The 72,089-nt window shown below is 42.0% G+C and overlaps 1 protein-coding gene across 1 annotated transcript; it reads left to right on the forward strand.

Annotated features, from left to right (window-relative positions):
• The first annotated feature begins 6,578 nt into the window (after positions 1 to 6,578).
• On the forward strand, positions 6,579 to 46,656 carry LOC139413347 (RING1 and YY1-binding protein B-like). The gene is made up of 5 exons (XM_071160594.1): positions 6,579 to 6,804; positions 7,588 to 7,713; positions 34,838 to 35,581; positions 43,765 to 43,848; positions 44,790 to 46,656. The coding sequence occupies exons 1-5, from the start codon at positions 6,779 to 6,781 to the stop codon at positions 45,037 to 45,039; spliced, it is 1,230 nt and encodes a 409-aa protein (XP_071016695.1). The 5' UTR covers positions 6,579 to 6,778; the 3' UTR covers positions 45,040 to 46,656.
• The last annotated feature ends 25,433 nt before the right edge of the window (positions 46,657 to 72,089 follow it).

Here is a 72,089-nt window from a genome sequence, read left to right on the forward strand (position 1 = left end):
GAAAGCCTTGGCCAGGTCGATGAAGACGGCTGCACAGTGGTCGGTGATCTGTTTATTAACTTGGCTTTCAAAGATTTAGAAAGGCAGGGCAGTATGGATATAGGTCTATAACAGTTTGGTTCTAGAGTGTCTCCCCCTTTGAAGAGGGGGATGACCGCACCAGTTTTCCAACCTTTGGGGATCTCAGACGATACGAAAGAGAGGTTGAATTGTCTAGTAATAGGGGTTGCAACAATTTTGGCGGATAATTTTAGAAAGAGAGGGTCCAGATTGCCTAGCCCAGGGGATTTATCGGGATCCAGATTTTGCAGCTCTTTCAGAACATCAGCTGTTTGGATTTGGGTGAAGGAGAAGTCATAGGAATCCAATGTGAAGGCTGGCCACGGAAGGCTGGTCACTGCTTAAATCTCTTCATATTGGATCCCAAGGGTATCTGCAATTAAGTGTGAAGACTGCATCAAGGTCATTTACTCCACCCTGACACAAAGTGATGGATGTCTCGATTTGGTTGTCCTACTTGAGGGAGGCACATCCCTTAGCACTTTGTGAGAAAGGGTTAGATTTTCATTTAAGAAAAGAGAGAGAGAGTTGGTTGGTTGGTTGAGAAGAGGAGCAATATAATAGCCATGAGAGCCCAGGGAGGGAATTGTCCGTGTGTCACGTTCGGACCTTAGTTCCTTTGATTTGTTTTAGTATGGTCAGGGTGTGAGTTGGGTGGGTTGTCTATGTTCCGTTTTCTATGTTGTGTTTATGTGTTTGGCCTGGTATGGTTCTCAATCAGAGGCAGGTGTCGTTAGTTGTCTCTGATTGAGAATCATACTTAGGTAGCCTTTTCCCACTTGTGTTTCGTGGGTGTTTATTTTCTGTGTCTGTGTGTTCCACACGGAACTGTTTCGGTTGGTTATCTCATGTGTTGTTTATTGTTTTGTTTCAGTGTTCACTTGTTTTAATAAAGAGCATGAACACGTACCACGCTGCGCATTGGTCCTCCGATCCCTACTAAGACAGCCATTCCACCGTGGGTTACTGTGTCAGGGCTTGAACAAACATTTAACAGGATGATAAAGTATGTATTGATTGTTGGTTGGATGGTGCTCCGTCTGTCAATGCACTAATTTGCCAAATTGACAGCAGCTCTGCAGCGTTGTGTGTGTGACCAAACAGCTGGATTTAGTCTAAACCACCATAAACACTATCCATACTTGGCTGCAACCTCTTCATAGGGCCACTGATTTATAATCCAGTGGATTGTGTGCATTTGTGGGAATTACTATATAAGAACATTGCAGAAAACCTTTCCAATCTCTCTCCCACTGCTTAGCCAGGGATGAGCTGATGCACATACAACGGAGATGCATAGACAATATTTTCATGTTTTGACATTTGACTGTGGTTGACTATTCTGTCTAAAATATGTGTCCCTCTAGGCTCATGTTTCACATATTTGTGAGAATGCAATTGAATACTATAGTGAAAACTGGTTGGAATCTTTGTATTTTACACTGATGGTCAATTGCAGTTTGTGGGAGATATTACTTTAACTAAATAATGATGTAGTCTCAAATTATGTCTCAAATGATTTAATGGAATCAGATCGGAGATGTAACCTTGTAAAAACTGTTATTACCGCTATGTTACCAATATGTGCCGTGACTCCTCATTACAAGTATTTCAATTGAATGTGTCACGTAAAATGGATGTTACTAAGCTCAGTTTAAGATAATGAAGTAGATGTAATATTGAATCGCTCTGATATAAGGGAATTTGGGAAACACAAACTACACACAAATGAAATCACTATCTCATTCTTTATCATCAGGGAAGTAATTGACAAGGGATTTATCATTGTCTTATTCTTTATTCACAGTTGTGTTCCTGGGTTAACAAACCGGGAGATTGGGCCGTGCCTCTGCGCTGCACATTCTTAGCTTGCAGGCCTGTTGTTCTTCTGCCTTTCGTGGAGTCTGCCCTAAATTCACTGAAACTCTCTACTGTTGAGTGTACTGAAGAAGCCTTTTTCACACACACACACACACACACACACTTAGTGTACACACACACTCGCAGATGCACAAAGACTGAACCGCTGCCAGCATGTCGTGGGATAATCTACCTTCCTGAAGGTTTGGCAAAGCCTCCCCTTGCTCCTCCTTATCGGCGTAGTGTAAGCAGCATGTGGTTTCCTGCCAACATCTTGGGCTGTGAGCTGCCTCTCCAAACAGGAACACGTATGGAGACATTCCTCTGCTGGAGAGGGAAACTGTCCTCAGCCACCACCCCCTAACCCCCTCCCTGGACACTTAAACACAACCCACACAATCTTCAACTCCTGAGGGTCCTGACCAGACTACAATTCCCCCACACCCACACAGTGAGGCCACTGCCATTTAATGCTCAGTGCAGGAAGTGTGTGTGGTGTAGGTTATCTATTCTACAGTATACACTCTGCTCCATTTCCATTCCCATTTTGTGTGACAGCTACAGAGGTATTCTCTTCACTGCCCGCAAAGATGCCCACAGACAGTATCAACACTGGAGTTAAACACACCATTGGGTGTAATCACAGGGTGGAAGGTGAAGTAGAGTAAATACCTACCAGTTGTCGAACAGTCAAAACAAAGAGGGTCTAATTGCCTGCATGGTAAACCTCAATTTTTTGACCAAATGCATCCTGACTTGTCCTTCATAATTAGATGATAATGATGATGTTTTGATGAGGATTAATAATTGTGTAATTAATTAGGCAAGTAAGATGAGGGACACGTACCATGATGGACTAATTGGGAGCAAGAGGATCTTGGGTGTATTGCAAGCAGTGGCAAAGAGGAAGTGTTGAGTTTATTTCCTGTGAGACTTTTGTGGATCCTGGAATGTCACCAGGGAACTTTGTGAGAGACCTCGATTAATCATGAGCTTCTTTCCTCTCCTGTGTGATTTCAGTATCAGGAGTATGTGTCCTTGTCTGCTATCCTACCTGTCTCTTAACAGCCTATTTTCCCATGTCTGCTCCAAGACATCTCTTCTCCCTGGCTCATCCTTAACCTGCCCTTCTCTCTTCATCTCTTCCACTCCACTGTTTTTCAGTCCAATTAATGTTTTCCAAAAACAAGTGCGCAGGAAAGGAATTGTGTGAAGTGCAACACGTTTCCGCTACGCGATGCTGTCTTTTTCCATAAATAGACAAAAATAAACTGCTTTTTCCTTTAGATTACCATCTCTCTGGAACAAACAACCTGTCCACATGCTGAAACCTGATTTCACATTGTATCTTGATCTTAATTACCATATAAGAAGTACTATATTCTCAGTTAATATAATTTAATATAAGTGAGTGCTTAAGGCAGAACACCTGCTTTATACAGTTGAAGTCGGAAGTTTACATACACTTGGAGTCATTAAAACTAATTTTTCAACCACTCCACAAGTTTCTTGTTAACAAACTATCATTTTGGCAAGTCGGTTAGGACATCTACTTTGTGCATGACACAAGTCATTTTTCCAACAATTGTTTACAGACAGATTATTTCACGTAGAATTCACTATCACAATTCTAGTGGGTCAGAAGTTTACATACATTAAGTTGACTGTGACAGCTTGGAACATTCCAGAAAATTATGTCATGGCTTTAGAAGCTTCTGATAGGCTAATTGACATCATTTGAGTCAATTGGAGGTGTACCTGTGGATGTATTTCAAGGCCTACCTTCAAGGCCTACCTTGATGTCAAGCATCTTTGCTTGACATCATGGGAAAATCAAAATAAATCAGCCAAGACCTCAGCAAAAGAATTGTAGACCTCCACAAGTCTGGTTCATCCTTGGGAACAATTTCCAAACGCCTGAAGGTACCACGTTCATCTGTACAAACAATAGTACGCAAGTGAGACCATGGGACCACGCATCTGTCATACCGCTCAGGAAGGAGACGTGTTCTTTGGTGTGAAAAGTGCAAATCAATCCCAGAACAACAGCAAAGGACCTTGTGACGATGCTGGAAGAAACAGGCACAAAAGTATCTATATCCACAGTAAATCGAGTCCTATATCAATATAACCTGAAAGGCCGCTCAGAAAGGAAGAAGCCACTGCTCCAAAACTGCCACAAAAATCGCCAGACTACGGTTTGCAACTGCACATGGGGACAAAGATCGTACTTTTTAAATGTCCTCTGGTCTGATGTAACAAAAATATAACTGTTTGGCCATAATGACCATCATTATGTTTGGAGGAAAAAGGGGGATGCTTGCAAGCCGAAGAACACCGTCCCAACCGTAAAGCACGGGGATGGCAGCATCATGTTGTGGGGGTGCTTTGCTGCAGGAGTGACTGGTGCACTTCACAAAATAGATGGCATCATGAGGGAGGGAAATTATGAGGATATATTGAAGCAACATCTCAAGACATCAGCCAGGAATTTAAAGCTTGGTCGCAAATGGGTCTTCCAAATGGACAATGACCCCAAGCATACTTCCAAAGTTGTGGCAAAATGGCTTAAGGGCAACAAAGTCAAGGTATTGGAGTGGCCATCACAATGCTCTGACCTCAATCCTATAGAACATTTGTGGGCAGAACTGAAAAAGCATGTGCGAGCAAGGAGGCCTACAAACCTGACTCAGTTACACCTGCTCTGTGAGGAGGAATGAGCCAAAATTCACCCAACTTATTGTGGTAAGCTTGTGGAATGCTACCCGAAACATTTGACCCAAGTTAAACAATTTAAAGGCAATGCTACCAAATACTAATTGAGTGTATGTAAACTTCTGACCCACTGGGAATGTGATGAAACAAAATAAAAGCTGAAATAAATCATTCTCTCTACTATTATTCTGACATTTCACATTCTTAAAATAAAGTGGTGATCCTAACTGACCTAAGAAAGGGAATTTTTACTAGGATTAAATGTCAGGAATTGTGAAAAACTGAGTTTAAATGTATTTGGCTAAGGTGTATGTAAACTTCAGACTTCAACTGTATGTAATTGAGCCAACTGTAATCCCTACGTATAATCTCTCACCACACTACACTCAGAGTTAAACACATTTTACTGATCATACCAGAACTTCAGCACCATGTGTATTTTTCCAAAGAGATTCAGTCAGAGGAAATGTATGTCAGAGCTACCATGCACTTTTGGTTGTTGACAGCTTGGCAACATGCCAATCACAGATTATTTTTCTGAGCAATAACAAGATTCAGTAAAGGAAGGAACTCTGATGTGGGTAGAGCTGTTTCAGTCACACTCTTGAATTGCCGAATGCATGGTATCATTTCTCGTCTCTGTCCCCTCCCCCAATTCTCTTTTCACTTGTTGCTTTTCTTATAATGTCTCCCTTATTACTGTAACAACAAAAATGCCCAATTTTCCATTGAATTAATTACAGAATGAGCCAGGCAATGCATAATGCTGTTATGATTGAATTCAGTTTATTAATATCATGATGTGCAGATGAGCCTCTAGAGCAGCATGCTATGAGCTAAGCAGATATCTAGAACCTGAAATGGTTCTTTGCCTGTCCCCATAGGACAACCTTTGAAGAACCCTTTTTGGTTCCAAGTAGAACCCTTTTCCACAGAGGGTTCTCCCTGGAACCAAAAAGGGTTCTCATATGGGGGACAGCTGAAGAACCCTTTTTGAACCCCTTTTTCTAAGAGTGTATATTCACTGGGTAGAGGGCAGAGCCGGTGTGATAAGAATGACAGTGACACAGCAGAAGTGATCGTATCTTCTCCTCTCCACTTGGTGGATAGAAGGGAGAGATTCACAATAATATATGCTCTTTAGCAGACACTTTTATCCAAAGCGATTTAGTCATTTGTGCATACATATAGGACCAGGAGCCATGGCAAGTGGCTAATGAGGCTATACGATTCATGCTTCATCTCCTACACAGAGAGTCTTGTCCTGTGCAGGAGGGAGGGAGGCCTTCATGGGGGTCCTCCAGGATGTCTGGAATTTTGGAAATGATGAGTAAGGTGAATATTTGTAATCTAAATACAAATGATCATTCAAGGTGAATGTTTAGTGTCTGAGGTAATCCTTTCTTTCTTCTACGTCTTATTTGAAACATAAGGCAATCCCCATTTCCTTGAGTCCTTTCAAATGTTAGGCAGTGTGGGCACACTACAACCACAGAAGATGAAACAACTGAAACATGTCCGTCTTAATGCAAAGACAGTAGGCTAATCTCACGGACAGGTATGATAGGGACAAAAGCCCTACAGGCTAAATTGACTGGACTGCTCTGATAGCACTCAACATACATTTTTGCATTTGGTTTATTAGTAGTCCTAGACATTTTGACTCTTACACCTGTCACGATTGAAAAGGGATGATGGGGAATAACTTTCTATGCACCTGTGTTCCAAGATGAACTCCACCAGCTACATCTTCAATGTGTGTAGGGATAAAATGCAATGAATGACACCAGCTCATGCTGTGGTACTGCACAGTATGACACTCACGAAACCTGTGAATACATTGGGCTGGCACTCTTATTCCTAAATTTCGACTATAAACCGCATCATCTCATTTCGATACAGAATATTTCGGGGAAATATATAGCGAGCTACCTATTTCTCTTATTTCCAACCAGACTTTTAAACAGAGGCATGCGGTGATTGGGCGTCTTGGAGTCACGCGGTGTGCAGTCGCCCTGCCGCTGAATGCGAGTTTAACTGCCAGCTTTAGCAGCGGTTCTATCTGGATCCTCCGCGCAGAACCTACAACAATTACTGATTATTACTGAAGACCTTTTCTTCTTTTGGAAGACAGTTCTTCACCATGGGCGACAAGAAAAGCCCTACCAGGTATTTAACCGTATACCCCAGTCGGTTTTGTGTCGATTTAGACTTGTTTTGCGATAATTCCATGGCGTTTGCGGTTGATATTCGGATGATTTCTCAAGGAGTGTTTCTCCCTTTTTTCAGTTTGTATGCCAGAGCTAGAATAGTGCACAGGCACTATGGCGGCTTCTCGCTCCCTACTCTCTACCAGTCACTCTCAGACAAAGGGAATTTTTCAGTGGATATGCCTGCCATTCTAGAAAATTATATTCAATGTCAACAGAAGTCGTTCGAAGATCAATGTCGAATGGACATTATTTGACATTCGTTTTGCTAGTTAACATGCTTAGCCCCGAACAGACATTAGGCTAAGCCGCGATACAATCGAATGTTGTAACGTTAGCTAGCTAGCTAACCGAAATTCGAGCTAGGTCGCTTGATTCTAGGGTTAGTGCTATCCAGAATCCTTGGGTCATCCCTATCCTAATCTTAACTCCTACCCCAACCATAACAACCCTTACCATAACCATTTTAAACGTCAACTTCAATGGGATAGGGACGTCCCAAGGATCCCAGATAGCAAGGACCTTGATTTTAGCTAGCGACTGATCTACTCGAGAAACTCGCGCTGCGTAGGTTATTCGGGATTCGAATGGATAACCTGACAGCGATTTTTGTTTCTTCTGTATAGGTTTAAGTTAGCCGATTTTTAATTTAGGGGGTATTGCATGTCGTCAGCACTAACAGTCATTATCAAATTAATTATATGTAATAAACTAACTTGACTTTACATTTTATATTTCTAAGGCCAAAAAGACAAGCTAAACCAAGTGCTGACGACGGATATTGGGACTGTAGCGTCTGCACCTTCAAGAACAGTGCAGAGGCTTTTAAATGCAGCATATGCGATGTGAGGAAGGGCACATCCACAAGGTATGTCTGAACGGGTGTTGTTTTACTCCTGCAGTAAAGCATTGCAATTGATTGAAATCAACATTAATCGTCTACCAATTTCCGTAATAATACTTTGATTTATTGATTGACGTAGGCATGTTGCATTGTGTGGCCATGCATTTCATTATTGTATGGATAGTGAGTGAATTGAGTCGTCTAGGTGTGCTGTTGGTAGCCAGAGAGGGGGATGGGGTGGGAATGAGGGACCTTACTTCTTCATAATAGCTGTATGGAGCTGCTAGAATAAAGCAGCTCCCAAGTGAATCTCTGAATTTGACATTAGTATCACCAGATTGAAACAAGACATCTGTAGCTTGAAACATCTGTTAGAATATATCACTTAGGCTACCTGTAGGATTAAACATCAGTAGTTGGCATAGCTGTGGGAAGTAGCTAGGCGTGCTGAGGTGCTGCAGCACCCCCTGAAAAAAATAAATATATATACAAATAAATGGGATTGTTCCCTCTCCCCCACCAAATTAGTGCACTAGGCCTTTATTACTCCTGTATGAGTGGAGCATAAATACTTCTCAGCAGAGTGGGAGAAATGACCCCCCACATTAGAAACCTATTTCTGGGCTGTCACTGCAATGGGAAACTAAGATGACATCATCACGATATGCATTCAGAATTTTTTACGTGATTCCCTTTAAATTTCATGTTTATCACTCCAGCCTGAGTTCTTGGTACTGCTGATCAGTTGTCAGTGTGAGTTTACAGGCACTTATCATCAGCTGCCTGATGAAATCTAGAGATAGATACAATCTAGAGATAGATGAGTCATTTGTGAGCCTGCAGAAGAGTCCCTCCATGCTCTAACCTTTCCAGCTGTGGTTTTAGAATGAGTGTTCTGCTGACACCTTTGGTCTGCCACTGGGAAAACACTGACCGGTTTACTGCTATTCGAAATGTGTGTTGTGTACTGGGCAATTCCACATTAACGGAATTATGCTTTGACTCAGATTTTTTGTTTTAAAATGTATGCTAAGCAAAAAATATTGATTTCAAAGTTTAACAAACCATACAACTCTAAGCACAAGACCTACTTTGATCAAGTTACACAGAGAATGTCATAACACATTTACTGGAAGAACTGTGTAGATGCAAAGTTTGGTAACAGAATTACGGTAGAATCTCACTCAGATTTTACGACATGATACCTTGAGTTTGAAAAAAAATATTTTGGTTATTCAACTATAGGAGGTGAATTTACATCTGGTAACGAAATGACTGCAACTTAATTACGTCATAGGTCCCTTATCTGTACTATAGAGAAATGCATTATAATGAATATAATTCTCTTCATGGTGATGTATCCTGAATAGGTACAAATATGTAATAGCCTTCTTTTGCGTATTTGGGTATTATTCTACACACTGGCTATTGTTGTAATGAGCTCTGCTCCCAAGGCACAGGAGGCTGCTGAGGGGAGAACCGCACATAATAATGGCCGGAACAGAGCCAATAGAATGGTATCAAACACCTGGAAGCCATATATTTGATACCATTCCGCTCCAGTCATTACCATGAGCTCGGTTTCCCCAATTAAGGTGCCGCCAACCTCCTGTGTCACAAAGACCACATTTGGTTGGTCTGTACCAGACCAAATCGGAACCAATCATGGACGTCCATGTTTCACAATTTTGGACATCACAGTGCAGCAAAGTAGATAGCCTATGTAGAATATAGTACATTATACTGTTCTCTACTGTGCTGTCCAAACTTGTGAAACATCTACGTCTGATTGGTTCAGATTTGGTACGGCCCGGGCAAGTTAACAGATACTGACTGGTACGTCACAGTGGGGGTTAGCATGCTTTATGTTAATGAGGGGATGTCATGACAAGTATGTCCAAGCCCCTTACCATGGAGCTTTTGGCAACAGCCCAATTGCCTCTATTTGGTAAATGAAATCGCATGACATCATTGAAGTGGGTTGTCACATTCCCATTTGATCTGAATTGTTAACCTTTGATGCAGTTGTTTGCTTGTTGAAAGCCTGGCTCTTATTGTAATGAGTACTAATTAGGCATATTTTCTCTCTGTTTGATGCAGTATGCTCTCAGCCAAATCATTCACACTTTAACAGTGTGTGTTTTGTGGTAGGGGTGGGCGATATGAACTAAAGTTTATTTCACAATATTTTCCACTTTCTGGACGATAACGATATATCACGATATACTGTACTTTAATAAAACAAACTTTTTATGAGCCCTTCAAAGTTAATAAATTAGAAAATATTGCTTTTAATCCTATAGAAACAGAAAGCATTGCACTTTATTTTTTTCTATGGTAAACCTGTGCAAACACGAAACATATGCAAAGGTATGAGTTAAATATATATGCAGTACAATTAAATAAAACAAATATTTAAAGTATTCATGATGTAAAGAAAATTAACTTATTTTTTAAGCTTTGTCCTGCCAAATATAAGTGCAGTCTGTTTTTTCAGCATAATACTGGACATTATGAATTCAAGTTGTAAACCTTTTCAAACTAACTTCTTCAAGCATTCACCAGACAGTCTATGTTTCTCAGTTCAACATGTAACAATTCACTGCCTCCCTCTTCACAAGTTCTGTGCCAGGAACACCAGCCTATTGACAGTTTCTGGCTTCAAAGTTGCCTTGTGGCATGTGACCATATGAAGACAGCCATGCAATCTTCATAGACAAACATTGGCAATAGATTGGCCTTACTGAAGAGCACAGTGACTTTCAACGTGGCACCGTCATAGGATGCCACATGTCCAACAAGCCAGTTCGTCAAATTTCTTCCCTACTAGAGATGCCCCTGTCAACTGTAATTGCTGTTATTGCTGTAAGTGGAAACGTTTAGGAGCAACAACAGCTCAGCTGCAAAGTGGTAGGCCACAAGCTCACAGAACGGGACCAGTGAGTGCTGAAGTGCGTAGTGCGTAAAAATCGCCTGTACTCGTTTGAAACACTCAGTTCCAAACTGCCTCTGGAAGCAACATCAGCACAATAACTGTTCGTAGGGAGCTTCATGAAATGGGTTTCCATGGCCGAGCAGCCGTGCACAAGCCTAAAATCACCATGCGCAAGGCCAAGCATCGGCTGGAGTGGTGTGTAAAGCTCACCACCTTTGGACTCTGGAGCGGTGGAAACGTTCTCTGGAGTGATTAATCGTGCTTCACTGTCTGGTGTATGAATCTGGGTTTGGTGGATATCAGGAGAACGCTACCTGACCCAATGCATTGTGCCAACTGTAAAGTTTGGTGGAGGAGGAATAATGATCTTGGGCTGTTTTTCATGGTTTGGCTAGGCACCTTAGTTCCAGTGAAGGGAAATCTTAACGCTACAGCATACAATTACATTCTAGACAATTCTCTGTTTCCAACTTTGTGGCAACAGTTTTGTTTCAGCATGACAATGCTCGCTGTGCACAAAGCAAGGTCCATAAAGAAATGGTTTGTTGAGATCGGTGTGGAAGAACCTGACTGGTCTGCACAGGGCCTTGACCTCAACCCCATCAAACGCTTTTGGTATGAATTGGAACGTCAACTGCAAACCAGGCCTAATCTAAGTGTGTGGCTGAATTAATAAGGTGACGGGGCATCATATTGTTTTAGCTTTCTGCCATGTTGGAGAAGTCAAAGCCTTTTGCATGAGTTATCTGTACAGCTGCCATTGCTATGTTGATTTCCTTCATTTTTTTTCTCCTCTCTGTTCTCGGCCCACCTGCTCCGCCCCCCTCTTCTCCAAGCAGAGCAGACGCCACACAGACACAGTGTGTTGACACAGATGGGGTTAGTTATAAAATCTTTGGTGTAGACATGCTGCTCGAGAGCCAGTACTGCATGCGTCTCAACTTTCTCTCGTTCACATTCGCTTGTAAATGTCTAAACTCACCAAAAATGACATTCGGTATCTCCTACCTATTTATGTAAAACTTTGTGAGCTGGATTGCCTGTCTTTGCAATTTATCACATTTAGCTAGCAGGCTCCATGGAAATTTGCTATTACTTGTGCTAATTTTGTTAGCATTCTGGTAATAGACCCCCAATTGGGTTTTGGGCATTTTTTTTTGACTCGCATTATTATTACCAGTTTAGTACACATGCATCTCCCGGGGTGAGAGAATGATGGATGGTATGACGATATGAAAACCGGGATACCACCCAACCCTACTCCTGACCAGGCCCTAATCTCTGTGATTTGAAAGAAGAAGCAAGAGAGGCAGATGAGCTGGCATCTAGACGAGACTATTTACTATACCCTACGTTCTATTGCCAAACGTACAGCCACTAGAGAACAAACTGGACGAGCTCTGTTCGATAGTATTCTATCAACGGGACCTAAAGAAATGTCATATTCTATGTTTATCAGAGTCGTGGCTGAACAAGGACATGGCTAACAAATCTAGCTGTTTTTTCCATGCATCGTCAAGACCGCTCGGCAGCCTCGGGTAGGTAGCATAAACGTAGCATATGTATTTGAATTAGTATACACCTCAAAAGTCTTAATGCAAAGTCACACCTCACTTTTCTATTGTTTGAGTTATTACATAAAACTGATCAGAATGCCGAAGTCATGTCGGAAAATATTATTCCGTAAGGTGATGTTATATGGAGGACCCGGCAAGCCGGCCTTTCTTCTATAATGTAAACTCTAACAGAAATAACTTAAAATTAAACCAAATCGTTTGCGGTCATGAATACTGGTTTCAGTGTAATTTTCAGGCAACTTACAAGCAATTACTAAATTAATTTATTGTTACAAACCAGCTTTCAAGGCTGATAGCCAACTAGCCTGCTAACGTTAGCCCTACTTGCCTGCTAATGTTATGTTAGCACTACACGAGTCAGCCAGTTGCTATCAACACCTAGCTTACAGCTACATTAAAGTAAACCAAAGTTTTGGAAATGCATAATTATTTTTGGATCTGAGTTAGCTACCAAAGCCAGGAGGAGGTGGGTGCTTCACTGGCTGATGGAGAGTCTCAGGGAAATCCCAAATGGATAGATTCCAGATATCCGTCAGCTATCGCGCTAGCACTAAGCCAAGGTGGAAAAGTTACACAACTCCTATAGCGTACTAAACAGGGAATATGCTGAAAAGTTGACAAAACAAAAAGGAGAACAGACGAGGTACTACAAAATTTGATTTTCTGTATTGATTTGAGCCCACGGGAAGAAGGCACCAGGGCCTGCCATGCTAACGGGTTCCAAATAGATAACACAGCCACAAAGTCTGTGAAGAGCATGCTTCATGGCCGCACATGCCCCATCAACTTCTTGTTTACATCACACTTCCTGCGTTTGGTGGATTGTAGCTCACCACCGCCAACACTTGGTTTGGAATGTAATTACACGCTGTCATCGCTAGTGGCTAACGTTGGCCAGCTTGAGCTAGCTGCTCAGTAGCACAAAGCAGATCCTCCACTTGATGTTGAGAAATAGTGCATTGTGGGTAGTTTAGAAGATATCCAGAAATAAGTTAAGAAATATTGAATATGTAACAACTTTTTGCACATGTAGTCATGATCTGGTTACCTATATCTAAGTTACTAAGTCTTTGACTACACTGTGTTGCGTGTTTCCTACCCTTTAAGGAAGTATGGCGTTTTTGCTTGCCTGATTTAGAATACCTTATGACAAGCTGCAGACAAAACTATTTACTTATTTATCTATATTTTTTGTAGCTGTATATTTACCACCACAGACCGATGCTGGCACTGAGACCACACTCGGCAATATCAACATGCATGGGGAGGCCCAATCTCACACAATGCCCAAGTAGGCTAAATTTGTGCACTGCCACTGCACTCACTTTGGTTCTCCAACAAGAAAGCACTGTGTGTGTTGTGACCTGACCTCCCGAGTTCTGCTGTTAATAGTTGGAGTACGTTTTTGAAGCATTCTTATACCAGAAGAGGCACATCTTTGCGTTAGCAGCGTACGCCTGACAGCAGTGATCAGCTATCGATTTCGAAAGTAGCCAGCACATGAAACCAATCAGTGCTAGATTGTGACATCTTGCTGCTGGACCAGTACAGTTTTCCTGATGGCTGTGCTGTGTGTTGGTACGCTGCACCTTGAGCTGCTCCAGGTCCTGGCTGGGCCTTTTTGACTTGATTAATGGTCGGGATCAGGTGCTAATGCTCTTTGGTTGTTGTGACGCCTCAGGCTGTGGTTTTGGGGGACGTGACGTTGCTTGTTGATTGTTGCTTGCCACTTTGTTCCAGACATGTTTGTGCAGATGTAGGATTTTTGGCTCACTGCTGTGCGTCGCGCTGGTGATTCTCATATTCCAAACCAAATTATTAGAATTGCGTTAACTCGGCTACTGTTTGGTATGCAGACTGTAACCTGTTGACGCTTAGCATCAACATTTTGATGTCCAGATTAGAAGTCGACCGATTAATCGGGTCCGATTTCAAGTTTTTATAACAATCGGAAATCTGTATTTTTGGGTGCCGATTTGCCTTTTTAAAAATGTATTTAAAAAAATATATATATTTTTAACTACGCAAGTCGGTTAAGAACACATTCTTATTTTCAATGACGGCCTAGGAATGGTGGGTTAACTGCCTCGTTCAGGGGCAAAAAGACAGATTTTCACCTTGTCAGCTCGGGGGATCCAATCTTGCAACCTTACAGTTAACTAGTCCAACGCAATAACGACCTGTCTCTCTCTCGTTGCACTCCACAAGGAGACTGACTGCCTGTTACACAAATGCAGTAAACCAAGGTAAGTTGCTAGCTAGCATTAAACTTCTCTTATAAAAAAACAATCAATCATAATCACTAGTTAACTACACATGGTTGATATTACTAGATATTATCTAGCGTGTCCTGTGTTGCATATAATCTGACTGAGCATACAAGTATCTAAGTATCTGACAGATATATAGGCAGAAGCAGGCGCGTAAACATTCATTCAAACAGCACTTTAGTGCGTTTTGCCAGCAGCTCTTTGTTGTGCGTCAAGCATTGTGCTGTTTATGACTTCAAGCCTATCAACTCCAGAGATGAGGCTCGTGTAACCGAAGTGAAATGGCTGGCTAGTTAGCGTGCGCTAATAGTGTTTCAAACTTCACTCGCTCTGACCCTTGGAGGGACGGAAGCTATACTGTTACACTGGCAATACTAAAGTGCCTATAAGAACATCCAATAGTCAAAGGTTAATGAAATACAAATGGTATAGAGGGAAATAGTCCTATAATAAATACAACCTAAAACTTCTTACCTGGGAATATTGAAGACTCATGTTAAAAGGAACCACCAGCTTTCATATGTTCTCATGTTCTAAGCAAGGAACTGAAACGTTAGCTTTCTTACATAGCACATATTGCACTTTTACGTTCTTCTCCAACACTTTGTTTTTGCATTATTTAAACCAAATTGAACATGTTTTATTATCTACTTGAGGCTAAATGTATTTTATTGATGTATTATATTAAGTTAAAATAAGTGTTAATTCAGTATTGTTGTAATTGTCATTATTAAAAAATAATTTTTAATATAAATTAAATCGGCCGATTTAATCGGTATCAGCTTTTTTGGTCCTCCAATAATCGGTACCGGCATTGAAAAATCATAATCGGTCGACCTCTAGTCCAGATGTTTGTCAGTTTAGTGTGATGGTGTTAAACTGAAATTTGCAGTAGCACTGACTGAACTAGCACACTCACAAATGTTCTGCTCTGCAAGAATATGCTTCACCTAAGTGCGTGTCTGTTAAAATGATGGAATAGTCATTTAGGGCGATATGGCCAAAATCGGTCATTTCATATCACGATATAGCACATTTTCTGTAAATTCAATGAATAAATAGTTTATATAAAATGACCACATGTAAAGGCCTATTTCTTATTACATGTTGAATTATACTCAACAAATAAAAGGTTCTTACTCTTATTTCTCCTTTTATTTAGAACCTTTTAGCAAATTTTAAATTAAGCGTGTAATAAAATATTAATCTAAAAAGGTAAATAGAAAACACTTAAATTATAGGTGCAAAAAACATAAATATTGGCCTGTTGCATGTTATTTTGGCATTAATACGCGTCACATATCAATTTACATTTGGTACCTTGGGTCGAGTGTTAGCACCAACTCACGAAACCCTTGTTTCTCCACCGTGTAAATTGGGGCCATGTCTTTGCAGATGTAAGTTGTAACAGCAGCTGTTACCTCCTTCCGTCTTTTGTGATTCTTTGCCATATGGTTTGCCGCGGGCAAAAGTTTCTTGCAACGTTTTGAGCACTCGACTGTACTTTTTTGTTTCTCATCCAAAGACTTTCTCTGTACTGTTTCACATGATTCTTGCGTACGTGTTTTGAGCCTATTGTCGGGACTGGCCTGCGGCATATTTTGCAGAGGATGGTTTTCTGGTCCGTGTCAGACTTTTCATACCCAAACCACGTCCATGTGACCAAAGGAGCCACTCTTTCAGGTACGAGCTCCGATGTCACGTTCACTGTCCTCCATGTTTGTTTGTGTTGCAAATTTCCTTCCAATTGATGAAAAATATTGCCGTAAAGAGTAAGATTTGCGACATGAAATAAACGATAGTGCATAATATGAAACGATAGATATTTTTCTATCATCACACGATATATATCGCCCAGCCATAGTCATTATAATCTGTGGATTTTACCGCTGTCACATTAACACATTGTCAAGACTAATGGAATTACTTAAGAAGGACGTGCTTGCACACTCCATTTGTATTTGTAAAGGCTTATGCTTATAAATCATTATCAGCATCTGCATTAATCCTTAAGCATGAGCAGGTAGGCCCTAATCTTAATGTGTTAATTGGCGGATTTCAGAGTATTTAATTACTTCATGAGATTTGAGAGAATGTGAGTGATACGGGGGGCGGGTACGGGGGGACAAGGGAGATTCGGAGGGTACGGGGGGACAAGGGAGATTCGGAGGGTACGGGGGGACAAGGGAGATTCGGCGGGTACGGAGGGACAAGGGAGATTCGGCGGGTACGGAGGGACAAGGGAGATTCGGCGGGTACGGAGGGACAAGGGAGATTCGGCGGGTACGGAGGGACAAGGGAGATTCGGCGGGTACGGAGGGACAAGGGAGATTCGGCGGGTACGGAGGGACAAGGGAGATTCGGAGGGTACGGAGGGACAAGGGGAAGCATACGGGATACAACAGTGTGGGCTGGAGTGGCTGGGCCCGGTCGTGCTGTGACGGGGACGAGGGGGGGGGGCTGCTGTGCGTGATGGACTGTGGAGGGGGGATGTGTTCACTCAGCCAAGAGTCTCCTGGGGGATGACAGAATGGAGCACATAATTACCCAGGGAGCTAAGGGAAGGTAAGAGCTGGGCTGGCCCTCACACATGCCTCTTTCCACCATGGCCATCCCTCTGGATCACAACTCCATCCGTGTCTGTCACAACACGAGACGGGGAAAGAAACAGCTCAGCGGTAGTGTCATCTGGGGAAGAATATATACATTTTATTTTATTTAACTAGGCAAGTTAAATGGTATTTTTATTCAGGTAAGATTGTGACATGATTGTCTTTTGTGTATAGAATATTTTGTAATTGGGAGACTGACTGTGGTATTTCCATCAAAGCAAATTTGTGACGTCCTCAATGTTACCTGTAATTTTTTGGGGCACTGAGCAGTGTAGGTCTTGTGAGCAGAAACTTGAATGTTGTGAGAATTTTGCAGTGAGGCTGTACCCTTAGTTTTAGACAGTAGCCAATAGGTGATTGTGGCTATTTGAGCATAATGTAGGTCTACCAACAAAACCAATGGAGCAAATCACATAACATTTTTAACTTGGAAATAGCTTTTGATTTCTATGATATAGCCCACAGTAGCCTATATGTGGTGTTCAATGCAGGCCTACATTGCATACTTTAAAAAATATATATAAATCATTATGAAGGGCTTGACATTGTTTTTTTTTTTGTTTTTTTTTAAACTTGTCTGTAATACCATGGGCCAAATGGGTGACTGTAAATTGCTTTGTACCTTGTTGTATGACGCAAGAAATCACTTTACAAAATACAACAAATTATTATTACCATATAGTGAATTAGACAATGTAGGCTTCCCCTCTGCCTATTGGCTTATTTGCATATTCAAGCCTGTCTTAAAATACAACACTGCCTCTTTAATTAAGGCATAAGCTTTTTACCTGACTGGTTTTTCAAAGACCACTTGAAATGTATCCTACATGTTTTGTGCTCTTGTTGGAAGCAGTAGCTTCCCATTACTGACCTATACTTACCTATAACTGGGCTAATAACTCTTTAACTAGCAAATAATAACAAATGTTCACGTGTGGCTCTGATCTGAAGAACGCGTTCATTCACTCGCTGGTGATTGAAAGACCCCTAGTGTGCTACAGTGGTACCTCCTTTAAAAGTTGCGAGCTTTGCACTGCGGGACTTGGAGGTACCCAGCGTCACGGGTTCAATGCTCCAGACCACCACAAGGGGGAGTTGGAGCACTCGTTATGCATTTGGGTCCCAAGTTATCTGACTATCTAACATTAGCCAGCTTGCTAGTGTTAGGAGAATTAATTTGTGTGTAATGTTTTAGGGGACTCCTGAGAACCAGCAAACCAGGCTGTCATCTTGTGAAACAGTGGATGTAAAGAATCTAGCTAGCTAAAACATTTACTGCAAATGTAATGTACAATTGTATACACTTGCCTTGCAATGCAGCTGAAGTAACACAGCTAGCTAACTATTTACTTGCTTATTGTGTAGTGAAGAATAAAAATAACTGTATGCCTATGGATGTGTAGCTAGCTACAGTATGTAGCCAATCTGTGTATGGACCCTAAAACATTAGTTCTGAACTAATATTCATACCAATCAATGAACCACAGCTATTATAGTTGTTGTATCAATTTCAAGTCTGAATGGCATTAATGAAGCCTATGGATAGAGTAGATTATAATAACTTTATTGTGCCAAGGATGCAAGTCCTATATACACATGTACTGTAGTTATTACCACGTATGAGATTCCCACATTGTAGCCTGTACATTGAATATATTCACTGATCATGTACTCTTCCTTGGCAAATAAAGGTGCGGTTCAGGTATGAATCTCGGAGACATTATTTTTCAGTTATATCAAACTCCATTATTTGAATAATGCTGTGTCTGCATGAATGTTTTACAATTATACACTTCAACAGTGTTGCTGCTCCTGGGACATCAATGATTACACATTGTAACATGATTGAGTTGTAGTTCATATATACAGAAAAAACTATGCATAACACCCTTCATCTGCATTTAATCTGAGGACACAGGATAGTATTTCAACCAGTGGAGAATGTGAAAAGCTTTACTGAAAGAAGTTCATTATCCAGGTGTTATAATTACATAATTATAATGCATTTATGAGAATTGTAATATTTATAAATACAAGTTCAATCTGTACTTCAATGCACATATGGTGTGCATTATAAAATGCGGAAGAAAGACGAGGTGGGGAGAGGTGTAGAAGGGAAAGAGGTAAGAACAGCGGGAGACAGAATATGATTCATGAATTACAGTGCTACCCTAATATTCTCTCAGTTCATCACAATTGCGGTGTCTCCTAACCAGCCTTGGGCCCCCAGTTGGCCCGACGGTTATCTTAAGAGCGGGTTAGGTGGTGAGGATGGGACTGGCTTCCTCTCTCACATCAAAACATACCTGCAGACGATTGACAAATGGATAGAGAGAGAGCATGATTAGAGCATGTTTTTTAAAATTCTGACACTCATCTTAAATCAGAAGGTGAAATGCAAAACTGGCCTTGGATCATTAACTCTGGGACTAAAACATCTCTCTTTAATAATACTTCCTGTTGACCCGACCAAGTGACATCTCACCTATGATCATGCTGTGCCCTCTGTCAGCCTGTTCAGATCTGGGAGGGGTTCACCAAAACAGCTGATATAACCTAGAGGATTTAGGGAGAAGGGGCAGAGGGATGAAGTGAAGAGAATGCTATTGTGTGGTCTCACCTGGTGGCTACAGAGTACTTTATGCTGAAAAACAGACACATGATGGCAAACAATAAAGATAATGTCAATAGAAGATACTGTATGTGACGCAGACACCTATCAGAGTGTACCTGAAACAATTAAATATAGAGGGCTATGTGACTCACCACTTGGTTATTGCAAGGCTAACCCCCAGGAAAATCATGAATTGGCTGCAATAGATAGTCCGGTGAAAATGGCTGTGTTTATGTGGTGTAAATCTGAAAATTAGCAGCTGACATCTTAAGGTAAACATTTTTTTTTTATCCATGTGAGACAGGTTCCATGTACAACAAGACAGGCAGAGATGGAGAAAAATAACACAACATTTTAACTACCTCTGGTTGTGGACACTTGCCAGCCATAAAGCCTCCACGGCCTGTTCCTTGGACAGTGAACATCTGGCAATAACTACATTTTCGACCCCTTAGTCAGCTCGTTCTTTGAAAGTAAAGAAAGCGGCTTGTTTTTTTTATAGATATGTAAACAATAAATGAGATGACCGTTCAATCTAAAGCAGCAGATGCCATTTTTAGGATACATCAATACCATCGATGCCATCTTCGCAGGTGTCCGCTTTGACTGACTTTGTGTCGGAAAAAAGTTGCTTTCAGAACAATTATTTTTTGATTGAAAATAAAGGTTTTGCTCTCTACAAAAATACATCTACCTCCATAGCATATAACAATTTGCCTATGAATAACCACACCTTCATACAAACGTGCTACTATATGCAGAATTCTTGACGCACAACCGAAGATGCTACCATATCCTGCCATCACGCCCACAAGCGAGCCACTCGGGAGCAGAATGATGACGCGTGAAAGAGGGAAAGGAATGCGATGGGAACAGCAATTTGTTGCAACTTGGAGAGGAGGGCTAATAGCTGAACAATAGACTATTCAACCTTTACTAAAGAATAGCCTAATAGCGGAGCGAGGTGTGAACCCCCCGCCTATCACAGACCAGATTTGCACTAACGACCAAGGGGTAGCTTGCTACTCAATGTAATAAAGTAATGACTTCAATTACGTTACCTTACACGTTATGTTGGCTGACAATTTGTTAGCAACGCTGTCCTTACAAACCACAGCATATCATTACAGCAGTATGTGCCGGTATGTTAGCTAGCTGCCTAACGTTAGTAGTCATACATCAGCCTATAGTTAATATACTAACAAGTTTATCTAACTACCCAACGTTTATTGACTTGATTATTCTCGTCATTCTTAGCTAAATGGTATAGTCGTTGTGCTTTCTCAATGGATATTTGAGTGCTTTCGTAAATTTGCTCTGGCTATCAATAGGCTGGACAATAGAATGGGTCAAATTTTGCCCAAGGCTGAAAAACGTCTTAAGAACGTTGGCTAAACTGGATCACTAGCGCGAGCCCATAGCAAATTTAATTGAATTTAACGTTCGCAGAGCCTGCTTTGACAGTAGTGATGCTAAGAATTCTATAAAAAAAAAAAAATTCAGACTTCTGGTCTAGCGATCGATGACAAACGAGCTCTCTGCCCAGATTTACGTAATTACAAAGAGATTATCCTGATTTTAAAATAGTGCCAGTGTAACATAGTTCCAGTCCCTCTACTCGCTCAAACCAGGGACCCTCTGCACACACAGACAACAGCCACTCTCGAAGCATCGTTACCCATTGCTCCACAAAAGCCGCAGCCCTTGCAGAGCAAGGGGAACAACTACTTCAAGTTCTCAGAGCGAGTGACGTCACCGATTGAAATGCTATTAGCTCGCACCCCGCTAACTAGCTAGCCATTTCACACCGGTTACACCCGACATGAAAAAAACTAAATATATTGCCAACAATAGCGAAGCAGTCATTGTGACGTTGAACAATAAGCTGGGAATAGAAAGTTCAGAAGGTGAGTTGGTGCCACGGTGCTCAAAATAACTAATAGGAGCTGGCAGGGTGAGAAATGCACTAAAATAAGGCCTGTTTTTTTCGCGATTACTTCAAAATGACGGCAAGCAGCTGGGAAATATGGTCATATTATGGAACTGGGCTCCACGGGGGATGCAATGAACTAGTTTTTATCAGAAAAGAACGTTGTTAAAAATGTCGTGTCCAGCCTACTATCTACATTCGGAACCCTTTCCCACTTTTTTTTTTTCTCTCATCAATCTACACACTATAATAATGATATTTTGCAAATATACTAAAATAAGTGTTAAGGTAAATTCAATTGATTGGACATGATTTGGAACGGTACACACCTGTCTAATATAAGGGCCCACAGTTGATAGTGCATGTCAGAGCAAAAAACAAGTAATGAGGTCAAAGGAATTGTCCCTAGAGCTCCGAGACTGGATTGTGTCGCGGCACAGATCTGGGGATAGCTAACAAACATTTGTATGTAGCATTGAAGGAACACCGTGACCTCCATCATTCTTAAATGGAAGAAGTTTGGTATCTCAAAGACTCTTCCTAGAGCTGGCTGCCCGGCCAAAATGAGCAATCGGGGGAGAAGAGCCTTGGTCAGGGAGGTGCCCAAGAACCTCACTATGACATAGCTCCAGAAGGACAACCATCTCTGCAGCACTCCACCAGTCAGACCTTTATGGTAGAGTGGCCAGACGGAAGTCACTCCTCAGTAAAAAGCACATGACAGCCCGCTTGGAGTTTGCCAAAAGGCACCTAAAGGACTCTGACCATGAGAAACAAGATTCTCTGGTCTGATGAAACCAAGATTGAACTCTTTGGCCTGAATGCCAAGTGTCACATAAGGAGGAAACCTGGCACCATCCCAACGGTGAAGCATGGTGGTGGTGGCAGCATCATGCTGTGGGGATGCTTTTCAGTGGCAGGGACTGTGAGACTAGTCAGGATTATTTATATATATATATATATATATATATATAACAAAAAAACAACTGTATTTAACGAGGCAAGTCAGTTAAGAACACATTCCTACTTTCAATGACGGCCTAGGAAGGTGGGTTAACTGCCTTGTTCAGGGGCAGAATGACAGATTTTTACCTTGTCAGCTCAGGGATTCAACCTTGCAACCTTACAACTAGTCCAACGCGCTAACCGCCTGCCTGTTACGCGAATGCAGTAAGAAGCCAAGGGAAGTTGCTAGCTAGCATTAAACTTATCTTATAAAAAACAATCAATCAATCAATCATAATCAGTAGTTATAACTACACATGTTTGATGAAATTACTAGTTTATCCAGCGTGTCCTGTGTTGCATATAATCGATGCGGTGCGCATTCGTGAACAAGGACTGTCGTTGCTCCAATGTGTACCTAACCATAAACAGCGATGCCTTTCTTAAAATCAATACACAGAAGTATATATTTTTAAACCTGCATATTTAGCTAAACGAAAGGTTAACAGGCAATATTAACTAGGTGAAATTGTGTCACTTCTCTTGTGTTCATTGCACGCAGAGTCAGGGTATATGCAACAGTTTGGGCTGCCTGGCTCATTGTGAACTAATTTGCCAGAGTTTTACGTAATTATGACATAACAATGAAGGTTGTGCAATGTAACAGCAATATTTAGACTTATGGATGCCACCCGTTAGATAAAATACGGAACGGTTCCGTATTTCACTGAAAGAATACACGTTTTGTTTTCGAAATAATAATTTCCGGATTCGACCATATTAATAACCTAAGGCTCGTATTTCTGTGTGTTATTATGTTATAATTAGGTCTATGATTTGATAGAGCAGTCTGACTGAGCGATGGTAGGCACCAGCAGACTCGTAAGTATTCATTCAAACAGCACTTTCGTGCGTTTTGCTAGCAGCTCTTCGTTGTGTGTCAAGCATTGCGCTGTTTGACTTCAAGCCTATCAACTCCCGAGATTAGGCTGGTGTAACCGATGTGTAATGGTTAGCGGGGTGCGCGCTAAAAGCGTTTCAAACGTCACTCGCTCTGAGACTTGGAGTAGTTGTTCCCCTTGCTCTGCATGGGTAACGCTGCTTCGAGGGTGGCTGTTGTCGATGTGTTCCTGGTACGAGCCCAGGTAGCGGCGAGGAGAGGGATGGAAGCTATATTGTTACACTGGCAATACTAAAGTGCGTATAAGAACATCCAATAATCAAAGGTTAATGAAATACAAATGGTTTCGAGATAAATAGTCCTATAATTCCTATAATAACTACAACCTAAAACTTCTTACCTGGGAATATTGAAGCCTCATGTTAAAAGGAACCACCAGCTTTCATATGTTCTGAGCAAGGAACTTAAACGTTAGCTTTCTTACATGGCACATATTGCACTTTTACTTTCTTCTCCAACACTTTATTTTTGCATTATTTAAACCAAATTGAACATGTTTCATTATTTGTTAGGCTAAATTGATTTTATTGATGTATTAAGTTAAAATAAGTGTTAATTCAGTATTGTTGTAATTGTCATTATTACAACAACAAAAATTTGACCGCTTAATCGGTCCTCCAATAATCGGTTTCGGTGTTGAAAAATCATAATCGGTCTACCTCTAGTCAGGATCGAGGGAAAGATGAGCGGAGCAAAGTACAGAGATCCTTAATGAAAACCTGCTCCAGAGCTTTCAGGACCTCCGACCGGGTCGAACGTTTACCTTCCAACGGGACAATGACCCTAAGGCACAAAGCCAAGACAACGCAGGAGTGGCTTCGGCACAAATCTCTCAATGTCCTTGAGTGGCCCAGCCAGAGCCCAGACTTGAACCCGACCGAACATCTCTGGAGAGACCTGAAAATAGCTGTGCAGTGACTTTCCCCATCCAACCTGACAGAGCTTCAGAGGGTCTGCAGAGAGGAATGAGAGAAACCAAATACAGGTGTACCAAGCTTGTAGTTTCATACCCAAGAAGACTCGGCTGTAATCACTGCCAAAGGTGCTTCAACAAAGTACTGAATAAAGGGTCTGAATACTTATGCAAATGTAATATTTCAGTTTTTCAAGGGTTCTGAATACTTTCCGAATGCACTGTACAACATGAAACGCCTGCTGTCAACCACTGTGTCCCCCTGAGCAGTATTGCTTGATGACTTGTTGTGCTAATTTGAAACGAGCCATGTTTACACAAGAGCAAGTATGACAACGCATGACCGCTGCAGGGTGACTGGTTCCAACAGACACTGGCAGACACCCCTCACATAGCAGGGAGGCAGACTGACACAGAGGAGACTACAGGGAGAGAGAGGAGCTTGAGGTGAGAGCCACGGAATGAGAAATAATAAGGCAAGGAAGAGTGAAAAACAGTGTGTAATTGACAGCACAGAAAAGGTATAGCAGGGAAGCAATGGCTACATATTTAGAATGGGGACTGGAGACAAAGTGGATGATACATTTGACTAGAGGTGAAGAGATAATGATTCAGCAGGGAAAGCGAGGGCTGAGAGAGCACAAGTGATACAAAGAGGACTGTGTCATGGAGCCTCTGATGGAGGGAGCTCATGCATGCTTAGTGCTGTCACAATGGCGGCTGTCAATCACCCTGATGGGAAGCAATTTGTAGCCTGGAGGTCAGACATTGGAGGGAATATCTCACAGTGGGAGGCCACACACACTCAGAAGCCCCACACTGGTTTAGGTTAAAGGGTTCTAGTTTTTTTTTTTTTTTAAGGATGAGGAACTTATTTCTTTCCCCATTTTTTGTTTTTAAGATTTTCATTGATTTGTTTCTCTTTTGTCAACTGTCCCAAATAGTTGTCACTGTACATCACCGTGGGAAAGAAATGTCATGCTCAGCTGCCTTGTCGGGGGGCTCTGCTGGGGCCCACTGTGCTCACTGAGTACCCGGGGGCATGGGGAGGCATGCAGGGGCATCCCCCTTGGGGGTGCAGGATTTTGTGTCTGGAGGAATGTTTAATTCAATGTTTTTAATAATGCCCTTGGCTCTAGCCAGCAGTGAGTCATGCAGACAGTGCTGCAGTCTGGAGCTGCTCTCCACTCCAGGTAGGGCTGCACGATGTCTAATAGCAAAACATTTATTTTTGGGGGGGAGGCACAGATTGTGATTTTCAAACACTTGGGTGAAAACTTGGTAATATCATCAGACATGGTAAAACCGTGTCAGGGTAGAGAAAATAACTTGTAAAATGAGATCCTATAAATACATACTGTGCTAACTGAATACAAAACCAAATGAAACTAATAATCTTTTTCAACATTGTTTTATAGGCTACATACAGTACCAGTCAAAAGTTTGGACAAACCTACTCATTCAAGGGTTTTTCTTTATTTTTACCGTTTTCTACATTGTAGAATAATAGTAAAGACATCAAAACTATGAAATAACACATGGAATCATGTACTGTAGTAACCAAAAAAGTGTTAAACAAATCAAAACCTTATTTATATTTCAGATTCTTCAAAGTAGCCACCCTTTGCCTTGACAGCTTTGCACACTCTTGGCATTCTCTCAACCAGCTCATGGAATGCATTTCAATTGACATGTGTGCCTTGTTAAAAGTTAATTTGTGGAATTTCTTTCCTTAATGAGTTTGAGCCAATCAGTTGTGTTGTGACAAGGTAGGGGTGATATACAGAAGATATCCCTTTTTGGTAAAATATCAAGTCCATATTATGGCAAGAACTGCTCAAATAAGCAAAGACAAATGACAGTCCCATTACTTTAAGACATGGTCAGTCAATTCTGAAAATTTCTAGTACTTTGAAAGTTTCTTCAAGTGCAGTCGCAAAAACCATCAAGCGCTATAATGAAACTGGCTTACATGAGGACCGCCACAGGAAAGGAAGACCCAGAGTTCTCTGCTACAGAGGATAAGTTCATTGGAGTTACCAGCCTCAGAAATTACAGCCCAAAAAATGCTTCAGATTTCAAGTCACAGACATATCTCAACATCAATTGTTCAGAGGAGACTGTGAATCAGGGATTCATGGTTGAATTGCTGCAAAGAAACCACTACTAAAGGACACTAAGAAGAAGTGACTTGCTTGGGCCAAGAAACACAAGCAGTGGACATTAGACTGGTGGAAATCTGTCCTTTGGTTTTAGAGTCCAAATTTTTGGTTCCAACCGCTGTGTCTTTGTGAGACACAGAGTAGGTGAACGGATGATCTCCGCATGTGTGGTTCCCACCGTGAAGCGTGGAGAAGGTGTGATGTTGTGGGGGTGCTTTGCTGGTGACACGGATTTATTTAGAATTCAAGGCACATGTAACCAGCATGGCTACCACAACATTCTGCAGAGATAAGGCATTCCATCTGGTTTACGCCATTCCATCTGGTTTGCGCTTAGTCCCACTATCACTTTGTTTTTCAACAGGTCAATGACCCAAAACACACCTCAAGGCTGTGTATGTGCTATTTGACCAAGGAGAGTGATGCTGTACTGCATCAGGAGACCTGGCCTCCACAATTACCCGAGCCTCAACCCAATTGAGATGGTTTGGGATGAGTTGGAACGCAGGGTGAAGGAAAAGCAGCTAACAAGTGTTTAGCATATGTGGGAACTCCCAAGACGGTTGGAAAAGCATTTCTCATGAAGGTGGTTGAGAGAATGCCAAAGACTGTGCAAAGCTGTCATCAAGGCAAAGGGTGGCTATTTGAAGAATCTCAAATAGAAAATATATTTTCATTGGTTTAACACCTCTTTGGTTACTCCATGATTCCATATGTGTTATTTCATAGTTTTGATGTATTCACTAGTATTCTACAATGTAGGAAATAGTAAAAATAACTAATTCAAGGGTTTTTCTTTGTCAACTTTTGACTGGTACTGTGATAATACATTGTATTATTACACCTACCTCTTAACTAAAATACATTTTTAACATGATCATCAAAATGGTGCTCCTCTATCCCAGCACTTATTAATTAATATCATTAGGTCCTATTTCTTATTTTACCATTTAGTTCTTAAATTACCTAAGATAATTGTTTATTCAGGCAAGCAATAGGCTGGTTATGGAATAGGAAACTTGTTAGTGTGTAAATTATGAATAAGTATGCCCTATAATTATTATAATTGAAATGATGAGTCAAAGTGCCATAACATGTAACACGTAGCCTACCAATTGCAAAGTGCATCCTGTGTCCAAAAACTGTCTGGTCCAGTCAATCGACTCGACATGTTTCAACTTTTACCCTTTTTAATTTTGTTATACAGTGTTGGGGTGGTGACTTGAGAAATATGTGCAAGATGGAATCTTGTATGTCCTGTCCAGCTTGTTTATATTATTTTTTAAGCCGTCTTTGCTGACAGTGTAAATAGGAACCATGTCTTTGGATATGTGATGGCCTCTGATTTCTGTGTGTCTGCAGGAAGTTTTTCATAGGACGTTACACTTGAAAATACATGGACAATCGATGCCTGTTTAACATAGGTTGTTGAATGTGGTTTAGGGGCTTTGCTGCTGTCCAGGCACTTTTTGTTTTTAATACTTTTTTTTACTGTGCAAAGTGGGGGTGGTTATTCTTCAAATGATTGAATACATTTGTTGTGTTGCCTCTTGTCACCACAGCTCGGGGTTATTTTTGCCAAAATACTGCTGAAGATGAGCCCTTCTTTGGCACCAAATTGAAATTTTAATTAGTACTTGCAGCATTCATGTTTGACACACACTGAGGTAAAGCCACAGAGTTTCTGAACCTCATACTGTACTGTCTTTGGTGAAGCCCCTTCTCTCCTCACCAGCTCGGATGCTTGTGATTGGCCAGCATGTGCATGCCGTGCAGAGAGTGGGAGAGCCCGCTTGTGATTGGTCAGCATCCTCTGTGCATGTAGAGGGTGAGTGAACGGAGTCTAGCGCCTCTCATTGGAGGTGGTACCATAGTCTAGTTTTTCTTGTGTTAAGTGTCAAAGAAAGGAGAAAATTGCAGCCTCTTGCGATATGGATATTTGCACATGTCAAAATCGCAATTTTGATCTGAATACGATTTATCATGTAGTCCTAACTTCAGGTGCACAGTATTTTTTTTTAAACATTTTTTTTTAGATTCAGATGAAATCTTATAGTCTGACTACAGTTGGCTGTCCCTGTTAGAGGGGACCTTTTTGTCTGGGCCTCTCTCTTTGAGCTGCCGCTGCTGCATGCTCTGGGTCTGTGGCTGGCTGGGAGTAATAGCCTGTCCTCCAATTATCACTCAAAATAAAGAGCCGTGTTAATGAGGGCTTTCCTGTGGTCGCATGATCACCCCTCTCTCTGTGTCTGTCTCTACAGAAGTACTCTATCTCAATTCTGTCACAACACTGCTTGGTTTTAAGTTCAACAGTATGTAATTGGCATCTCTAGGTCTCCACTTGCTATGCTCTTCAGGTAGGAGGCTAATGTTGACATGCATGAGTAGTTCCTTGGATGTACCTCTTATGATTGACAATATAGTGGGTGTGGCTGGCAGCATAACCATAGGTCTCAGTCTGCCTGGGTTTAGTGTTTAGTGCTGATGACAGTCATTTCATAGCCGCCTGTGGGGTAAGAATCCACACCCCATATCAAGGGGAATTTAAGGGGCAGTCAGCAGAGACAATCATTATCTATGGAGGTGTGAAAAGGAGGAATAGCCTAGACCGATTATCTGGTGTTTCTCAGTGAGAAGTGGCTTGGAACAGATGCAGTGGCGCTGTTTTCCTGCCTACCAGCAAGGTGAGTGTGGCCAGCCCAGTGGTGTGGATCCAGCCAGCCAGCCGTGTTAATGGGTCAGAGTGGTGGTGTTCAGAGCAGCAGTGACGTAGCTGGTAAGTGTAATAATACACTGTAGAGTAAGCGCACCACAGGGCAGGCCAACAGGGAGCAGCGCTCCGATCATGCTGGCAACAACTCCATGGCTCAGTTACAGCTGGCACTGAATCACAGCTTAACTACTGGGGCTGTTCCTGCTGCTTCCCTCTCTCTGGGCTGAGCACTGCTGCGTCTGACACAAATCTCTGGGTCTGGGGTGATGGGCCAAGGAGGCGGTGAGCCAATCAATCAATCAATCAATCATGCTCACTTTCTACCTCCAGCACTTTGCTGACAGCTTAACCTGCCACGGGAAATTATTTCTGGGCCCGTCAGACGCGGGCTGCGGTGAGAACCCGTTTACGAGTGTTTGGTCTGCATGCGTCCTGCCAAATCCTGTGATTGATTGGCGACAATATTCACTGCCGTTGGAGACAAATAGTTTTGGTGTGTTTGAGTGCTTGTTGCAAAGTGACCTCGGGCGCCAGTCTGAGAGTACAAGTGAGGCTCCTCAAGGGTATTGAGAACTGCCATTGATATGAAGTTGCTCAAACCTTGTCAAGTCACTTAAGTTTTTTTTTGAGTGTCTCATCATCCAGATGCTGCTGAACGTGAGCATGTCAATCCCTCCTCTCCTGTGGAGTGTGACTGGCATTGATTCTGTAAGAGTGAGTGAGTAGGCTAGCTTTATGCAGCAGCTCCAGAGCCATGCCAGCTGTGCTGGGTGGAGTCACTACAAGGTCATCAGCATTCACCACAGCCTGCCTATTGATTGGAGCGTGGCGCGAGCGCTACGACATGATGCCATATTATGAAGCGATTGATTGCCTACTGATCGACTGGTCCCCCCTGAGGGAGAGACGGTGGGTTCTCTATCTCCTGCAGAACAGGGATAGAGAGACAGGGAGAGGGCGGGAGAAAGTAAAAGGGTTGATATCTAGGATGTGCTGTTTCCAAGGTAAATCACTCCAGCAGCCTTGTGAAAAACACTCTCCTCTCCACAAATAGACCTCATCAGCCATGCATCATAATCAATGTACCCATCGTAATCAGACAACCACATCTGAAATTAACCGTAAGTAAAGCCTGGGGGCCATGTTGTCTAAAATGTCTTGAGCAGCACCAGCTGTATCAGAACAGTCCCACTCAGTATTGTCATCAAGTTTCTGCTCATGTTCTGACCAACTTAACGATAACAGACTCTCTGAGAGAACGAGTCAGCACCTCATTGGTATTCTAGTCAACAGGTAGGCTACATTTTCTAGGAGCCAGACAGAGCTTGTTTATCAGTTCAGTCTGAGGCTCAGGCAGGTGGATCAGAAAGCATGGAAGTGCCCATCTGCCCTCAAACCCGCAGAGAGTTTCTTTAAACATGACACACTCTGAACAGCTAGACAATAAACAGGACCTCTTGGCAATGCAGTAGATGAGATGTGGAGGCTATGCCATAGTTGGATTGTGCCTCCTGAGTAGCTTGCAAACCATGCACCTCTCAGACGTGGTTGAGTGTGTATGTGTGTGTGGTATACTCTGGTATTTTTCACTGATCTGGCCCAGTCCAGTGATGTGATTATCTGTGCTGGTGAGAGCCAAATCTAGGCTAACCTTGTGTCTGTGGCACTCTATTCTCTCGCTCTCTCTCTCTCTGCCTGCCCCTGAGACCCCCCCACTGCTGCCAGCTGTTGTCCATTAGGGAGGCAGACGGGACACGCAGCACTCACCCCTCAAATCTTAGACGTCGAACTGTGTGTGTGTGGTGCGACACTTGGGGGGGGGGGGGGGTATTAGGACTTAAAATCTGTTATAAAACAGGTTGTATGGATGCTGATTGGTTGCTAGCAGGAAGTTTTTCACCACAAGCCCCGGGTAGTGCCTGTTAACAGTTCCACTGTCCCACAGCCCAGCCAGGCAATTCATAAACTTAATCTCCCCTGGTAAAATGTGTCTAGACATTATTTCCCTATGCTTCTAGGTTAGCATATGCTTTTCAACAGTTGGGATTAGTCTAAACTAGAGGTCGACCGATTGTGGTTTTTCAACACCGATACCGATTATTGGAGGACCAAAATCTGACAATTTTTATTTATTTATTTATTTATATGTAATAATGACAATTACAATAATACTGAATGAACAATGAACACTTGTATATTTTAACTTAATATAATACAGAAATAAAATCAATTTAGTCTCAAATAAATAATGAAACATGTTCAATTTGGTTTAAATAATGCAAAAACAGTGTTGGAGAAGAAAGTAAGTGCAATATGTGCCATGTAAAAATGCTAACGTTTAAGTTTCTTGCTCAGAACATGATAACATTTATGAAAGCGGTGGTTCCTTTTAACATGAGTCTTCAATATTCCCAGTTAAGAAGTTTTAGGTCCTAACCGGCTTGCCAAAACTATAGTTTGTTAAAAAGAAATTTGTGCAGTGACCCAGAACAACAGCAAAGGACCTTGTGAAGATGCTGGTGGAAACAGGCACAAAAGTATCTATATACAGTGGGGCAAAAAAGTGTTTAGTCAGCCACCAATTGTGCAAGTTCTCCCACTTGAAAAGATGAGAGGCCTGTATAATTTTCATCATAGGTACACTTAAACTATGACAGACAAAATGAGAAAAAAAAATCCAGAAAATCGACATTTCCAGAAAAGCCGCTAAGCAAAGAAGCCACTGCTCCAAAACCGCCATAAAAAGCCAGACTACGGTTTGCAACTGCACATGGGGACAAAGATTGTACTTCTTGGAAAAATGTCCTCTGGTCTGATGAAATATAAATGGAACTGTTTGGCCATCATGACCATTGTTATGTTTGGGGGGAAAAGGGGGATGCTTGCAAGCCGAAGAAACCCATCTTAATCGTGAAGCACGGGGGTTTCAGCATCATGTTGTGGGGGTGCTTTGCTGCAGGAGGGACTGGTGCACTTAACAAAATAGATGGCATCATGTGGTAGGAAAATTATGTGGATATATTGAAGCAACATCTCAAGACATCAGCCAGGAAGTTAAAGCTTGGTCGCAAATGGGTCTTCCAAATGCACAATGACCCCAAGCATACTTCCAAAGTTGTGGCAAAATGGCTTAAGGACAACACAGTCAAGGAGTGGAGTGGCCATCACAAAGCCCTGACCTCAATCCCATAGAAAATTTGTGGGCAGAACTGAAAAAGCATGTGCGAGCAAGGAGGCCTACAAACCTGACTCGGTTACACCAGTTCTGTCAGAAGGAATGGGCCATTGTGGGAAGCTTGTGGAAGGCTACCTGAAATGTTTGACCCAAGTTAAACAATTTAAAGGCAATGCTACCAAATACTAATTGAGTGTATGTAAACTTCTGACCCACTGGGAATGTGATGAAATAAATAAAAGCTGAAATAAATCATTCTGTCTACTATTATTCTGACATTTCACATTCTTAAAATAACGTGGTGATCCTAAGACAGGGAATTTTTACCAGGAGTAAATGTCAGGAATTGTGAAACTGAGTTTAAATGTATTTGGCTAAGGTGTATGTAAACTTCTGACTTTATCTGTATGTAAGTTTTAATGCTAGCCTATTACTTAGCTTGGCTCCTTGCATTCACAATGTCCTTTTGATGCTGCACTTGCGTAACAGGTGGTCAGCCTTCCACGCAGTCTCCTCGTGGATTGCAATATAATCGGCGACCAAAAAGGCCGATTACCGATTTGTTATGAGAACTTGAAGTCGGCCCTAATTAATCGGCCATGCCAATTAGACCTCTAGTCTAAACCTTGCTGCCTTTCTCGTTGACCTGTGCAACAATGTTGCATTTTTTTTTGCGATCTTCACCTGCTTTAGAAAGAATGAATGTGAAGAGACTGATATCTTCTGAGCCGGGTGAATTTATTTATCAGGATGATTATAATGGATAAATCCAAAGAAATGGCAATAGAAACAAAGGTAAAAGAAATTTGCTGTCATTTCAGCTGCTTGCTGTGATTGTGTTTGATCTAGTTGGCTAGCTAGCAATGGATGAGTAGCTACTATAGCCTGCATGGCATCCTTTTTTGCTTAGAACATTTGGAATGGACAACCAGTTCATTTGGCTAATGACTTTTGCCCGGACAATATTGTGGAAGGATGAAAAAAATGAATTTACTCATATTTGTACTTTTTGCACCTTTTTTTTCTCCCCAATTTCATGATATCCAATTCGTAGTTAGTTTTGTCCCATTGCTGCAACTCACGTACAGACTCGGGAGAGGCGAAGGTCAAGAGCCATGCGTCCTCCTAAACACGACCCTACCAATCCGCACTGCTTCTTGACACACTGCTCGCTTAACCCAGATGCCAGCCGCGCCAATGTTTTGGAGGAAAAACTGTCCAACTGGCGACCGTGTCATCGTGCATGCGTTCGCCCGCCACAGGAGTCGCTAGATTGCGATGGGACAAGGACATCCCGGCCGGCCAAGCCCTCCCCTAACCTGGGCGACGCTGGGAACGTTGTGCGCTGCCTCTTGGGTCTCCCAGTCGCGGCCGGCTGCGACACAGCCCGGGATCGAACCCGGATCTGTAGTGACGCCACTAGCATTGCGATACAGCGCCTTAGACTGCTGCACCACTCGGGAGGCCCTTAAAAATTTGAATGAAAATATGTAATCTTTAGAAAAATATGTTAGTAACTGTTTTATAAAAGCAATAACCTGGGAATTATTGTTAATATCACCCTCCAAAGGGCTGTTTCCCTGACCTTCCGCTTCGTGTCGGACTAAGAACAGCCCCTAGTCGGAAGTTATTCACACGATAATCCTCGCATTCTCATTCAGTTGCCTGAAGTGTTTGGTTTTTTTCCCCCCATGAAGTACCTCTTCTAACCTCTCAGGATGAAGAGTGATGAGCTCCCAATGAGCCCTTTATCCTAGATATTTTTATTCATCCACCAAGGCACTCATTTGTCTCCACCTCTCACTCATAACGCATTTGCCTGCTGAACGAGAATGGTTTGGCTCAAAGAGAATAGGCTAGGTGTGTCTGTGTGTGTGACGACAAAGAGCCACAGAGAGTGACTTCTTTCTGCTCTGGTGGGCTAGCCAGCTAGTAAGTGAGCGGCTGCACGTCTCTGTGTATCCCAGTCTGTGACAAATGGGGCCAACGCTGCAGTAATCAGATTAGAGGACGTAAATGACATGCTGCAACTGTCCCACCTTGTGATCCCCACATTCATTTTATTATAGCACTGAGCTAGTGAGATTACTCTTCAAACAGACCAGCCCGACCAAGAGCTGTCACTTGCATCCAGTCAGCCAGCAGTGTGTGTTCATTAACCCTTTCACTCCACAGAGGCACTGTGACTCAATCCAGCAAACTCCTTATAAGATGATGCAGAGAGGGTGTGTGTGTTGCTATGTGGTCAGGCAGGGGCTGCTCATGGTCATCTTGTCCTGAGAAAGCTGAGCCTGGAGTCTCTGCTGCCTGCTAATCCCTATTTGTGCCCTGGCCTCTACAGGAAACCCAGGATCAACTCCCAGCTGGTGGCCCAGCAGGTGGCTCAACAGTACGCGATGCCTCCCCCGCCCAAGAAGGAGAGGAAGGAGAGGCCTGAGAGGGAGCATGGCCCGGACGGGGAGCTCTTGGACGGGGAGGGGGAGCACCCCGAGGGAGAGTTTCTGGAGAGAGTGAAGCCAGAAGTAGAAGGAGAACCTCCCCTGGATAAAGACGAGAGCAATAAGGAGAAGCCGGAAAACGACCAAGCAGAAAAGCCAGAGCAAGAGGAGGAGAAAGAAAAAGGGAAAGAGATCAGCCTAGCCAGGCCCATCGCCAAGAAACCCAGCATCAAAGAGATCAGCCTAGCCGGGCCTATAGCCAAGAAACCCAGCATCAAAGAGAGCAGCCTAGCCGGGCCCATCGCCAAGAAACCCAGCATTAAAGAGAGCAGCCCAGCCGGCCCCATTGCCAAGAAACCCAGCATAAAAGAGAGCAGCCCAGCTGGCCCCATTGCCAAGAAACCCAGCATAAAAGAGAGCAGCCCAGCCGGGCCCATCGCCAAGAAACCCAGCATCAAAGAGAGCAGCCCTGCCAGCCCCATCGCCAAGAAACCCAGCATCAAAGAGAGCAGCCCAGCCAGGCCCATCGCCAAGAAACCCAGCATCAAAGAGAGCAGCCCAGCCAGGCCCGTTGCCAAGAAACCCAGCATCAAAGAGAGCAGCCCAGCCAGGCCCGTTGCCAAGAAACCCAGCATCAAAAAGATGAGGTCAGTGTGTGTTTATAAAGGAGTAAGATGTCTGTTCATTGTCTGTGTAAGCATTTTTCCTCTCCAGACATGAACTTTACTAATATACTCCTCTGTGGTCAGACCATCAAATAAGCTGAAGGAGACATTACATTACTCTTACTGAATTTCCACGTGGGTGAGGATATTGGAAATTTAATCAAAGCCTATTGGATGATAACTTGTTTTTAACTAGGACAGAGGAATTTATAACATAGGTACAGCAAATCCGCTTATTGTATGGGCCACTTTTAAATATGCCTTTAGAGGCCATGCAATTCAAAAAGAAATGGAGGAACTTATTCAACAAGGATCAAGTGTAATATATTAATAATAATAATAAAGCAAACTGAATGGAATATGGGGGAAAATGCACCAAATTATTTTTTAATCTTCAACATAGAAATCCTCCCAAAAATAATTTACTGAAACTTGTTACAAATGACGGAGTCACCAATGATTCACGAAATGATATTTTGGAAGAGGAAGCGAAGTACTTTAAAGCATGTGTTTTCATTTGTCTCCTTCAGCGCCTTTTAACCGAAGCTAATTGTATGGACATTTTTTCTATTAATAACTTTAAATGAACAGCCATACAGAAAGACTCATGTGAAGGTGAAATTATAGAGAAGGAACTTCTTGATGCAATTAAAGCCTTTAACTGGGATAACTTCAGGGCTGGATGGCATATACCATTTCAGGTATACCAAACCTTTTTTGATATACTCAGAGGACCGTTATTAGCATGTTTTAACCACTCTTATGTAAATGGTAGATAATCAGACACTCAACAAGGTCTGATTCCATTATTACTGAAACAGGATACAAGTGGGAAATATAAAGATCCAGTCCTTTAAAAAAAAAAAATTGGAGGCATCTTACACTTCAGTGATTTATTGTCAGACATTATTTGTCAGACATTATTCATTCTAATCAGACAGGTTTTGTTTTTTTTACATTGGAGATAATATAAGGCAAGTACTGGAAACACTGAAAAATCTGGGAAACCAGGCCTGCTATTCATAGCTGACTTTGAAAAGGCTTTTGATAAAGTATGACTGGAGTTTTTAGAGAAATGCCTGGAACATTTCAATTTTGGAGAATCTCTTTATAAAATGGGTTAAAATCGTGTATAGTAACCCTAGGTGTAAAATAGTAAATAATGGCTACTTAGAAAGTTTTAAACTGTCGATAGGAGTAAAACAAGGTTGTCCACTATCAGCATATCTATTTATTATGGCCATCGAAATGTTAGCTATTAAAATCAGATCCAACAATAATATCAAGTGAATAGAAATACAGGGCTGAAAAACAAAGGTGTCATTGTACACTGATGATTCATGTTTTTTTTTTAAGATCCACAACTGGGATCACTCCACAGCCTCAGAGGATCTAGATCATTTTCCTAACCTTTCTGGATTACAACCGATTGATAAGTGTACTAAATTACATATTGGATCACAAAAAAATACAACTTTTACATTACCATGTAGTTTACCAATAAAATGGTCTAATGGTGTTGTGGATATACTCGGTATACATATCCCAAAATAAATAATCTCACTCCAATACATTTTTATAAAAGGTTAGTAAAATACATAAGATCTTGCTACCATAGAAAGGTAAATACCCTTCTATTTGTGGAAAAACCTCCCTGATTAACTCTTTAGTCATATCCCAGTTTACCTATTTGCTTATGGTCTTGCCTACACCTGGAGAACAGTTGTCTTTTTCTTATTGTATGAGGAAAAAAAGATTCAATTTAATTTGGAATGGCAAGGAAGGCAAAATTTAAACAGGCCTATATAATGACTATACATTCGGAGGGCAAAAAGTCTTAAATATTAAAGCATTAGACCTCTCAATAATGGCTTCAGGCATACTAAAGTTATACTTAAATCTGAACTTCTCTAGAAAATTAGTAAGATTGTCTCACCCTATGTTCATGAAATAATGTTTTTCCCTTTATTCAGATTATAACCTCTCACATTGTTATTTGAAAAGGAAATCATCTCTCAAATATCGCTATTTTTAAAATAAGCCATTGGTTGCAATTTCAATTTAATCCACCAGAAAAGACAGAACAAATAATACAACAAATATTGTGGTTAAACTCAAATATAATATTAGATTTTTTTATGAATTTGTTTGAATAAAAAAAAAGCTATAATCTTAAGTAAATTGTCATACATGCAGCTAACTAAAACAATTGCAGCGTTACCGCAAAAATAGAAGAGGGAAGTGTAAGTGGGCAAAAGTATGGAACTTGTCTGTCGGCCCTGCATTAAATACCATAATTGGTTAAAGAAAACTGTAATATATATAAGGTATACCAATTTAATTTAAGGACCAAGAAATGTACAGCTGTGCCATATAGATTGCAAAATAGTTTAGATTTTTGATGTACCAATTCCATGGCGCATGGTTTATGAACTGATAAGCAAAACCAAATGCCGGATTCAAAACGTAGATTTTTTTACATTTTAATTATTATACAGAATTCTTGCAACCAATAGAATGTTATTTATATGTGCGATACAACCTTCCAAGCTCTGCAGATTTTACTGCGAAGAGGCAGAATCATTAGATCATTTGTTTCGGTACTATCCATATGTAGCTTGCTTTTGGTCACAGGTCCAGCAATAGCTGAAGATTTGCAACATTTACCTGAAAATAACCCTGCAGATAGCACTACTGGGCGATCTGAAAAGTTAGTCAATCGATCAATAATATAATAATACTTTTTGCAAAAATGTTTATTTACAATTTACAATCTGTAGAAACAATGAAAATAGAAAGGTTCATAACTTTTGTTAAACAGCACAGTTGAAAAATATATGGCAAATAGAATCCAATATGGATGGTGTTAAGAGATAAATTGGAGGGGTTGAATGGAGCTGAAGGTTGGGACTAATAACAAGATAACTAGTGTAAAGCATACTGTGCCCATAACATGTACAGTGGGGCAAAAAAGTATTTAGTCAGCCACCAATTGTGCAAGTTCTCCCACTTAAAGATGAGAGAGGCCTGTAATTTTCATCATAGGTGCACTTCAACTATGACAGACAAAATGATAAGAAAAAATCCAGAAAATCACATTGTAGGATTTCTAATAAATGTATTTGCAAATTATGGTGGAAAATATGTTTTTGGTCATTAACTAAAGTTTATCTCTACTTTGTTATATACCCTTTGTTGGCAATGACAGAGGTCAAACATTTTCTGTAAGTCTTCACAAGGTTTTCACACACTGTTGCTGCTATTTTGGCCCATTCCTCCATGCAGATCTCCTCTAGAGCAGGGATATTTTGGGGCTGTTGCTGGGCAACACACTTTCAACTCCCTCCAAAGATTTTCTATGGGGTTGAGAGCTGAAGACTGGCTAGGCCACTTCAGGACCCTGAACTGCTTCTTACGAAGCCACTCCTTCGTTGCCTGGGCGGTGTGTTTGGGATCATTGTCATGCTGAAAGACCCAGCCACGTTTCATATTCAATGCCCTTGCTGATGGAAGGAGGTTTTCGCCTGGGCGGTGTGTTTGGGATCATTGTCATGCTGAAAGACCCAGCCACGTTTCATATTCAATGCCCTTGCTGATGGAAGGAGGTTTTCACTCAAAATCTCACGATACATGGCCCCATTCATTCTTTCCTTTACACGGATCAGTCGTCCTGGTCCCTTTGCAGAGAAACAGCCCCAAAGCATGATGTTTCCACCCCCATGCTTCACAGTAGGTATGGTGTTCTTTGGATGCAACTCAGCATTCTTTGTCCTCCAAACACGACGAGTTGAGTTTTTACCAAAAAGTTATATTTTGGTTTCATCTGACCATATGACATTCTCCCAATCTTCTTCTGGATCATCCAAATGCTCTCTAGCAAACTTCAGACTGGCCTGGACATGTACTGGCTTAACCTCTTGGATCTCCCCATCCCGGATCCGGTATCAGGAATACAGACTCAAGCTCATTACCATAACGCAACGTTAACTATTCATGAAAATCGCAAATGAAATGAAATAAATATGCCATCTCTCAAGCTTAGCCTTTTGTAAACAACACTGTCATCTCAGATTTTCAAAATATGCTTCTCAACCATAGGAAAACAATAATTTGTGTAAAAGTAGCTAGCTAGCGTAGCATTTAGCGTTAGCATTAGCGTTAGCATCCAGCACGCAACATTTCAACAAAAACATAAAAGCCTTCAAATAAAATCATTTACCTTTGAAGAACTTCTGATGTTTTCAATGAGGATACTCTGTTAGATAGCAGATGCTCAGTTTTTCCAAAAAGATTCTTTGTGTATTGGAAATAGCTCCGTTTTATACATCACATTTGGCTACCAAAAACAAAACGAAAATTCAGTCCTCAAAACGCTAACTTTTTTCCAAATTAACTCCATAATATCGACTGAAAACATGGCAAACGTTGTTTAGAATCAATCCTCAAGGTGTTTTTCACATATCTCTTCATTGATATATCGTTCTTGGACGCATGGTTTCTCCCCTCAATCAAATGGAAAAGTACAAGCAGCTGGCAATTGCGCACCGAATTCCACGCAGGACACCAGGCGGACACTTGGAAAATGTAGTCTCTTATGGTCAATCTTCCAATGATATGCCTACAAATACGTCACAATGCTGCTAAGACCTTGGGGGAACGACAGAAAGTGTAGGCTCATTCCTTGCGCAATCACAGCCATATAAGGAGACAATGGAAAACAGAGCTTCAGAAATTCTGCTAGTTTCCTGGTTGACGCATCATCTTGGTTTCGCCTGTAGAATGAGTTCTGGGGCACTTACAGACAATATCTTTGCAGATTCTGAAACTTCAGAGTGTTTTCTTTCAAAAACTGTCAAGAATATGCATAGTCGAGCATCTTTTTGTGACAAAATATCGCGCTTAAAACGGGAACGTTTTTTATCCAAAAATGAAATAGCGCCCCTAGAGATCCAAGAGGTTAAGCAGGGGGACACGTCTGGCACTGCAGGATTTGAGTCCCTGGCGGCGTAGTGTGTTACTGATGGTAGGCGTTGTTACTTTGGTCCCAGCTCTCTGCAGGTCATTCACTAGGTTGCCCCCCGTGTGGTTCTGGGATTTTTGCTCACTGTTCTTGTGATCATTTTGACCCCACTGGGTGAGATCTTGCGTGGAGCCCCAGATCGAGGGAGATTATCAGTGGTCTTGTATGTCTTCCATTTCCTAATAATTGCTCCCACAGTTGATTTCTTCAAACCAAGCTGCTTACGTAATGCAGATTCAGTCTTCCCAGCCTGGTGCAGGTCTACAATTTTGGTTCTGGTGTCCTATGACAGCTCTTTGGTCTTGGCCATAGTGGAGTTTGGAGTGTGACTGTTTGAGGTTGTGGACAGGTGTCTTTTATACTGATAACAAGTTCAAACATGCCATTAATACAGGTAACGAGTGGAGGACAGAGGAGCCTCTTAAAGAAGTTGTTACCGGTCTATGAGAGCCAGAAATCTTGCTTGTTTGTAGGTGACCAAATACTTATTTTCCACCATAATTTGCAAATAAATTAATTAAAAATCCTACAATGTGATTTTCTGGATTTTTTTTCTTCTCATTTTGTCTGTCATAGTTGAAGTGTACCTATGATGAAAATTACAGGCCTCTCTCATATTTTTAAGTGGGAGAACTTGCACAATTGGTGGCTGACTAAATACTTTTTTGCCCCACTGTATATACAGTTGAAGTTGGAAGTTTACATACACTTAGGTTGGAGTCATTAACTTGTTTTTCAACCACTCCACAAATGTCTTGTCCTAACCGACTTGCCAAAACTATAGTTAACATCTACTTTGTACATGACACATGTTGTGGGGGTGCTTTGCTGCAGGAGGGACTGGTGCACTTCACAAAATAGATGGCAACATGAGGAAGGCAAATGATGTGTAAATATTGAAGCAACATCAGTCAGGAAGTTAAAGCTTGGTCGCAAATGGGTCTTCCAAATGTACATTGACCCCAAGCATACTTTGAAAGTTGTCAAATGGCCTAAGGACAACAAAGTCAAGGTATTGGAGTGGCCATCACAAAGCCCTGGCCTCATGAAAATGTGTGGGCAGAACTGAAAAAGCGTGTGTGAGCAAGGAGGCCTACAAACCTGACTCTGTTACACCAGCTCTGTCAGGAGGAATGGGCCAAAATTCACCCAACTTATTGTGGAAAGCTTGTAGAAGGCTTCCTGAAACGTTTGACCCAAGTTAAACAATTTAAAGGCAATGCTACCAAATACTAATTGAGTGTATGTAAACTTCTGACTTACTGGGAATGTGACGAAAGAAATAAAAGCTGAAATAATCATTCTCTCTACTACATTTCACATTATTATTGTGAAACTGAGTTTAAATGTATTTGGCTAAGTTGTATGTAAACTTCCGACTTCAACTGTATGTATGTGTATTTGCAAAAAAAGATAAGGAGGATTGGAAGTGATGCAGACAATTACATTGATGGAAACGACAATCTGCAATATTAAAGCTGATCTACCCCCTAAAGAAAAAACCTATATATATATATATATGTGTGTGTGTGTGTGTGTGTGTGTGTGTGTGTGCACTGCTCAAAAAAATAAAGGGAACACTAAAATAACACATCCTAGATCTGAATGAATGAAATATTCTTATTAAATACTTTTTTCTTTACGTAGTTGAATGTGCTGACAACAAAATCACACAAAAATTATCAATGGAAATCAAATTTATCAACCCATGGAGGTCTGGATTTGGAGTCACACTCAAAATTAAAGTGGAAAACCACACTACAGGCTGATCCAACTTTGATGTAATGTCCTGAAAACAAGTCAAAATGAGGCTCAGTGGTGTGTGTGGCCTCCACGTGCCTGTATGACCTCCGTACAACGCCTGGGCATGCTCCTGATGAGGTGGCGGATGGTCTCCTGAGGGATCTCCTCCTAGACCTGGACTAAGCATCCGCCAACTCCTGGACAGTCTGTGGTGCTACGTGGCGTTGGTGGATGGAGCGAGACATGATGTCCCAGATGTGCTCAATTGGATTCAGGTCTGGGGAACGGGCGGGCCAGTCCATAGCATCAATGCCTTCCTCTTGCAGGAACTGCTGACACACTCCAGCCACATGAGGTCTAGCATTGTCTTGCATTAGGAGGAACCCAGGGCCAACCGCACCAGCATATGGTCTCACAAGGGGTCTGAGGATCTCATCTCGGTACCTAATGGCAGTCAGGCTACCTCTGGCGAGCACATGGAGGGCTGTGCGGCCCCCCAAAGAAATGCCACCCCACACCGACTGACCCACCGCCAAACCGTCATGCTGGAGGAGGTTGCAGGCAGCAGAACGTTCTCCATGGCGTCTCCAGACTGTCACGTGCTCAGTGTGAACCTGCTTTCATCTGTGAAGAGCACAGGGCGCCAGTGGCGAATTTGCCCATCTTGGTGTTCTCTGGCAAATGCCAAACGTCCCGCACGGTGTTGGGCTGTAAGCACAACCCCCCCCTGTGGACGTCGGGCCCTCATACCACCCTCATGGAGTCTGTTTCTGACCGTTTGAGCAGACACATGCACATTTGTGGCCTGCTGGAGGTCATTTTGCAGTGCTCTGGCAGTACTCCTCCTTGCACAAAGGCGGAGGTAGCGGTCCTGCTGCTGGGTTGTTGCCCTCCTACGGCCTCCTCCACGTCTCCTGATGTACTGGCCTGTCTCCTGGTAGCGCCTCCATGCTCTGGACACTACGCTGACAGACACAGCAAACCTTCTTGCCACAGCTCGCATTGATGTGCCATCCTGGATGAGCTGCACTACCTGAGCCACTTGTGTGGGTTGTAGACTCCGTCTCATGCTACCACTGGAGTGAAAGCATCGCCAGCATTCAGAAGTGACCAAAACATCAGCCAGGAAGCATAGGAACTGAGAAGTGGTCTGTGGTTACCACCTGCAGAACCACTCCTTTATTAGGGGTGTCTTGCTAATTGCCTATAATTTCCACCTGTTGTCTATTCCATTTGCACAACAGCATGTGAAATTTATTGTCAATCAGTGTTGCTTCCTACGTGGACAGTTTGATTTCACAGAAGTGTGATTGACTTGGAGTTACACTGTGTTTAAGTGTTCCCTGTATTGTTTTGAGCAGTGTATATAATATACTCCTCTGTGTTTTCTGTTTCTGTGCAGACCCAAGACAGACGTTCATCAGAGCTTACCCAGCATACAGTCTGGGGAGTCAACAACCAAGATCAACAACTCTCACATCTCCAGGTGGGTGATTCTTCTCTTACAGATGTATTCCACTACTAGTACTGACCTTATCTTCCATTTGGACATTGTGAGAACCTGTCATGGCACTTTTTTAATTGGAACTCGTACAAGATATTCTAAAAGGGGCCATCAGCAGTTGCTACATGTTCCCATGGATGCTTGAAGAATATAACCTATAAATGTCTCATAAGCTTGTTTTACTCCAATGTTTGTAAACAAAGTAAATGTGAACAAGAACTATAGTCTCAATACATGGTTAAAACTTAAAAAAATTATATAATGGATCCATAGCTTTGTATATGAGTTTGTGCTTACATTTCTCCAGCCCTATCTCTCAGCTTTTTCCCGAAACGGAGGTGGGGAGAACACTGTTATTGTTTCAACTGCTGATTGCCGCTTTAAAGGGACACTTCGAAATTTTGCCAATTACCTACTTTATCTACTTCCCCAGAGTCAGATGAACTCATGGATACCATTGTTATGTCTATGCATCCAGTATGAAGGAAGTTAGAGGTAGTGGGCCAATGCTAACTAGCGTTAGCGCAATGGCTGGAAGTCTAGGGGAGCATGCTAGCTGTTACCATATACTTCCAGGCATTGCACTAATGCTAGTAAGCAATTGTGCTAACACTAGTTAGCTACTTTCTTCGCACTGCACACTGAGACACAAAAATGGTATCCACTAATTCATCTGACTCTGGGTATGTAGAAAAGGACTTCATTGTCAAAATCCCCAAATCAAACTCAAGTGATTCATAAATGCTATTTCATGTTCTACTCTCTCTTTCTCCCTCTTACTCCTGTTGGCCTTGTAGTATACATTGAAATGAGCGGTTGCGTCTAACCACCCACACTGTACTACACACCTTAATGTGGTTGTATCTTAGTAAGGCAGTTTTATCAATGTAATCCTAACCCTGTGTTTCCCTCCTGCTGACCAGGCCCAAACTGAAGAACATTGACCGGAGCACCGCTCAGCAGCTAGCCATAACGGTGGGGAACGTGACAGTCATCATAACGGACTTTAAGGAGAAGACCCGCTCCTCGTCCACATCCTCGTCCACCGTGACGTCCAGCTCGGGCTCCGAGCAGCGGCACCAGAGCTCCGGCTCCGAGAGCATGGACAAGAGCTCGTCTCGCGCCTCCACCCCCAAAGGAGAGCTCTCTGTGGGGCACGACGAGTCCTTCTGAGCCCTCCAGTCTAGGTGCTCCGTGAAGACTCTGTGGATGGGATCCCTTAGGGGGAGATATTTCACCTTCCTTCCTCCTGCCTCCGCCTTCCTTCCATCACCGTCCCAGGATGCTGAGAGAGCTAGCTGATTGGAGCTGTCTGCCTTCTGATTGGAGCAGCCCATGGCATGCGCCTAATGGAGAAACGTCCAATCATGGGTACACGTTGAGCATGGCCCAGGCGGGAGAGTGGGGCTGATGGGAATAGCGCCCCCACTGGTGGCATCCTGACACTTGTATGTATTGTTTGATATTTGTACGTGGATGTGCGGCCGACATTTTGTTTTTGTGCAAAGAAATGATCTGCTGTACAAAATAACCACCACCATTTTAGCAACTCTGAAACATGACCCTTATTTATTACTTGTTGCACCCTTATACTTTGAGACTTTTCTTTTGTTGAGGCTTTGCTGTGTAGTTGTACCCCATCTCTCACTTGTTTTCATGGTTGAACTGGTAGGATGGGACAAGACACTTGAGACCACAACACTGGTGCTACATCGATACACTGTGAAACAGTTTCCAACGTGGGACTGTCATTCACACGAGCCAACAAAAGTGCTAATAACCCAGAAATGCTCTCTTGCTCTCTTTCTCTCTGCCTCTTTCACACACTCTCTCTCACTCACTCTCTTACACTCGTGTCTGATTTTAGTTTGAACCTCCATGTGGTCTTTCAGGTTGATGTGTAGAGGTGAATGTGCAGCATATAAAGGTCACCTGCTTTGTTTTGATTTGAAGGGCCTACAATGTCAACTCAACACACACCCAAACCTTTGTCTATCATTTAGTCTGATAGATGCTATATATCTTATACAGTCTGTGTCTCCTGTCCTTAACTCTATAGTGTAGGCTATTGTGAAAAACACTAAAGTTGTTGATGTTTTTGCATTCCGTCGCTTTAATATTGGGTAGCCAGTTGAGGAAAGGTGTGGTACCTTTTTTTATTTCTGTAATGACTGAAGAAAAGGTCAAGTTCAGATCCACCTGTCAAGACCACAGTTTGAACTGTAATATAGTGATGCCATATACCGTTTATGATATCCAACTGATGCTAAGGGACTTCAGGTTTTTAGAAGTCCTAGCGAACGTTTACTAATGTATTTTTTTTGAATGCTCTGGTTTACAAAGTTGTGATTTTTCCGGTTTGTTTAGTGCAAAGGCCTGGACAGTTCATGACAATTTGAGAATTGATTTGAGTGACTTTTTCTGCTAAGATATATTTAAGACTCCAATATGTAGGTTAATTGAAGGCAGAAACATTGCAAGTAGATGATATAGCTAATAGAATAATATTGCATTTTTGTTTTGCATTTTCAAAGCAGTAAACACTTACCTAAATAACCAATTAAATGGTTCTAATTCTCATTCTCCTTAGATGAAAATAGACCATTTCCTCTTTAACTGTATTAAATTGTATAAAGAATAAATGTGTATATCTTAGTTTTATTTATTGAAGGACCAAAGGAATTTCATAATGACATGATACATAGACAAATGAATAACAATTTGAGATGCAATTATAAAATGTGTGAAATGAAATACATTTTAAATAAAGACTAATATAATCCATTTAAATGGTGTAATTCTTGTCCATTTTATAAGGAATTTACTTAGATAAACCTGAGAATAAGCAGAACAGAAAATAACCACACTTTAACATTCAATTACAAGTCAGTTTCTCTACTTGGAGAACAATGAAAGGTAATGAAAAGCATTCAATGGGCAGTAAGCTGCAGGGAACTCTGCAGTGTTCAGAAGCTCTTGGAGCCATGTAAAGCCCTGTGCTTTGAGCCTCTGCTCCACTGTCCGCTGAACAGTATCTCCCCCTGCAGAGAACCAGTTGGCCTGAGCAGGCCAGTTCAATCTATCCCTATAGACTTCTCTAAAGCAGGTCAGGCAAGGTAGGCATACCCTTCTAACTTACCGTGACCATGAGTCTACCGGCAAGTGTTGTAGTAAAGGCTTTACGATCTATTTAGTGTAGATACGATAATCATATTTGTGTGTTGTGAATAAGCAATGTTCGTTGTCCAATAAGGCCATACAAAGTTGATTTACTGTTTTAACGGATGCCTGCTTCACATTTCTTGACCACATTTATATATATTTTTTTTTTGAATGATTCATATGTATCAATTCTTTAAAATGATTTGTTGATGAAATAAAAGATCCACTTCACTATTGTTGGGATCTGGTTCAATTGCTGTGAATCAAATTAAGAATTTGAGAATTGTGAGCAGTATTTTTGGGGCTAAAGATGAGCTATAGCCTTCCTTTCTGGATTATGTGGCTACAAAACGTGTTTTGTCGATCAAGTAGAGTTGGGCATTCAATTTATGGAACATTATGACTCAATAGATGCTAGTCAACCTGCAAAGTAAACATTTCTAAGGAAAGATAAATATGGCACATTTCCTGTGCTTGCTTCAGCTGTCTAAAAATCCTATTTGTATGTTAGTGGGAGATGTGAAGAATGTAGAATTCAAGCTAAATAGAAGCTGAAGCTGATCATAATAGGGAGAGTAGGTCTGATTTCTTTAGGAGACTGCTATTTATTTCAGATGGCACATCACTTATTAGTAATGGCACAACTATGCCTCTGAAAAAATGTACTGTGCCTAAAACTGAATGAACTGTGCCAGGACAGGTTTTCAAGGGTGCTGTCCAGCTTCTGACATGGGGTGGGGGCCTGTGACTCATTCCAAAACCGTTTTACCAAAAGGCTGAAATCTGTTGGTAATGTTGCTAGGTGTTGTACTAAGGTTGCTTTTTTTTTCTTTTCTTTTTTCGCTCACTCGCCTCAGTTTACTAAAAAATGAAATCCGTTGAAAGTTAATCAACTTTGTATGGCCTATGCATCAGTTGTAACTTCTTCTGACTCCTCCCTGAGTTTCATTTTGCTGTTCAGCTGTATGATTATGATATGTAATAATTATCTATTTAAACTCTATATTTTGTGCAAAGATATGGAGTCTCTAGGCTACATTGAATGAGGAAGAAGATCAGGTTTACTCAAAGAAAATGCAATGTGAACAGAATTAATGAGGTGTCTGGCTGAGATATGAAGAAAAATATGCTATCGGTCACATTTTTACTGAGAATGTTAACTCTCGCTTTGTAATGCAATCCAGAAGAAATTGGCTTCAAAAGCCATATTTTCACATGCCTTACCCGCAACCATATTCACATGACTGACTTCTGTGACATTATTATAGAATTGATTCATTGTATGTTAAATTATTGAAAATGGCCATTTGCTGGGTATATAAAACTTTGCTTGTATGTATAATCTGAAATGGTGCAAGAGCAAACTTTATTAGAATGGCGTTGTTTTATTTGATATATTTTTCCTTTGTTTCTTTTACGCGCAAGCAGTTCTGTTCTTGTGCGACCAGTAACCTTAATTTACTGTGTAAAGATGGTTACATTTTTTTTTTTAGCTTTGTTTGTCAGACACCTAAATATAGACTGCTTGTTTATTGACTGAGTAACATTAATCTCTTGAATTTCCAATTGAAATGTATTATACAAGGGCAATTCCACCGTAAAAGAGTGATGCTGAGACTCACTTTTTTCACTTTAAAATGTATGTCAAACAAAAACCAGTGATTGTAAAGTTAAACAAACCATATAACTCTATCCACAAGGACTACTTTTAACAATTTCCACTGGAATTTTACAAAACACATTTACATGAAGAACAGTGCCGATCCAAAGTTTGCTAACCGTCATTGTTCTCCCAGACTTTCCCACTGGGCAAAAACTGGTTGAATCAGCGTTGTTTCCACATAATTTCAACCAAAACATTCAATGTGATGACGTTGAATCAACGTTGTTTCCACATAATTTCAACAAAAACATTCAATGTGATGACGTTGAATCAACGTTGTTTCCACATAATTTCAACAAAAACATTCAATGTGATGAAGTTGAATCAACGTTGTTTCAACATAATTTCAACAAAAACATTCAATGTGATGAAGTTGAATCAACGTTGTTTCAACATAATTTCAACAAAAACATTCAATGTGATGACGTTGAATCAACGGGGAAACTGTATTTGCAAAAAGTCCAACATAAGGGATTTGTTTTTCATTTTTTCACCCAACTTTATTGACATGGTGAATATTTTATTTTGATTTCACGTTAAATTGATCTTAGTTGACAAGTCAACCAAATGTAAATCAAGACTAGATGTTGAAATGACATCTGCCCAGTGTGTTGCATCTGCACTGCTCTTCAAGTAAATGTGTTTTAAAAATGGTAGGAAATTATTCACAAAGTTGTATGGTTTGTTTAACTTTGCTATCATTGGTTTTTGTTTGACATACTTTTTAAAGTGAAAAATCTGTCTCGGCATCACTTATTTATTGTGCAATTGTCAACAAGCTTTTTTCATTTTCCCGTATTACCATGTCTTGTACAATGCCTTTAAAGTTAATGCTCAGTAAAAGTATGTATGGTCAGTATATTAATCCATTTTTTTGTTTAATCTCGTTTGCGTTCTGTTTTCTTTCTTACTACTTGCTCATGTGTCATTGGTCACCCTGTGAGATGGTCACATTACTTCACTAATGTGGAAATGTATGGAGCGAATTTCAAAGGATCACCGCTTCTTGTCTACTAGCTTATACAATGTTGAATAATACATGTTTCCTGGCATGTGCACGGCTTAACGCTTATAGGCTACCTTATCATTTCCTCTGCTTCATATAGAAATGTATATTTATGAATTTTGCTTGTAGTTTTTCACAAATAAAATTGTTAAAGTTATCTATTCCTTGGGAATTTAGTTTTCTTTATTTCCCCCTCTGACGGAGCAGTGTCCTGAGCTGTGGCTTCCATGTCTTATCCGTTATCTCTGGCTGCCGTCACAGATCAGCCGTCACGCCAGCCTGGTCGTCTCCCGCACTATCACTCAGACCTGATTGAGATGTCTGAGTGTATGAAGAGGGAGGGAGGTGAGGGGGATTTCCTTCTACACAGTGCAGTGACACGAGACACGGGGGATCCTTACAGGTAGACACCCGCCAGTCATCTCTGCTGGGGAAATCCTTCCTACCCAGTGGCTGGTTAACAGAGCAGCAGGGCAGCAGAGCTCTCTGACAGTAGGATGAGGCGGGGCTCGGGGGCAGAAGCAGCAGCCCTCTGCTGTCTGTCACAACCTGGATGACTGGACACCACAGATGAGTCAAAGACACATGATGATTACAAGAAGCATTTTGCTGCACCTGCTATGACATCTGCTAAACTGTGTACCTGACTAATACACTTTGATTTGAACGAGTTGTACTTAAAGGTAACTTGAATTGCTATCCAGGTGCTTGCTATGTCGTCATCTGCTTGCACTATGTTGCAAAACCGGACTCTCAACCGCTCCTCGACAAAATATAATGACCAAGGAAGTATAATTTGACACCTTGTAGAATCATAACACCTTGTTCCTATTCCACCTCTGTTGTTGTGGCTCTAGCCTCAGATTGTCCAGTAGTTTTTGTGGCTCAGTACAGTCCTTGTAATGTCTTTGGGCTATCCAGTGACAGGGTTTGGCCTTCCCTGCTGCTTAGTCCACTTCCGGACTCTCCCCTAGAGAGAGACGCTCTTCAGAATGACTTCTGCTCCACTCGGGTTCCAACAGATGGCTCTCTTCCACTGGAGACCCTCTCTTCTCCTCCAGCTAAAACTTAACCGCACTGCACTGTGAATGAGTCCATATGGTGAGGAACGATTGTACTTTGCGGATAAGAGAGGAGCTTTGATAAAAAAGAAAAAATGAAGACACCTAATGTTGAACAATGTGTTTTAACAGAAGGAGAATGTGTCTTGTTTCTGCAATCTCCCAATATTTTTGTTGTGCCTAATTTATCATTTAGAAGTTATGCCAGATATATTTATTCTTATTGATTTTCACCACAGAGAGGGTCGTCTGCATGATTAGCTTCACATTTCTTAGCTAGCGTGTCAGCTAAACGGAATCCAGAGCATGTGGCAAGGTCAAGCTTCATGGTTAAAACATCATTCGAGCAACAGTTTGATTGATTGGGCATGACTACAAAGTATTGTCTATGATTTCAATAATCTACCAAATGTTGTTTTGACAGCACACAGCACTTAACTGCTTCCAAACAGAGTCTGTGGTAGGCTAGTCTAAAAGCAAGACCATCCTCTTTGTCTCTATGCAGACCTCACTTCCAAGTTTGTATTTGTCTCCCACCAATTAGTCTAGTGAAAATGTGCAGCTATTTTCTCTATCGTTTCCCAGATTGCCCCATGATTCTAGCATTCTCAACCAGCAAAGTAGATGTTAACATTTTGCAGAATGCATGTGTTGTGTATGTATTGCAGGTTGGAAATATGGGTATCAGTGTGTATTGAGCAGATAATACAGCAGGAGAGGTAGTAGGTTCTTGGGAGGTGGCCACCACAGGGTCCGGACAGCCACCTGCATCTCCTCAGACTGCCAGGCCCTGTATAGAGCTGGAGCTCTCAACCCACTCCCTCCTCAGCAGTCAGACCTCTCTCAGAGCCTCTCCACATACTGCACCTTCCAAGAGCTGAAATGAAAGCACTGTGCTTGTTTGAGCACAACTGTTTCTTCATGCCCTGGAATCCATTGAGTGATATCTGCTGCATTTTCTTTCTGTTCCTGGTGGATTTTTTTTGTTTTTTACTGCAGAATGTTAACGCCTTCACAACTGCAGTGGCTTGGAGCGCAAGTAAACGTTGTCACTGGACTCCACCCAGATCTACAAGCCCCACATGTCCTTCGAACTCTTAACTGTAACACCTGACAGAACAGATCCCGTGGTCCATTTGATACCTGATGTTGTTTGTTGTCCAGATGCACGCGCAGACAATTCACTTAAGAACATGGAATTGAACTGGTGCTTATAGAAAGTCTGTTGGTCCACTGTTTCTTTGAACATGATTAGGTTCTCCGACTCCAACAAGGGACTCCAGCAAATAGGATACGTTTTGAGGATAGGTGCTGAGATATTCCACTGAAAAGTTTTGCGTTGCTTATCATGAATACAAGTCACACCACACTCACGTCTCATTTCTCCACTGCAATCAATGGGGGAAACCATTTAGTTCGATAGGTAAGAGTCAATACTTAATTGATCTCCGGTCTGTGTGAGTATGCTGTTCATTGACTTACAGCTCAGTGTTCAACACCATAGTGCCTTTCAAGCTCATCACTAAGCTCAGGACCCTGGGACTGAACACCTCCCTCTGCAACTGGATCCTGGACTTCCTGACGGGATGCTCCCTGGTGGGAGGGTGGGCAACAACAACTCACATGTGCGTGTCTACTCCCCTCCTGTACTCCCTGTTCACCCACGACTGTGTGGCCGCGGTTGACTCCAACACCATTATTACGTTTGCTGACGACACAATGGTGGTAGGCTAGATCACCAATAACTATTAGACCGTCTATAGAGAGGAGGTCAGTGACCTGGCAGTGTGGTGCCAGGACAACTTCTCCCGCAACGTCAGCAAACAAAGGAGCTGATCGTGGAGTACAGCAAACGGAGGGCTGAGCATTGAACATGGTCCCAACACAGCAACAAAGTTGTAAAGAAGGCACGACAATGCCTCTTCCCCCTCAGGAGGCTGAAAAGATTTGGCATGGGCCCTCAGTTCCTCAAAAAGTTCTACAGCTGCACAATTGAGAGCATCTTGACTGGCTGCATCACGTCTGGCTGCATCAAATCAACAGCTTAGCATCCGAACGCAAGTCGCTATAGAGGGTAGTATGTGCATCACTGGGGTCGAGCTCCCTTCCATATAGAACCTCTATACCTGGCAGTGTCAGAGGAAGTCCCTAAAAATGGTCAAAGATTCCAGCCACCCAAATCTTAAATTGTTCTCTCTGCTTCCGCACAGCAAGCGGTACCGATGCACCAAGTCTGGAACCAACAGGATCCTGAACAGCTTCTACCCCCAAGCTATAAGACTACTAAATAGTTAACCAAATAGCTACCCGGACGATCTGAATTGACAGTTTTTGCACAAACTCTTTTGACTCATCACATGTATTATCTATCCAACTGTTTATTATCTATCCTGTTGCCTAGTCACTTTATCCCTAATTATACCCTTACTTATATGTACATATTTACCTCAATTACCTCGTACCCCTGCACTAGCCTCTGTACTGGTACCCTGTATATAGCCAAGTTATTGTTACTCATTGTGTATTTATTCCTAGTGTTATTATTTTTCTATATTATTCTCTCTGCATTGTAGGGAAGGGCCCGTAAGTAAGCAGTTCACTGTTAGTCTACACCTGTTATTTTGCCAGCAGCAACAGCTGAACTGGTGAGAATACCGGATTGCCACCCACTCCTCATGAGTTGACAAAAACACAAATAGACATTAGGAGCAGACATGATTTGTGATAGACACATAAACTACTAACTATATTTCAATTATTGACAATTATTATAGTGCCCGTCTATATGGATGGCACCACATCTTGGTTCAGTCAGAATGATTTTAACACAATCCCCATCTGTCTGCTGAGAATAAATAATCTCCCAATAAAAGCCCAATGATAAAGGATTTATTGAGCAGCAGCCCCCAGTGCTCATAAACTGGACCTGTAAATCTCTGTTCAAGAACTTGGCTCCTTTTCCCCACCATGTCTGTGGGAGGACACATTTGCTTTTACAGCTGCCACGCATTGTCTTCATATTTGTGCCAGGAACTGAAATGAAATGGAGTTTAATTTAGACTTTCCATACTTTCTAGGAAATTGGACAGTCTTGAATCCTCTTTCTTATACTGACCATATTGTATGATCTTTGCCTGCCATTATTGTGTGCAAAATTACACCTTCTCATGATGAACTGAGATAATGAGGATCATTTCATAACATTCACACTATCTGTGTGTGTGTGTGTGTGTGTGCGTGTGCGTGTGCGTGTGTGTGTGTGTGCGCGCCACAAGAGGCTGCTGAGGGGAGAACGGCTCATAATAATATCTGTAACGGAACAAGCAGAATGGCATCGAACATGTTTGATGTATTTGATACCATTCCACTCCTACTGCTCCAGTCATTACCATTAGCCCGTCCTCCCCAATTAAGGTGCCACAGAACCTCATGCGGTGTCCGTCCGTGCTCATGCGTACGTTCGCGTGTGTGTTTCTTATACATAACGACTGCGCTTAAGGATAGTGTTAACACGAGCAGCCGCGCGGTAAATTATTGATGAACTCTGGCGCCTTGAGAGGCTTGTAAAGCAGACATGCCTGGAGGTCAGAAACCCAGCCTCTGATAGCTATCATGTTTCTATCTGTCATGTCTGCACCTCAGGGCCCGGCTTCAGGTTCACCTGCTCGCTGGGACCATTTACACGGCCTGGCGACCTGATACCTGGCTCTGTCTCTGTCTAAGCTGTTTTACACCACGCTAGCTTAAAACCTTTACCGTTGTCTCTTTATACTGAATACTTCCTTGATTGATGTCATGCTGAAATGAATGAGCTAAGAACAAAACCGGGACTAACGATTGCCCCGTGCAATTATCTTACAACGGCAGTTGTTTCACCGTTATCAGAGGGTGAAAAAGATTGTGTTGTCTTCATAGGAATTGGCTGACCACTATTGTCAATTATCGTCTTAATTTCCCAGTGTTAAAGGGATTGAACATGTCCTATCCTCTCTCGCTTAATGCAGTGCATTGCTCTATCATTGGGGCTAATTACTACTGAACAAATGGCTGTTCAGCGCCTGTCTGATGCAGTGTGTAATCATTCTTGACCTACTCACTGAACTCCAATTATTAAGTATGTGAACTGTATAATACTCAACATCGCCGGCTTAATAATTAATAGGACTAAATTGCAGTGGATGCACCATCCATTTAAGACTGAGGCCTTAGTCACTGTGGTCACAGAGGTTGGTTGACTCTGGAGAGAACGCGTCTGTGCAGGCTTCAGGTTTGTGTTGTGTTCTCCAACCTGCCTTGTTGCTGGATGGACTAGGTCATGTTTTCATGTGTGCGCAGGGTGTTTTTCAATGTTGCTGCATTTCCTGCAGTTATTGTACGACCGTGCGGATATAGGGAGAGGTGATGACGCATTGGTCCGTTCCGTTTAGAAGCATGGTGCTCGAAAGTTGCGCTTTTGTCTTAGAGTCAGAAATTCTTCTGCAAACTCATCGCTAGGATAATGTGAAACTCTCCCTGAATGAATTCAGGACTCTGGTTTTTTTTCACTCAGTTGGAGGATTCTGACTGCCCTGTACTGCGTGATTGGCCTCTCTCTCCGACGAGCGACCGTTCTTCACACTGCAAATCATGCAAGAAGCTGACAACCTGGCACCACTCCAAATGTGCGTTTCCATTTGGGAGCCATCCAAACAAAACCCCGAGTGCTCGGCAAGGCAATCATAATGAGAGATCCAGGGATGAGGGGGGTTGGGGAGGAGGAGTAGGGGGAGCCAAACGTGAATTCATTCACTCAATTGACCAAATGCTTAAGAGAATTTCCATTGGAATCAACACATCACAGCAGTGAAAAGTCCTTTATTGAATTTAGATTTTTTGATTTGTCCATGTTTAGTTACACAGGAGGATGCATGGCTAGTGTACACATGCAACTTCATCTGTGTTGCTGTTCTTTTTGGTTTTCAAATGATCCTCTCATCCCCTCTGTGGACTAGCAAATGTATATTTTTTTGCCTCAATAGCGCGACAATACAGTATCAGTGTTTTCCTCCCCTGATTAACTAGTCTACTCTACACGCTGACAAATGTTTGGTGACGAGCCACTGATGTGATTAATTCCTACTCTAGACCTCTTATTCATTCACCAAGACTGAATTATGAAAGAGACCGTACACATTATCTCTCAGGAGAGTAGAGTTTCTATTTCATCAGCATGCCAACTGGCACAATGATGAGAGGGAGAGGAGAGAGAGGTGAAAGAGGAGAGAGAGGCAGAGAGAGAGAGAAGCAGAGAGAGAGAGAGGGAAAAAAATGAATTTCTTTCCACAGGGCATTGGGGTGAGACAGGGATGCAGCCCCACCCTCTTCAACATATATATCAACGAATTGGTGAGGGCACTAGAACAGTCTGCAGCACCCGGCCTCACCCTACTAGAATCTGAAGTCAAATGTCTACTGTTTGCTAATGATCTGGTGCCTCTCTCCACATCCACAGAGGGCCTACAGCAGCAACTAGATCTTCTGCACAGATTCTGTCAGACCTGGGCCCTGACAGTAAATCTCAGTAAGACAAAAATAATGGTGTTCCAAAAAAGCTCCAGTTGCCAGGACCACAAATATAAATAAATTTAGGCACCATTGCCCTAGAGCACACAAAAAACTATACATACCTCGGCCTAAACATCAGCGCCACAGGTAACTTCCACAAAGCTGTGAACAATCTGAGACAAGGCTAGAAGGGCCTTCTATGCCATCAAAAGATACATAACATCAACATACCAATTAGGATCTGGCTAAAAATACTTGAATCAGTTATAGAACCCATTGCCCTTTATGTTTGTGAGGTCTGGGGTCCGGTCACCAACCAAGAATTCACAAAATGGGACAAAAACTGCATGCAGAATTCCGCAAAAATATTGTCAGTGTACAACGTAAAACACCAAATAATACATGCAGAGCAGAATTAGGCCGACACCCGCTAATTATCCAAATACAGAAAAGAGCCGTTAAATTCTACAACCACTTAAAAGGAAGCGATTCCCAAACCTTCCATAACAAAGCCAACCCCTACAGAGAAATGAGCCTAGAGAAGAGTCCCCTAAGATAGCTGTTCCTGGAGCTAGCTGGTCCCCTAAGCTAGCTGGTAGAATTAACAAAAAAACTGAGAATACTAGAATGCTATTTGGCCCTAAACAGAGAGTGCACAGTGGCAGAATACCTGACCCAAAGTTAGGAATGCTTTGACTATGTACAGACTCAGTAAGCATAGCCTTGCTATTGAGAAAGGCCGCCGTAGGCAGACGTGGCTCTCAAGAGAAGACAGGCTATGTGCACACTGCCCACAAAATAAGAAACAAACTGAGCTGCACTTTCTAACCTCCTGCCCAATGTATGACCATATTAGAGACACATATTTCCCTCAGATTACACAGACCCACAAAGAATTTAAAAACAAACCCAATTTTGATGAACTCCCATATCTATTAGGTGAAATACCACAGTGTGCCATCACAGAAGCAAGATTTGTGACCTGTTGCCACACAAAAAGGGCAACCAGTGAAGAACAAACACCATTGTAAATACAACCCATATTTGTGTTCCCTTTTGTACTTTATCTACTTGCACACAATATTACATTTTAAATGTATTTATTCTTTTGGATCTTTTGTGATTGTAATGTTAACTGGGATTTTTTTTATTGTTTCTTTCACTTTTGTTTATTATCAATTTCACTTGCTTTGGCAATGTAAACATATGTTTCCCATGCCAATAAATCCCCTTAAATTGAAAGTGAAATTACATTGAAATTGAATTGAGAGAGAGAGAGGGAGAGGCGGAGAGGGAGAGGCAGAAAGATAGAGGAGAGAGAGAGAGGGGTGAGAGAGAGGCAGAGAGAGAGGGGTGAGAGAGAGGCAGAGAGAGAGAGAGGGGTGAGAGAGAGGCAGAGAGAGAGAGAGAGAGGGGTGAGAGAGAGGCAGAGAGAGAAAAAGGCAGAGAGAGAGAAAAGCAGGGAGAGAGGCAGAGGGGCAGAGAGAGAGATAGTAGAGAGAGAGAGAGAGAGAAAGATAGAGGCAGAGAGAGAGAGAGTAGAGAGATAGGCAGAGAGGTAGAAGCAGGGAGATAGGCAGAGAGAGAGAGACAGAGAGAGAGGAGAGAGGCAGAGAGCGAGAGGCAGACAGAGAGAGAGAGAGAGCTCAGTGATTGTGATGAGCCATCTACTCTGCCATATGGCAACACTGCTGCTGAAGTGTTATTTTATCAACTCACCGATAAGGACTCCTCTTTTTCCTTAGGGATTTCTGAGTGTTTGTTTGTCTGCCTGCCTGGGAGATTGTTTATAGAAGCTTTCAAATCAATATGACACCCTGAGTAGTATGATTATGTATCCGCATTTTTTTTTGTGTGTGTGTGTGTGTGTGTGTGTTTATAGTGTGATTGGTTTTCGTGGTGTTCATGATGGATGTTGACAATCATGTAGACAGTTGCATTCGCTGCTGCTGTTGATCATGACAATGATGTTAATTATAATGAGAGTGGTGAGGATGTTAAAAGCTCAGTAATGTTCAAATAAGGACAAGCTTCCTTTTACCTTTATCTTTACTCTAATTGCCATTTTGGTACATAAGTGTTGACTTATGAATGTAGTGAGGTGATGGGCTTCAGACCTGAATGTTTTGCATCGCTCCATGCATGCCACGCTTATATTTTCCCAAGGCCATTCTGACTCAGTCCGACAGGCCCACACGCTTCATTCCAGTGGGAGCTGGGAACCATACTTCGATGCAGAGTTGTTATGTACAGTATGGATGAGCTCCAGTCTTATTGCAGGCTCCGCTGTGGATCGCATCACTCCCATTGAATGGATTTTATGTCAGCCAGAAGCCGGGGGAAGGACAGGTTATGATCCTGTCTGATGTGTCATACCTACAAGAGGTGTGATGGGTGCCAAACTGCCCCTCCACTCTGCCAGCTGGCATGTCTCTGACTCTGTCTCTGCATACTGAGTGTCTCCACTAGAGAGCAGCCAGAGAGCACTGCAGGCACCCACAGTCAGCAGTGGGCTGGTGAATCATTCATAGAGTAATCTAGCAAGCCCTGTGTGATATAGTCTCTACATGTACGGGATGTTAAACAAGATAGACCAAATGAACTGAACAAATTTGATTAACACACTGGGCTGAGCTTAGACCTTTGGTCTTTTGGATAGGCGATATACAGTTTGAAGTTGTAAAACCTCTAAATTAGCATTCTCCTTTTGCATAACTAGTCAGATATTTGACATCAAGTTATTGATTCCATTAATGGAAGCATATATGTGTTCACTCTGTTCCTGTGTCTAGATGTCATATGGACACTAGAGGTGGATTGTGAAAAAACATCCCACCCACCTTGACCAGATTGCTGTTTTCTCAGTCTGATTGAGATGCAGGAACTCACAGCCGGGGGAAAAAATGATCACCCACCCGCCACATACCCCAACCAGCCCCTGCCAGCCAAAACAGAATGAACTGAAGGTGTCTGTTGCCTTAAAGATTGCTTTTGCTCCTCCTCGCACATAAGTATTTCATCAGTGTGGAACTTATCTCGGGTTCTTGGAAATGAATAGGCAGGATTTCTATGAATGCGAAAGCAGGTTGCTTTGCTGCCTTGGAAACAGGGATAGAAGCAGCGACTGCAGATATATCAACGTACTGTAGACAGGAGCCTCTGGAATTAGTTGTGTTGCTCGTACTCTGGTGTCGTGGCTTGGTGGTCATTTGTGATCTTCCTATGGAATGCTCTCACAAGATTTCAATAATAGTGTTGAATTATAACAAAGCGATAAGACGATATGAACTGTTGTTAATTTGGAGGCTTGTAAGACATTTAGAAAAATGTAATACATTGTCTCATCAGCCAAGCAATTTATGAACTTGATCTCCACTATAAAAAGCATCTAGACATTATCTCATATTTCTTTTAGACAAACATTTAGTTGTGAACAGCAGAGATTTGTATAAACTTTGCTGTCTGTCTCTCCAACATTTGCAAAATTGTTTCAATATTCAAATTTGATCTCCAGCTGTCCCATAGTAATGAACCTGTCGGGACGAGACAGACAGACAGACAGACAGACAGACAGACAGACAGGCAATCGAAGTCATGAATCAGCTGGCATCATTTTTATGGATGTATACAAAGAAATGTCAATTGAAAAAAGGTCAAACAAACCGAAGGGTATTGTTGGCTAGCTCCTCTGAACCACAGTGTCCTAATGAGAGAGCACATTTTCTATGCCAGGCAAAATCGCACCTCATTAGTTCATTGTTATGGATGTGTCCAAATAAATGTCACTAGAAAACAGCTTATGCAAATGCAAAGGCAGCTACTTTCCTGTTATTCTGGCGGCACTTTTTGATGTGACTGTAAGTTAGCCGGAGTTGGCTAGCTAGAAAGCAAGGTATAAGAACGTTGCCAGCCAGTATGGCAATGGAACATTTAGATAGAATGAATATGTGTGTTGGAGGATATATTGGCACGGTTTTGTCTTGGGCCTAACCACACCCGTGCCAATATATCCTCCAGACACCGACTTCTCGGGCATTATCACTTAAATGTACATGCGCTGTGATTATGTAATTTTTGTATTTTATTAGGATCCCCATTAGCTGTTGCAAAACCAGCAGCTACTCTTCCTGGGTTCCACACAAAACATGAAACATAAAGCCTCAAGGGTTCTGTTGATGACCTTAGTTATATCACTTTATATCACAAGCCCAGAGAAGTGTCAAAGAAGAGGGCAGACAATGCTGAATGTAAACATTCATGGACACGTTGAATTTCCTGGCCCAGGGGGAAATGTCTCGGAAGTCCGGTAGGAGTTTAAAAATAATACAAGCCCATGTTTCCCTCCCCTGCTATTGTGTTTGGGTCCCTCTGTCATGTGACCCCTGTGAACCTGGACAGGGAGAGGTCAGAGGGCTCGGTGAGCCATTCCACTATTTTCTAAATATGGACGTAGTCTGCGTTCCTGACCGTGTTGCCTGAGAAAACGTGCATCATGCACTGTACAGTACAATACAGAACTCCCACACTGATGGCAATATTGATTAGTGTTTACACTCAAATCATACCAAGTAGATGGCCCTTCTATGATGACATTGAATGCTAATTCATTTCTCCCTCCTCAATTTGTGCTAGTATAATGAATTACATGAATTAAGTGGTGAGACAGAAAACCAAGTTTGAAACATGAACTGTCAACGGATGATATATTAAGTTGCTTGACTTTTTGTGGTCTAACTGTGCCATCTTGTGGTCAAACAAAAGTCCTTGGCTCCCTCACCGTCCTCCCGAGGTTGTCCCTGAACGATAACTGGTTAATCATAAATCACAAGCCCTGGTTGGTTCCTGAGTCCTGAGTGTTTAATACTGGTGTTACAGTGGCCATGGTCCCGGTCAATTACATCATTGATTTAGTTGTCAGAGGGAGGCTATGATGTGATTGGTGCTGACACCCAGTGGTTATTTAAGTACCACTTGTGGTGCTCACAGCTCAATCCAGCTCATTTGGCTTCTTATCTCTCTTCACTTAATCAGATATGACAAGCTCCACGGGCACCTCTTCACAAAACAATCAAACTCCACTCCCCTGCCCATCACTATGAAGCTCATCGCCCTGTTGATCGCTGCCCATTAAGGGATGATGTGTGTTTCTTTGCTCATTTGATCACTTTACTTCAATTGTAAACAATTTATCCTCACTACAGTGCTGGAGATAGAACAGATGTCTAATTGGTGTGTTAATTATTATGAATCATCACTTATGAGTCAGTGAGCACGCTGGAACTAAGCTGGCACTAAGCTGGCACTGCTGTCAGACGGCACTTATTTGTCCTGCTTCAGAGACTCCCCAAAATTGCCAACATATTATAAAAGATCCATGAAACATAACCAAATACGGGACATAACATAGTCGTTACATTTTGGCAACTTTAAAAAAAACTTCCATTTCAGAAAAACGTAGTTTCAGCTTGTGATTTTATAAAATGTTATGTTATGTTATGTAACGTTATGTTCCTTCAGTTAATGAAACCTGGAGTGCACAATGCTTAGGGGATGTGGTTTTACCTGTGAGCGTGTACTATACATATGAATACAGGTATAAACCTTAAACCAGCAGTGCATGCCTGGAGTGTGTTTGGTAGGAGGCTGGACTCCTGCCATAGTGTATTTCTACTGTTTTACCAGCAGAGGAACTAGTCCTCATTTTGACTCCACGTTGTCATTCACTCATTCAGCTTATTTTCGAAGGAAAAATGCACAATAAATACAATTTCCAATTATTGCACATTACTTATACTTTTGATGTATCCTGAGACCATGGGTTTTAGAATGATAGGCACATTTCCTTTGAAATTGAATTTGAATCTGCTTCATCTGAATTCAGGTAGGACTTTGTTTTTAGACTATGAGACAGATAAAAGAGAATATATTATATTGAACATACAGTTGAAGTCGGAAGTTTACATACATTTAGGTTGGAGTTATTAAAACTCGTTTTTCAACCTCTCCACAAATTTCTTGTTAACAAACTATAGTTTTGGCAAGTCGGTTAGGACATCTACTTTGTGCATGACACAAGTAACATTTCCAATAATTGTTTACAGACAGATTACTTCACTTATAATTCACTGTATCACAATTTCAGCAGGTGAGAAGTTTACATACATTAAGTTGACTGTGCCTTTAAACAGCTTGGAATATTCCAGAAAATTATGTAATGGCTTTAGAAGCTTCTGGTAGGCTAATTGACATAAATTGAGTCAATTGGAGGTGTAATGTATTTCAAGGCCTACCTTCAAACTCTGCCTCTTTGCTTGACATCATGGGAAAATCAAAAGAAATCAGCTCAGAAAATAATTGTGGACCCCCACAAGTCTGGTTCATCCTTGGGAGCAATTTCCAAACGCCTGAAGGTACCACGTTCATCTGTACAAACAATAGTACACAAGTATAAACACCATGGGACCACGCAGCCGTCATACCGCTCAGGAAGGAGATGTGTTCTGTCTCATAGAGATGAACGTACTTTGGTGCGAAAAGTGCAAATCAATCCCAGAACAACAGCAAAGGACTTTATGAAGATGCTGGAGGAAACAGGTGCAAAGTATCTATATCCACAGTAAAACGTGTCCTATATCGACATAACCTAAAAGGCCGCACAGCAAGGAAGAAGCCGTAACTCCAAAACCGCCATAAATAAGCCAGACTACGGTTTGCAACTGCACATGGGGACAAAGGTCGTACTTTTTTGGAAAAATGTCCTCTGGTCTGATGAAACAAAAATAGAACTGTTTTGCCATAATGACCATCATTGTGTTTGGAGGAAAAAGCCGAAGAACACCTTCCCAACTGTGAAGCACCGGGGTGGCAGCATCATGTTGTGGGGGTGCTTTGCTGCAGGAAGGACTGGTGCACTTCAGAAAATAGATGGCATCATGAGGTAGGAAAATTATGTGGTTATATTGAAGCAACATCTCAAGACATCAGCCAGGAAGTTAAAGCTTGGTCGCAAATGGGTCTTCCAAATGGACAATGACCCCAAGCACACTTCCAAAGTTGTGGCAAAATGGCGTAAGGACAACAATGTCAAGGTATTGGAGTGGCCATCGCAAAGCCCTGACCTCAATCCTATATACGATTTGTGGGCAGAACTGAAAAAGCGTGTGTGAGCAAGGAGGCCTACAAACCTGACTCAGTTACACCAGCTCTGTCAGGAGGAATGGGCCAAAATTCACCCAACTTATTGTGGAAAGCTTGTGGGAGGCTACCCGAAACGTTTGACCCACGTTAAGCAATTTAAAGGCAATGCTACCAAATACTAATTGAGTGTATGTAAACTTCTGACCCACTGGAAATGTGATGAAAGAATTAAAAGCTGAAATAAATTAAATAAATTCAAATTATTCTAACTGACCTAAGACAGAGAATTTTTACTAGGATTAAATGTCATGAATTGTGAATTGTGTTGGGTTTTTGGGTGAAGCTTTCATATATTTTTTTGTTCAAATAAAAAAATGTAAGAAAGTATACATTAAAGTGTCTGTAATATAAACAAATGTGTCAAAAACAAATGTATACATTAATTCATGTATTTCTATAACTTCCAAAATATATTTTACAACATGGGGGAGTAGCAAGATGGAGGCGCGGTGGCTTCAAAACAGTGCCCCCTGTAATTCATCTAGTGTATGTATAAATCATTAGCAGTAGCGTTGTGGGGTATCTCCTCAGTCCTCACTCCTTTTAACAGAGTTATATTTATAGGAGATCCATCTGAATAATTTATCTGAAAGTTGAAGTAGCCAGCACCTGCGTCATAAAGCCACAAAGCCTGATAACTGTTTAAATGGAGTTATTGGAGCAGAAGCTTTTGACAAAGAAGAACACAGTGCAGGGCTCTTCACTATTCACTCAGAAGTTAAGAGCTATTTGGAGCTTGTCCTTGACTTCCTTCACCCTCCATTACTCTCCCTAAATGATAAGATTTAGATCATATCTGCTGTGCTGGAGCAAATTTGCACTTAAAAACAACATTTTACAAACATTTTAAGATTTTTTTTGTCCAGCGTTATGTTCCCTTTTAATTTAAACATTTGGAAAGTGGAAGTCTCAAGGAAACTAAGGGGTTTAGACTGAATTGTGGGTTAGAGTCAAACATGCAGGTCATTCAGTGGCAGAAACACAATTATATTTCCCTATGATAGCAGAGGGACATTTCCTGGGCTACGGTGACCTTTGTTACTCATAGGGCAATTGAGTTCACCATCCAAATCTGCTTCCAAATCTCTCTCTCTCTCTCTCATACTGAAAGAAATTGAAGCAGTGAGAAATATTTATTGACAATGATGCACATAATGACGGTGATGCAGGTATGATGCACGTATGTAGCCCACACATATTCATTTTGCATTGCCCCATGAATTCCAGTGAACTGTGACTTATACGTTCTTTTGAATCCAGTGTAGTTCTATGTATAATAAGCCAAAATACAAAATCAGTCTGTTTACATTTGTCTTTTGCCTTTTCAAATGGCTTATTCACAGCTGTGCCCTTACATCTTCATCACCACCCCACCACATCATTAGAATTATGCAGATATGTTAATTGACAATCTGTTGCCTAGAGTCAGATGTGTATGTTTACTTTTTTTTTTGACAGCACTGTGCATGTCCCTAGTTTCTCTGTGAATGGCCTGTCTCTGGACCTGGAGGAGGGCTGTAGAGGGCTGTGTAATGCACTCTCCGGGCATACGCCACAGAAAGAGATGAAAGTGCAGCCCGATAGAAACACCTCAGATATGATTCCTGTAGAGCCTGCTGTGTTGCTGGGGCTGCAACAGGGAACATATGGATGTGGTGTGAATCTCCATCAGCTGAAACGGCTCTTATTATCATGTCAACATATAGAGCAGTGAGACAAACTGTGAAAATGATATACAATTAAGCAAAATGGATCTCAAGGAAATACATCTCTGGGGGAAAAAATGCTATTACTGTACAATTATTGTACCAAACCGTGGATCTTAATTATGTGTATAGCCTGGATGCTTGACATCTTTGCTGAGTTCAGGAGGGTTTGTCAGGTGAGATTTCATTATGAAAGTGATGCTAGTCGAGAGCCACTTTGTGATAAATGTGCATCGTAGGCTTCCCTCCCTTTCTTCACCTCTCTGAGAATCAGCTCCATGAGTGAGAGGAGGAGAGGAGGAATAGGGGAATGGTAGGCAGGACACATCTTCTCACAGGAACCAAGGTGATTGTTAGGAATGGTTAAAAAACATGAGCTAATGGGCGCGTTCCCCTGCATATGATGTGGTTACCTGATACGTAAAATACCTATCAAGGAATTGTAAGATCTGGCATGTGTCAGCAATGGCTGGGCACAGGACACGCCAAGTCTCTATGTCATACTGGGGGAAGAAGTGCTGATCCAAAAGACTGATAATAAAACCATAATTGACATAGTGAGAAAGGAAAACCTGCTGTGGATTTTAGTGAGGCTTTTGGTGATTGCTGAGTGTTTAGGGCAAGAGCCACCTTCGAATCAAAGAAGATTCTTGACCTCTAACAAGTTACGAACTGTTTTTCTTCTCTTTCGTACTTCCCTTTGTATTATTTTAGAAGAACGACACCTTGACTTCAGCAGAAGCCTTCTGCTGCTAGGTGTCAATGGTAGAGCTGGGCTCATGTGGGTTTGTGATGTGAAGGTCCCTCATTAGCACTCTCTGAGGAGACATCTGCTGCTCAATTACCCCTGATGGTGCCTTGCTAACGCTTCATGGAAAAGCCAGGCAGGCAGGCAGGCATCCAGGCAGATAGGTAGGCAGCATGGGAGCTGGGGGCCCTTTATGACTCATTGCTACACCTCACTGCACACACGGAGGTGTGAAGAATAGCAATGGGAGACCCAGGCCCACTCATAAGTACGAGAGAGTCCTTGAGAAATACTGTCGCATTTTTCGCTCTGCACTCCTGTGATGTCAAGGATTTCATTTATGCCCCAAATGTTTTCTGAGAGGTCTATTCGTCAAGGTCGTCACCCATTTCAATTACTTTTTTTGTTTAGATAGACCCAGCGAGTGCAGATATGATTCACAAACAAAAAGGTGAGGTAGTTCAAAGAATGTAGATTTCGAGTCTTAAATATTATTGGCCGTATATTGCATAAGCAATCTGAGCATAATTTAAGAATTGTATTGAAGGGGTTGACATAAATCTTTAAAATGTGTTTAGCCTAGTCTGGCCTTGCAACATCCTGAGGAACATCTCAGCTGCCTGTTGTTCTCTTTCCTGAAACAGACGTCACCATGCGACTGATATAAAGTCAGATAGATGCTGGCAAAGCTACTGAGAGACACGAAATTCTGTACATGGGAAGCTCTAATGCCCTGTAGTCAAATCCTCCAAGCATCTGCTCTGCAGCATCATCAGAGAGGATCAGGGAGATGGACTGGTCATCGGCTCCATGTTGACCCCCAAGGCATTTGCCCAGTGTGGCCAGTCCATATCTGGTGAAGGCAGCCCTCACGTTGCCTGAAATAAGCAGGCTACACAGATTGGGCCGATGTGCAGTCTATTTAATACGAATTTATTGAGTTATTTATTGATTACAATTGAAATAAATGCATGAATTGCGTAATTTAAGCATTTAAGGTATTTAAGGAACATAATACATTGTATCAGAAAGACAACCAAGTTGTTACTATCCTACATATATTTTTAAAAGAGAAACTGTTAAGTTTCTCATATGTCACATACACTTATTTAAGCATTTAAGACTTCATCATTGGCAGTATACAAGATAAAGAGAAATTGGGCGTCACACAACAGAACACGAACTGCAACAACTCAGTAATGTGCACAAAAATAACTGTGTGTAAACCACGCCCCAAATATTCTAATGAGCAACCTTGTCTCGCTGGGCTATGTGTGGACTGTTCTTTGTTGGGCTGGTGTGGGCTTGGTGTGGGCTGGTGTGAGCTTGGTGTGGGCTAGGTTGGGCTGGTGTGAGCTTGGCGTGGGCTAGCCTGCGTTGGGCTGGTGTGAGCCTGGTGTGGGCTACCCCGTGCCCACCTTGCCCACCAAATACCTACATGGGGTTAATAGAGTCATGCTTGCTGGGTTCCATCAACTACACATCAACTACACATGGTTTCCATGTTCTCTGACTAGAAGATATTTAATGCCCCAGACCCATTTCATGGGAACGTTGCAAAAACATTCCTGTGTATCAGTTCCTTGAATAAAACACGCACATCCTCTTCTTGAAGGATGACAATTCATTTCAGTAGACGCGGAGAAATCAGGTAATAGTATATGCATTTAGGCTTAGCAGGCCCTGAAACTAAAGAAACCCCCATGAAGGCTAGCCCTGGGCCAAGCTGGTATGACTCCCACCAGTACTCTGCTTGATTCTTTTGAAAACACTTTCATTAATCTTTGAATTTCTAATGTGTGCTTATGTAACCGGTGTGAAATGGCTAGCTAGTTGTAATAGCTGGTTCAATCAGTGACGTCACTTGCTCTGAGACCTTGAAGTAGTTGTTTCCCTTGCGCTGCAAGGGCCACGGCTTTTGTGGAGCGATGGCTAATGATGCTCGAGCCCAGGTTGGGGCGAGGAGAGGGACGGGAGCTATTACATTGATGCTGTTGACCCGGATCAATGGTTGCTACGGAAAAGGAGGAGATCAATGGGGGGTGAGTGTGTTGGTCAATTTCTTCAAATGATCAGGTCTATATAATTATCAAACATACATTAGTAATGGAAAGGAAACACAGGCTCTTTGTTTAAGTATTAGAATACTCCTTTTAGTAATACAATTGTAGGCAGAAGTTGATACAGAGTACAGTATATGATAGTTCTCCCCAAGTTCTGCAAAATGTCTAAGTGTAACGGCTTTCTTCTATCTCCTCCTTGGACGAGGAGGTGTAGCAAGGATCGGACCAAAACGCAGCGTGGTAATTTTCATACATGTTTAATGAAGACGAAACGAACAATACAAAAACAAGAAACGAAACCTATACAGCCTATCTTGTGACAACAAGGACACTAAGGACAATCACACACGACAAACTCAAAGAATATGGCTGCCTAAATATGGTTCCCAATCAGAGACAACCATAAACACCTGCCTCTGATTGAGAACCACTTCAGACAGCCATAGACTTAGCTAGAACACCCCACTAGCTACAATCCCCATACATACACACCACATACAAAAACCCATGCCACACCCTGGCCTGACCCAATACATGAAGAAAAACACAAAATACTTAGACCAGGGCGTGACACTAAGACATCCTGTAACTCATAGCCTCCCCAATCCCCCTTACCTAACTTCCCCTAGCAACAATATTTTAATACATCTAACCTCGCCCTGACAGCAGGAACCATCTTATCAGCAAGTAAAAACTCAGAAGTGGGTTTGACCGAAACTTGACCTTTTCATCACAAGTATAGAGTCGTAAGCATCTTCTGACAGGGGGCTGGTTTCCCCAGGTCTGTGGCAGCCTTGTGTTCTCAGAAAACCAAATTACCACGGTGGGATCCAGACTGGAGGAGTTCGAATGTAGAAGCCTTCTGATAGTGTTTTCAGGTCACAACACTCAAAACAGGTTTTAACACACATACAAAGGTAACATAACATAACAATTTATTAACCCTTTAAAAGGTATAAGGCCCTTTGTTTAAACCCCTTTATTCCCACCTTTGAGGCCAATATGCCTCAACAAAAGCAAAGCAATTTAAGCATAGTAATTATGTAATCCTCAATTAATCCTCAGGAGATTGAGGATAGAAATAAGGGTCTGGGGGATGAGGAACATGAAGCATAAACATGCCTGGCAGAGCCTTATGAAGTACACATTTGCCAGCTGCACAGAATGCACAAATGCAAATCAGCAGAACAAGCACAGGGGCCAATAATGGGACTAAAATGGAAAACAACTTAAATCCAAAATGTCCTAGTTTATCTTTCAACCACTCAAACGGGAACCAGGAGTCTTCTCCTGTGGGGGTGTAGGTGTCAGACAACTGTGTTAATTCTTTCAAAATCTCTGTCATATTATCAGAGGAGTCAGGGAGAAGCATAACATAACAGTTGGGGAAATATAATTTAGGGCCCTGCAATATCCCACCTTCTTAGCTAGGATGTCGTCTAATGCCAGCCTATGCCTGGCTGTAACAGCTTTAAGATTCTGAACATCAGTGGAAGAAGGGAAAAACCAGCAATAGTCAAATTCATATGGGCCTGTATGGAGTAGGTGATGTTGCTAATCCAATCCCATAACACTTTAATTCCAAACAACTCACTCTGACGGTTTTTCAAAACAACTACATACTAACCACTAGGCGTGGCTCATCTCCTCAGATTTTGGGCCATGTCTACCCATCGATTATTGGTTTTCAATTGATTCCCTTGGATCTCTTTTCCTCCCAACAGAGGCTGCTGGTGGGTGATAAGAAGTGTCAAAAACATGTACCTCAAAAGGTTTTGTCGTGGCAGAATCAGAATTCTTTAGGTAACATTTATAAATAAGATGTTTTATTCATTTTATAGCATGCTTATGTGGGAAAAAGATACTTGGGCCCAGAGAGGGGAGAGGTCTGGTTAGTCTTATCTGTGAATGTGTCATGTGTAAACGTATCTTCTAAACCACATATGTCAGAGTCAAGGCCCGCGGGCCACATCCGGCCCGCAAGAAGGTTTTTTACGGCCCCTGGGATGATCTTGATTTATTATTAGAACCGGCCCGCAGCAAGCCGGCAGCCCGCAGATCTTTTACACGCACCAATACTACATTTCCCACAATGCAAAGGTGACGCACCGAGCAGTAGGCTGCTTCATTTCAATATTTATTGGCACAGCAGTCGTCAGCATCACAGTAAAATTAACTTTCAGATACCCATCAAAAATGGCAAAACGGAAGGTGGATACTGAGAACCGGGGGTTTCAAACAAGGTGGGAGTCGGAGTATATGTTCACGAAGGTAGCTGGAAAACCTGTGTGTCTTCTGTGTGGAGAAAGTGTGGCGGTACTGAAAGAGTATAATCTGAGACGACATTATGAAACGAAACACGCGGACAAAAACAAGAATATGGACATGGAACAAAGGCTACAAAAGGCAGAGGAATTAAAACGAGGCCTCAAATCTCGACAGGCTCTGTTCAAAAAAGCCAAATCACAAGGCCAGGCTGCTGTCAAGGCCAGTTTTATTTTGGCAGAAGAGATCGCTAAATCAGCCCGGCCATTTACGGAGGGGGATTTCATCAAAAACTGCATGATTAAAGTTTGTGACGAAGTTTGCCCAGAAAAAAGGCAACTCTTTTTAAATGTGAGTCTGAGCAGAAACACCATTGCCGAGAGAGTAGACCAGTTGTCCATCAATCTAAAAGAGCAGCTTGTGAAAAAGGGAAAAGATTTTATTGCATATTCCTTGGCTGTGGATGAGAGCACCGACATTTCTGACATTGCCCAGTTGTCAATTTTCATCCGCGGAGTGGACTCCAACCTAAGCGTGACAGAGGAGTTTTTGGCTTTACGTCCTATGCATGGCACAACTACGGGGCATGATTTGTATGAAGAGGTGTCAAGATGTGTAAATGAGATGGAGCTGCCTTGGGAAAAACTTGTGGGTTTGACAACCGACGGAGCACCTGCGATGTGTGGACACAGGAGCGGACTGGTGGCGAAGATACGGGAAAAGATGCAAGAGGAAAACGCGACAGGTGAGCTGACAGCTTATCATTGTATCATACACCAGGAAGCGTTGTGCGGTAAAGCCTTGAAAATGGAGCATGTAATGAGCATCATCACGCGCACAGTTAACTTTATCAGAGCCAAAGGTTTGAATCACCGCCAGTTCAAGGCATTTCTGACGGAGTTAGAAACGGAGCATGGTGATTTGCCTTATCACACAGAGGTGCGATGGCTAAGCCAGGGAAAGGTGCTTCAAAGATGTTTCGAGCTTCGTGAGGAGATTTGTCTGTTCTTGGACAGCAAAGGGAAAGACACAACACAACTCCGAGACGAAATGTTTCTGTGTGAAATGGCTTTTCTGTGTGACATTACGAGTCATCTGAATGCAATAAACTTGCAGCTGCAGGGTCGGGATCGTGTCATCTCTGATATGTACAGTACAGTGAAGGCATTTAAAACCAAACTGACTCTGTGGGAGACGCAGATGCGGAAAGAAAATTTGAGCCACTTTCCCAGCTGCCAGACCATGAAAGAGAAGCTCTCTACCAGTGCGTTCCCGAGCACACAGTTGGCTGATAAAATAGGTATGCTTGCCGCTGACTTTCGACGCCGATTTGCTGACTTTGAAGCACAAAAAAGCAGGTTGGAACTGCTCGGTAACCCATTTGCTGTTGACGTGGAAAGCTCACCACCAAACCTCCAAATGGAGTTGATTGACCTCCAATGCAATGATGCACTGAGGGCAAAATATGCGGCAGTGGGTGCTGCGGAGTTCGCCCGTTTCCTCCCCGGCACAATGCCCCAGCTGCGCATCCAGGCTGCTCAAACGTTGTCTATGTTTGGCAGCACATACCTGTGTGAACAACTGTTTTCTTTGATGAACCTGAACAAAACATCACACAGAAGTCGACTTACTGCTGAACACCTCCACTCAATTCTGAGGATTTCTTCAGCTCAGAGCCTTACCCCGAACATTGATGAACTTGTGGAAAAGATGGGACACCACCAAGTATCACCCTCAACCTCAAACAAGTGAACATTACTGTGCAATCACATATTTAGAGTTTTTACTCAGTTCAAGTTTAAAAGTTA

Source organism: Oncorhynchus clarkii, chromosome 7 (assembly GCF_045791955.1).
Source record: "Oncorhynchus clarkii lewisi isolate Uvic-CL-2024 chromosome 7, UVic_Ocla_1.0, whole genome shotgun sequence".
NCBI lineage: Eukaryota > Metazoa > Chordata > Actinopteri > Salmoniformes > Salmonidae > Oncorhynchus > Oncorhynchus clarkii.

Bases quoted from the DNA above. Each gene is read 5' to 3' on its own strand.
- LOC139413347 (XM_071160594.1), top strand. From the start codon at position 6,779: ATGGGCGACAAGAAAAGCCCTACCAG. The intron at 7,714-34,837 runs GTATGTCTGAAC...TGGCCTCTACAG, and splicing joins AGGAAGGGCACATCCACAAG to GAAACCCAGGATCAACTCCC. The intron at 43,849-44,789 runs GTGGGTGATTCT...CCTGCTGACCAG, and splicing joins AACAACTCTCACATCTCCAG to GCCCAAACTGAAGAACATTG.